Source organism: Lontra canadensis, unplaced genomic scaffold (assembly GCF_010015895.1).
Source record: "Lontra canadensis isolate GAN:19392208 unplaced genomic scaffold, GSC_riverotter_1.0 scaffold5, whole genome shotgun sequence".
NCBI classification, from domain to species: domain Eukaryota; kingdom Metazoa; phylum Chordata; class Mammalia; order Carnivora; family Mustelidae; genus Lontra; species Lontra canadensis.
Window position 1 is genome coordinate 8,229,759 of NW_022630999.1, and position 72,089 is coordinate 8,301,847.

The window sequence follows — 72,089 nt, forward strand, 5'->3', positions numbered from 1 at the left end:
CTAGCTCCCGAGCCTATGCTCTATACTCAGTGCTCACCACCTTCCCGATGATAATTGTGTCCAGACTGGATGTACATGATGGGATGAAAGTCAGCCAACTACTGAGCACTTACTAATCCAAGCAGATAATTCACACTTGGTATTATTAATCTTTATATAACACAGCACCATTCTCCCGTACCCTCAGGGATAAGCATCTAGATTTACTCTTTAGGGAAAACAGATTGTCAAAGGCTGCTTCTGAGTCTTCCATAGGACCATGATAATTTCATCTTATGCCTCTCCCTTTGCTCCAAGTTTCCTGCTGTCCATGAACAGGACTGGACCACAGACCTTCTCCTTGAACTAATGATGGAGTGGCTTGGGGTGGGTCAAATTTCTTTTTTCTTTTTTCTTTTTTTTAAGATTTTATTTATTTATTTGACAGACAGAAATCACAAGTAGGCAGAGAGGAGGTGGAGGGGTTGTGGGAAGCAGGCTCCCCACTGAGCAGAGAGCCCAATATGGGGCTCCATCCCAGGACTATGAGATCATGACCTGAGCTGAAGGTAGAGGCTTAACCCACTGAGCCACCCAGGTGACCCCAAATTTCTTGATACTCTCTGCTCCCTTCTTTACCAAAGCACCTCCAAAGTAGGCTGTGAAGGAAGATGTGATCCATGGTTCCCTTTCAGTCACCGAATGTGGGGGTCTAAGGGAAGAAGCAGACCCCAAGTGTTCATTCCCTGCCCATGAAATCAGTGCTTCCAGCTGACGATCACTCAGAAGATAATCACGGGCTGGTAGGTAAGATAAGAGGCTGTATAGGCCACTTCAAGCCTACATGTATGGGGAACCCCTCTCCTAGGAGGCCAGGGATGGCCCTCTTTTGGGGGCCGACAGCCAGTCATTGCCTCTCTCTGGACCTTGCTTTTCCCATTTGTTAAGTGTCCTGGGCAGATAATCCAGCAGTGTGCCATCAGTAGAGTAGCCACTAGCCACATGGGTCTTATAAGCATAAAACACATGCTGGATTTCTAAGTACAAAAAACAAAAACATAAAGAACATAAAATATCTCATTAATAAATTTGTATTTTGATTACATGTTGAAATGAAACTTTTGGATATACTGGGTTAAATAAAATTTAGCACTAAAAAAATTGTAAAGGTTGTGATTAACTAGAGAGAATTACAACATTCCCAGGGAAATTTTATTTTATGGACCATGTGAACACATGAAGAAAGTAAACAACGTTACTCTCATATTACTCCATAGGGCTCCTCTCACGAACATCCCCAAGCCTTTGCCTTCCCCACCTTCCTTCCCAAGGCTTACCATTTTGAGAATCCAACCTCCTTCAAACCACTGAAGTGTGATCATCTCACTTCTTTAGAAAATCCTTGTCTATTTCCACAAAGGTTGGTTTGTCTCATACCCCTATCTCCACCCCCAAGGGTGGACAATACATCTTCCTTCACAGTTGAAAGGTAAAGACCTTGAGCTTCCTCAATGTGTAAAAGTTCACGGTGCTGATGAGAGGCAGAAGCAGGCTTGTCCATCCGTCTTCAAAGCCAGCCTTCTCATTAAACCACAGTGCTTCCATCATGCCTCGCTGACTCCAGGGACAAGCGTATCCACAGATAATCATCCAGTATGTAACACCATAAAGAGGTTTTAAGAAGAGTTACTGTGTTCCTACTGTGCACCAGGGATTTTCTAGATGAAGAGGATAGGATAGAAGTGTAACACAGGTTCTGCCCTCAAGAACACAGTGTAGACAAACAGCCGATGCACTGTGAGAAATCCATGTGAGCGTTCTACATGGAACCTAACGAAAGCACAAATAATCTGGGAAATAATCTGCCTGGAGTATTAGAGGGAGGTTTTGGCATAAACTGAAGAAAAAAAGGCACAGTCATATGTACTGCTCACATTTCTGCCTACTGGAAGGATTTTTCTTCACTATTGTCTTTCTAGGACACTCCTGATTGTGACTATAAATGCAGTTGGTGCCACCATATCACACAAAACCATTTGTACCAGACGTGAATTTTTCTCTCCTTAGTCCACTGGTTATAAGAAATTGGCCACGAGATGGAGTGCCTGGATGGCTCAAGCAGTTAAGCGATCAACTCTTGATTTTGGCTCAGGTCATGATCTCAGGATCGTAAATCTCACCACCCGCCCTTGCCCGGGCTCTGCCCCCAACATGGAATCTGCTGGAGATTCTCTCTCTGCCCCTCCCCCTGTTCATGTGCTAAATAAATAAATAAAATCGAAGGAAGGAAGGGAGGGAAGGAGGAAGGAAGGGAGGGAGGAAGAAAGGAAGAAAGAAAGGAATTGCCCATGAGAGTATACACGCAGTCTGAGAGACAGAGGGATAGGAGGGGCAAGAAGAGACGTTGTGGGTTTGAACCAACTGTTCATGCAAATTCCTTGTGCGTTCAGTGGCCACTCAAACCCACATTCAGACCCCTTCCCCTTGATGATGGGCTGCTGCTGCACACTCCCAGACTGAAAGCATGATGAGCTAGTTAACACATAGTTCATGACTGGTGGCTTAGTTCCATGCCGTTCGATGCCCGTGGTCAGGCATTCAGACTCTGCCAGGATCCAGTATCAAACCAGGAACCGTTTCCCAAAAAACAGAGGACAACAGAGAATACGGTTTGCTCCAAAACCCCTGGGATCTGGACTGTGATTCTCCTGCTGGCTCTCTTCAGAAAGTCCATACGATATCTCCATCTGCCACAGACACTTTGAGTAGTGTTGAAGCTGCTGTGTCACAGCTCCTGGGGGGCAGGGCTGCAGAAGCCCCTCTTCTTCCTCTGGGCCCCCAAAAATCCAGCAGCTGTATGCGCCACTCAATAAATGTTTCAGAGCAGCACAGTGAAAAGCAGTACATACAGTCTCCAAAATCCAAAGAATCTTGCCACGCTTTTTAGTGTTCCCAGTTCACGGTGCAAGAACTAGTTTGTACTTTGAAAGGGATAGTTTGACATACACCCCCCCACCTCCGAATCGTTTATATGCTTAGACCCTCCAGGCTAAGGAACAACACAAAGTAATCCGGAGCAGGTAAGCGGCCAAGAGCCTTCTTCTAGCACACGTTCTAGTGCTGAAACTGTTCCTCGGCTTCTTGACACCATGAATGGTTATTTGATGTCTTCACGTATCTTCTACCTCCTTCCCTTTTATCTTACCTCACTGGCCCTTTGTTTTAGTTAAAACTCTTAGTTACAAGTAACAGAAACCAAAGGCTGGCTAAAGAAAAAAGGAGATTTACCTTTCTTTTTGTTTTTTGTTTTTTTTTTTTAATTTTTAAAGATTTTTATTTATTTATTTGACAGAGAGAGAGGCAGGCAGAAAGAGAGAGGAGGAAGCAGGCTCCCCGCTGAACAGAGAGCCTGATGCGGGGCTGGATCCCAGGACCCTGGGATCATGACCTGAGCCGAAGGCAGAGGCTTTAACCCACTGAGCCACCCGGTGCCCCAAGGAGATTTATCTTTCAAGTCACAGTGGTAGCTCAGAAAATCCAAGAACAGGAGTGAAGAGTCTCATGATGAATTAAAATGAGAAATTGAAAAGGTGTCAAAATCCTGAAAGAAACCTCACTCCATCATCTGGTTTCTCTCTCTCTCTCTGTCGTTCTCTTTCTCTCCCCCACTCCCCTGAGAACTTGATTTTCTGTTCTCCAGTGCAATTGGAAGTAAGAAGGCAGCCTCCACACAGCTCCTTGGCTGATACCCCTTCTTTTCCAGAGGTGATCAAAAGAATAACTGATGACGTTTGAATTTCCATTTTGAACATCAGGAGGAGAATGGACTTTGCCCAGTTTGAGTTCGACTTTCATGTTCATTCATATGTTGATGTGTCAGGTTTGGTGTTTTGTTTTATTTCGTTTTCTGGAGGAAGGGGTCACATGCCATAATCGGAGATGCTGAAATTTTCAGAGAAAGGTGGTTGGGTAGACATCGAACAAAACTATCTACTAGAATTATTTTCCCTCAGGGAAGAAGTTTCTTTCATTCTAGATTTTCATTATTTTTCTTTATTTTCCTCATTGCTTTTTGGTATTAAACAAACATCTATGCCCAGCTTCTTTTACATTTACTTACATCCTGAATCGACCTTCTGAGATTTACAGGAGCAATTTGTTTCTAGAAGAGCAAGTGATGACGAGGGTCAACGTATGGAAAGAGGAACTAGCCACTGGCCACGTTTGGGCTCCGGGTACCGGACCACCAGTCTAGAAGAAAACAGAATCCAGCCAGGGTTCTCTGGAGGTGCAGCCAAAGGGCATTGATCCAAGCATGTTTTTGTTGTTTACATCTGTTCCATTTTAGTGGACTGAAGCATATGATAAAACGTTTTTTTCTCTTGTTTTCTGATTAACTTTCCAGAAGTTAAATTCTTTCCTTAGAATAGTCTTCATTTGTGATCTCTGTCTATCAAATAGGTAAATAAATAAAACTTAAAAAAAAAGATTCTCTCTCCTTCTCTGTCTGCCCCTCCCACTCCATGCTCATGATCTCACTCTCACTCAAAAAAAGAAAAAAAAAATTAAACGTATACAATTATTAATGTGTCAATTGTATCTCAGTAAAACTGTTAAAAATAAAATAAGTTATTTCAAGGAATCCTGGTCAGATATAGGTTCCCTAGAAATGCAAGCACCAACTATTTTTGAGAAAGGATAGAAATGAACCAATGAAAAAAGTGAAAGTCCTGAATATGTGATTCTGACTCCAAAATTAAAAATAATTCCTATCTCTTTATTTAATCCAAAATTCTCTCCAGGATCTTTTGGGGCCCTATCCTGTCCTCTTTCCCCTCTCTGTAAAGAGCAAACCTATTTATCATTATATCTCTTCCCGCCTCCCCCCTCTGTCGTTTGCTCCCTATCACCATTGCCGAGACATTTGTATTCTGACTTCTTTTCTTCTCTATATCCTTGGAGCCAGAATCACCTAGGCTGTTTTCAACTTCTCTTTCCCCTACTTCACATTTATTCCTTCCCCCCCCCCTCTGTCTCCTGCTAATTCTACAGCAGCCTTGGATCTCATTCAGAACAGCTTAACTTTAGAGACAGAGCCAGACCACTAGGGTTTCTTCTGTTCAGGAAATAATGGCATGTGATTGTCAAAAAAGCTACCCCTTTCTCTTGAAGGTTTTCATGACTGTTTGCTGCTCTAAGTTTCTTTTTCACCACCAGAGACACTTCATTTTCCTTGTCTTCTTTCTGTCTACATTCTGAGTAATTAAAGATGCTTATAGTTACTGAAATGCTGGTCTCTGGATGATTTCAGTTTTACTATAAAAACAAGATTTGACAAAGGAGTTAACTAGAATGATTAACTAGAATGCCCAAGTTGCAGAATGCTTGATTCTACTTTCTGTCAAATGTCACTAAATATCTTAGTCCACTTCTCTGATGTCTCATAAAGCATCAAGGTCATTACCCTGGATTTCAACTCAAATTATGTTGCTCGATGTTTATAGATGTAAATAGTCTGCTAATCACATATATCCTCAAAGTCTTATAAATTATTGTCATCGATGACAATACTTAGTGGCTAATGGTGTAAGGCCAAATTGGTACAACTTTTCTAGATGGATATTTGGCAATATGTATCTTGAACCTTAACCACATTCATAAACTTTACCCAGTATTTGCACATCTAGGAATTTAATTATAGGACTAATCAGAAAAATATCCAAAGAATGATGTGCCTAAAAAACTATCACATGTACTTTGTAAAAATTAGAACCTTATTACCCAACATTAGTTATATTTAGATACATCCATAAAATAGAATGCCGTGCAACTATTAAAAGTCATATTCTTTTTTCTAAGATTTTATTTATTTATTTACTTGAGAGAGAGTGAGAGAGAGAGAGCGAGCATGAGAGGGAGCATGGTCAGAGGGAGAAGCAGAATCTCTGTTGATGCAGGATTCAATCCCAGGACGCTGAGATCATGAACTGAGCCAAGGGCAGATAGACACCTAACCAACTGAGCCACCCAGGCACTGCTAAAATTCATATTTTTAAAGGCTAGAAAATGCTCATAATAAGAGAAAAATGGAGGATATAAAGCACTATAGTCACTGTGGTCTAAATTTGATATAATGCACACATGTAACATATACACTAGTACTTACATATATAACATAGATGTTTATGTTATATGGAAGATTTATGGTATACACATCAAAATATTAATAATGATTATCTCTGGCAAGTAGGAATATGGGTGTTTAAATTTTCTTATTTTTACTTTGATGTAATTTCCTGCATCGTCTATAATCAAGATTTATTATTTTAGGGTCATAAAATAATGTGTAACATATTTTAAATTTTCTACTGAAATATATTCCTACCATATACCTCTTTCTCCCCAAAATCAAAATGTAGGGAAGTGAACATGAAAATTCCAGTTTGTGGTTTTTTTCTTTTTTTTTTTTTTTTAAGATTTTTATGTATTTATTTGACAGACCGAGATCACAAGTAGGCAGAGAGGCAGGCAGAGAGAGAGAGGAGGAAGCAGGCTCCCTGCCGAGCAGAGAGCCTGATGCGGGGGCTCAATACCAAGACCCTGGGATCATGACCTGAGCTGAAGGCAGAGGCTTTAACCCACTGAGCCACCCAGGCTCCCCATAGTTTGTGGTTTTTTCTTAATCGAGGTTTTCATATTTTGTTCTTCCTATTATTTTAACTTTCTTTGAGATTTTATACACACAAACTTATTTGAAATATTGCCCTCATTCGTATGAGCAGTGCTTTGAAGGGGAAAAAAACAAATTATTGCAGAATTTAGGATTTTTCCAGCAATTTCAATTATTAGGACTGCTCAGGACACTCATTGGCACACAAATCTATAATTATTCACAATAGATGGGATATTTGTAAAATGAAAATGTCATCCATGGCCCTGCTCAAGAATGTGACTTGGAAGTCCCTTAAATACCCATTAACCTAGCAATATATCTCAGCCTCTGCTGCTACTCCAAAACATAGTGGTTTAACACAACAATCATTTATTAGCTGGTAGGTTGGTAGGTTGCCCATTTGGGCTGGACCCAGCTGGGCAGTTTTTCTCCCTGTCTTAGCTAAGCTCATTCACTTTTCAACTGTCAGGTGATGGCTTGGCTTGGGCTAGATGGACACACATGTTGGGCATTTGGTAGGCTGTCAGCCTGAGAGGCTCTTCCGCAGGACCTCTAAAACAGGGTAGTTCTGTCTTGCTTATGTGGGAGTAATGAACAACAACAACAAAAAAAATGAGAGTGAAAGGTACAAAGCCTACTGAGAACTAGGCTCAAAATCTCACAACATCTCTTCTGCACAGTTATAAGATCAATCTATGAATTATATATAATTCATTGACTCGTAGATGACTCATTACAAACAATGAATTTGTTTTAATTGTTGAACAAGAATTTGCTAAAAAAATAAAGCAAACAGGCATTTTTTTTCAATTTTTTATTTAAATTCTAGTTAGTTAACATACAGTGTAATATTGGTTTCAGAGTAGAATTTAGTGGCTCATCACTTCCATAAAACACCGAGTGCTCATCATAACGAGTGCCCTCCATAATGCCCATCACCCATCTAGTTCATCCCCCACTGACGTCCCTCCATCAGCCTTCAGTTTGTTCTCTATAGTTAAGAGCCTCTGATGGTTCGTTTCCCTCTCTCTTCCCCCACTTGCTTCCCCTGTGTTCATTTGTTTTGTTTCCTAAATTCCACATATGAGTGAAATCATATATTTGTTTTTCTCTGACTTATTTCACTTAGCATCATACACTCTAGCTCCACCCACGTTGTTGCAAATGGCAAATGTTTCATTCTTTTTGATGGCTGCATAGTATTCCATTGTATACAAATACCACCTCTTCTTTATCCATTCATCAGTTGATGGACACAGGCTCTTTCCATAGTTTGGCTATTGTTGTTAATGCTGCTATAAACATGTACCCCTTCAAATCTGTATTTTTATATCCTTTGGGTAAATACCTAATAGTATAATTGCTGCATCACAAGGTAATTCTATTTTTAACTTTTTGAGGAACTTCCATACTGTTTTCCACAGTGGGGCAGACAGCCATTTATTTGGGCAATTAAGGTAGAAACCTGAGTTGCTATCTGAGGAGGTGGGATTATAAAGGCCAAAGTATAGCTCTTTATCATGTCCCTTATGCAAAACAGGCATTGAAAGCACATAAACTGGGCTGGGCTGAGTTAATATGCAAATGAAAGACTGAAACTTATCAAATCACCTTGGCTCCTTTCAAAGTGAAGAATGCAAATGATTCAGGGGTCCCAGTGAGGAGAGAGTTAAGCCCAGGCTGATATGAGGACTTGCAGCTGGCAAATATTCACGGTTCCTCCAATCAGGAGGAGTATAAATTTCCCCTCCCTTACCATAGTGCCTCCTCTGACTCCATTTTAAAGGAGATTCTCTTAGCTAGGCTTGCTTGCTCCATTTTGAAATCTCCTTTTACATAATAGGGTAACTTCGCTGCAGTCAGAAAATCCATTTTCAGACTGTTAATATTATTGAGGAGGAAAAATTTTCCCTTCTACTTTTCAAGGTTATGTGGTCGGGTCTAAGAGTTAAACTGATGTGAGACAGAATAACAAGAAAATCCAAGTCATGTTCATACCTACAGGAGCCCTGCAAAAGGGAGCCAGATGATGGTTAGATACCTAACGGGGCCTGGGGCTTCAAAGTGGGGGGAAGGCAATTTATGGAAAGGTGAAAGAGGAAATGTTTGTTAAACAAGGGTTGCCCTGACAACTAGATAAGTCTCTCAGAGGAAGTTATCGTGGGGGTAATAGCTCTCTTTCTGCTACAGGCCTCCCCTCTGATGCAAAAAGGCAACTTCTGTTTTCAGAGCTTCTCCTGTGTCTGTGGTTTCCCAAAGTAATCAGCTCAAAATAATGCATATACCAAAGAGTACTGGGCATCATACAATGCCTTGTGTTACTGCAACTTTTATCAGGACTTTTGGGTAGAACTCTCTCTGCTGTGTTCTAAGTATTGGGCCTTATTTAAAAGGAGTTTATTGGACAACCTTTAATTTTCCTTGATAATTTCAAAAACTAACTGGTTAAATCTCTGAAGAGGTGGCTGCAGAGGGTGGAAGTCAAAAAGCTAAATTTCTTGGCTTGTCACTACCTTTCTACGCAGAAGGGAGACCTCCCTCCCTCCCTCTCTTCACTCCCCCCGCCACCCCCAGACAGGGATGGGGGAGCAGAAGGCAAGCTGGGGACAAAACAAGCTGATACCCCCCCAATCCCCTCCCCCACCAAACTTCCAGGGGGCAATCTGTGACATTCCCCTTGCCCCTCTGGCTGGCCTAAAGCTAAGGGAAGGAAAAACAAATGGTTAATTTAACAGCTATCAAGATCCTGCAGGACAGGACTCTCCCTCCATTTACAAACATCTTAGTAATTTACAAAGAGAAAAGCGTTCTTCTCAATAACCTAGCTTCCAGAAGGAAATGTAACTAAATGTCCTTCTAACCTGCAGCCCATTGACAAATACTGGAGGCAGGCAGAGTAGTTGCTCCAGGAAGCTCCCACCGGTATTCAGGTTATTGCCTTCCTAAAGGGAAAACTACCCTAACTTGACTGTAGCTGGGCCACCAGAAGCTGTAGCTCCTCTTTAGCATATGAAAGTTCCTTGGAAAACCTTTTTCCTTACCTCCCCCAGCTCCTAAGTATATGATCAGCCACCTCTCACAACACTGGTGCAGCAGCTCTTCCTGCCCATGGGTCCTGTCCCCGCGGTAATAAACCACCATTTTGCACCACGGAAATCTCAAGAATTCTTTCTTGGCCGTGGGCTCCAGACCTCACCCCACCAAACCTCACCTACATTCAAAAACTACATCATTCCCCATATCAAATAATGGAGTCAGCACTTATGACCTAAAAGTTACAGCATATCTAAGCCCTAAATATCCACTCTCTGAACTCCAAACACCCATTCCTTGACCAAGATTTAACCTCTCCATACTCCTTGAATTTTGAATTTTCTGTTTTAAAAGTTCAGACTTTTATTGTCTGATTTCCCAAACTTCTCTTCCATAGTCTGTGGTCTCACTATCTTTCTAAAATATAAATGGGGTCATGCCAATCCTTTAGTTGTAACCTGTTGCTGACCTCCCCCTGCCATCAAGGTAAAGTTTATCCTCCTTAGCTTGGGGGCCCATCACAAAGGGGTCCTGTGGCCCCAGCCTGCGGTAGAGTTTCCCGCTAGGCCCTTCTAACTCCTGTCTCAACCTAGACAATCCTTAATCAAAACGCTGAGCTTTAACTCTGGTCTGAAGATTTTGATAGTCTGTGTAGGCTGTTTTTCATGAAATGACTTAGTGGTCTCACCTCCCCTTCCCAGCCTCCTCCCCTTGTATCCTCTATGCACCTAATGCCATCAAATCTGAAAAACAGAAAGAGCAAGATTCCCTCCCATGATCGTAACAAAGAAATGTTTGGAATAACCAGATTCACCTGTATCATTCTGAATAGCTCGCTGACACAATGGTTTCTGAGCTCATTTTAAAGAATTGTTTGCACTGGTTCATGGCTATAAAAAAAGTGATTTGTTGGTGATAAAGCTCGAGAGGGAACTCAATGCCCGCATTCCTCTCAGGAGGTTATGCAATGCTCCAAAGAAGTCTACAGGGGGCGCTGTATCCCCTCCTTGGCATCTCAAGCAACCTCAGAGCACAGACTAATTCTTAAGCTTCCAAGCAAAACAAACAGGGGAGTTAGAAAAAAAGTACAAAGCTGTGGGATGACCGTGCAGGAGTCGGAGGCAGGACCAGCTTCATGGGTATGTGCCGTATGTAGTAGCAGAGGGCCGAGCCCCATGTAGAGAAGGGCCTATTCCTGGTTTAACGCTCTGCTATTCTGTTCTGAAATTTTTTTTTTTTTTTTTTTTTTTAAAAACAGGGGCCCACATTTTCATTTTGCACAAGGCGCCACAAATTATGTAGCCTGTTGTCAAAAGATTCAAAGCCTGGCATTTTCAGCCACATTTAGCCTTTCCTATGGAAAGATTTGATGTTGAATTTTCAACTTTTTTTTTTTTTTAAATCCAGGTCCAGTCAGAAAACCTTTCAACCCCATTTCCCTCTGAAATTGGTTAGAAGATATTCTGCCAGAGTCCGTTTCATTTTACCACTTGCTAACCCTAGGCAGCTGATTTTTCTCCATTCCTTCAGTAAGCAAGGGGAACCAGGTGGCATTTAATTATCTCCATTTCTTTCCTGTGTGCATATTTTCCCATTCTTCTCCCTGTTTTGGGCAATATTTTCTAATCTGTAACAGCTGTGATGGAATCAACTTCATTGTTGGGAGCTGGTTTAGAGTGTTTGGCCTAAAGACCCAGGTGGAAATGTTGGTGCCTTCAGCCCAATAGCTATGAGGTGCTTAACCCTTCAGCTGAGTCTGAAGACATGGTAACTTAGGTTTCTATAGTAGTTCAGGTTCCTGATGGTGAAATTAGTCGTGTTGGCTCTTGGCATTATTTTATTTCCCCTTGTTGTCTTGTCACAGAACAAGTCTTTGAGAGGGTTAACATACTTTGGCAAATAAGACCGCTCCTGTTGGAGACCTGGTTGCAAGCAGCAATCACCCAGTGGGCTCCAGACCAGCTGATGAAGGTGTTGAAGGGACGGGTTATGGCTTTAGATTCCCTCCTTAAAATTCAAACATAAACTCTGTAGGGATTACTAGATCGACTTAAATGGAACTGGAAATTGCCTTTTTTGCAGTGATATCAATTAAGAAAAGGACCTGAAATCTTCGTAACGCATGCCATGTAGCAGAGGAGACGGTGACACTAAGAAATCTGAGAATTTGGCAACGCATATGAAGCCAGTGGATAAAATGCTTCGTAGGAGTTGCAAATGATACACAAGCATATTTGTCTCCTTAAATCTCTTCAAACTGTATATATAATCGATGTACAATTAAATCGTTATTGATGCTTCTTGGTAAAGATGCGAGATAAGAAACCAATCACAGAATCCCACCACCCCACAACCCAGCAAGACGAACAAAACCTAGGTGAAACCAATGACCAAGTTCAACAACAACAAGACCCAAATAAGAGAAAAGCCGTAACCCTAGATCACAAACTTTAAAAGATGACCGTCAAGAGAATAACACGGGCAGGTGCATGAGGGCTCCTCTTTTCACCCTCACCACCCACAAATGTTACTGTTGAGTCAGAAGAGTCCTGAGACTTCCCTCTATACCTTCTAACTATAGAAAGACATAAAAAAATTAGTTCCTTGTGATGGGGAAGAAAAAGCTCCCAGGTGAAGTGAACACCTCCTGACTCTGCTGGACCACGAGCTCCAGGCCTCCACGAGCAGCCTGAGAAGGAACCTACGTCATGAAGATATTCTCCCATGGAGCAGAACGAGTTCTTTATGAAAAGGTAAATTCCATTAGTGAAGGCTGAACACAATCTCAGAAGAGATGGGTAAGCCCATTTTTCCAGTAAAGGCTGCAAACAGCTTCATCAAAGTTGTTCCCAGATTCTAGATACAGGAAAATGTTTAGAGCTTAATTCCCAGTCTTCAATTCAGGGGCAAGATAGAATCATGAACTAATTTAAGGTAAAATAGGAGATTTATATTTGAATGTATAATAGGTATTACTAGAAATTACATCCCTTCGATCTCCATCAAGCTGAAAGCCTCTTAAACTGGTCATGAGATTCAAAGAGTGAAAAGTGCCTGTTGGGGATGGTCATGGAAAAGATGTGACTGCAGACTGGCCCATGAGCTGGACCTGGCTACTCAGGGGCTCTTCACCCCCTCTGCTGTCCTTGAGGGGTGGGTTCCACTTGCCTTTCCCACTTCTAGAGGCTGCATAACCTTGAAGACGCAGCCTTGAGCTAATGATGTGGTGTTGAGAACACCTGCATGGTATACATGACTGAAATTAGTTATGGTCTCTACGCAGACTTCTAAGGTTCAGCGGGTGAATTCGGTGGTCCATTCATCTCGCTGCCCCTGAAGACAAACTTTGTAAGTTCCCTTTGTTTATTCAAACTGTCACCAACCAAGCTGGAATGGCTCACCTCTTTCTTTGGTCTCTCCATGCCCTCGGAGTAGGGGGTGGCAGGTTTCCAATTATAACAGGGAAGCACCCTAGATGGTTACAAACCAATGGTGCCCTAAAAATCAAGACAAGAACCAATTCCCTTGTAGATAGTGCCTTGTAAATAGTGCCCATGGGAGATCTAGATGCCACTAAGAGATTAGTGGAAAGTAAGAATAAGAAAATGGATCAGGGAAAGTGAGCATTAAGAAGTGGGCAGAGAAGGGATGAAGATAATGAAATTTCCAAGGTACATTGCTGAAGGTGGAGGATGGGTTTGCCTGGACCACTATAGCACAGCCAAGTTAAGAGAAAGCCACCTGGGGCAGTGTTTGAATGCTAATCTATTAGGGAATGTATCAAAATGAAGAAAACCACCCAGAACTCCTTTCCCAGACAAATGTGTGATTAGAAGGAATCTTTTAATAATTTACTTGGGGTGGAATCTGAGAGCTCCTAAGAGATGGTCCCTAAGGAGATGGGATCAGGTTAAGAGAGTAACTGCAAATTTGGGGTCAGGCTAGGAGGACTGAGGACATGGACAAGAGGCAGAGAACTTACAAGCAAAGAAGTGGCTTTTCACTTTCTCAACTTGAAAGTGAAATTCAAAAGCTCCGGGTAAAAATGTCAAATTCCGCCTGAACTGCATCAAGAACATGTAATAAAATTTTGCAGAAAATTAGTGGAAGAGGGAATCTACTACCTACAAACAAACAACAACAACAACAACAACAAAGATAGCAAGAGAGAGAGAAAACGTTCCGAAACAGTCTGAAAACATCAACTGTGTAAACCAGAAGCACAACTCAGGGAGGGAGACGGCTAAAGACCCGGGGAAAGAAATGGAAAAAATGACTTGCTTCTATCAAGGGCAGATTATCTCTAGTGAGGAAAAAAACAAACAAAAAATGACTCTAGATGGTTTAGGCTTTAACCTGCAATCATGTCCCAATTCCTCTCTCCATATAGGGATGGAAGAAGGTGAGTCCAAATAACATAGTTCCACAAGGTCCTAGAGGGGGTGCAAGGGATGGCTTTCACCTAATGACTGGGAGCGGGGCTGCAGCTAGGCAGCCCCCACCACCCCCCACCACCCCCCACCATGGCCAGTTGAAGCCGAGACAATATAGTTCAGAAGTAGACACTGAAAAATAGGAATCTGGTAAAGAAATGAGAGCAGGGAGCAGTGTGTCAAGAGCAAGAAGGTGAGAAAGGCAACCCTGGCATTTGTCTGTTGTCCACAGACTTTGTTGTTGTTGTTGTTGCAATAGTTTTATTAGAAACTATGCTAGAGGTTGCTATTAAGCATAACATTTAGCTCTAAGCTTATTGAATGTAAAGAGAAAAATGGAACAATGAAATAGTTCTCAAGAACAACAAAAAAGTAAAATAAACAACTTTTTGATGTACCCTACACATCTCATTTTCATCTCATCTGCTCAAGACTTCCCTTGACCACCATATCTAAAGCAGTTCCCATGTACTTTTTAAGTCCGTATCCTGGATTTGTTTCTTTCTTTGCTCTTATTACAGTTTTTTATTATCTATTTTTCTCTCAAAACTGTAAGCCCTCTGGGGTCAGGGACCATACTTGATTTGTTTATTCCTTTTCTCCCAGATGCCAGAACAGGTTTGGTCCCAAAATTATTTCTTAACTAACTAGATGGATAAGTGCTCATGGTCTTAAGAAGGCTATCCTAAGAGCCCTAAGGTCCAAATTAGAGTATCTTACTTGTCTTTCTCTCCATAGTGCCTAAACCCTCCATAGCTGGTACCTAGCAAGTACTTAAATATTTTTGAATAAAATAATGAAGGTGTTTGTAACAACAACAAAAAATCAATGTATCACTCATCTTAAGAACCTCCTATGAATTAATAAGTAGCCTCAGGTTTTGTTTTAGTTTGTTTTTTTACAATTGGGTAGGTTCATATGTTTATTTTCCAAATTGAGCCTTTTTTTTTTTAAATGGATTCAAACATTGCTTTCTTTATACTCTCTTTGTTAGTATGGCACAATAATGTAATTTATTCCTCTTAGGTTTTCCAGTCAGTTTCTGAGCAAATACTCAAAGAATCCTTTGTTTCTCAGTTGGATGATACTTGATGAGTAAAACTGTGAATACAACTGTGAAAGGCATTCCCTTTTTAAAAATGAAATCAGGGGAAGCTCATATAGTTTCTCATTGACAGACCTATTTTGGACTCACTAAACTGTAGGAAAAAGCTAGTATCTATAAACTAGAAGAGAAGCTTATGACTTATTTCAAACTAGAAAAATCAAGTTAAATTTTTCTGACTTCTAGTGTATTCATTTCTACTAACTCTGACTATGCTAGACACTATGGAGAAATATATATACATATATATGTAAAATAGTTTCTTCCCCCAAGGAGCTGACCAAACAGCAGGAAAGATAGCAATTCAGACAATCCTAATAAAAGCCACAATAAGGCCAGCATGGTCTAAAGTGTAATAGGAACACAGAGCAAGGAAAGGTCGGTCACAGCTGCTATGATCAGTGAATGCCTTATGGAAAAGGTAGCATTTTAGATGGGCCTTAAAGTGGGCTTGTTTCAAAAAGCATTATGATATGGGTTACATGGAACATTTAAATCTGCTAATTGGATAGAACCAACAATTGAAAAGGCCACTTTTAATATCTCTGTGTTGCTAATATCAAGGAAAGCTTACTAAGTAGTCAGAAGTTAAAAAAAAAATTAACATATATATAAACACATATATATGAATAGATAACATACATATAAAATATATATTTTGTGTGCAATTAAGGAGCTAAAAAAACCACGAGAAAATGACATTTTAAAAAACATTTTGATGAGCAATGTTTTATCATTAAGTTTTAAATCCTAAAATTTTAACTTTGTTATTTAGTCCACTGCTTTTATTTTAAAATTAAAAAGAAGGTGATTGCTAAGATGAATCAACCTTCCCAGATTACTAACTACAGAGAGAGGACTCCATCTCCCATTTCCTCCTTTGACCTAGTTCTCTTGCCACCATGCTATACTGCTTTTCAGATAATGAAGTATGGATTATCCTATTATAGTCTACATGTATCTGCTTGCCAAATTTTGGCTGTCATAGAAAATGAACTTAGTGAAAAATATCTCTCATTTCCTACTCAAAAAAAAAAAAAAAAAAAAGTAGATGGGTGGGGCACCTGGGTGGCCCAGATGGTTAAGCATCTGCCTTCAGCTCAGGTCATGATCTCAGTCCTGGGATGGAGCCCCCACATTGGGCTCCCCGCTCAGGGGAGCCTGCTTTTCCCTCTGCCATTCCCCCAGACTGTGCTCACTCGCTCTCTGTGAGATAAATAAATAAAATCTTTAAAAGGGGGGGGAGGGGCAAAGTTGGCAGTGGATACCATTTCAAACTGCTTTTTACCAAAATTTTTAGATTATACTAATTAATATTTTTGAATACTTACTTTATGCCAAGAACTGCATTAAGCTCTTTTAAAATGCATCCTTTTCTTTTAATTGCTGCAACAGCCCCATGAGGTAGGCATTATTATTTAATGTCTATTTTACGGATTGGAGGCAGGTATACTTAAAAACTGGCCCAGGATCACCCGGCTTATAAACAAGAGTTTGGGGCTGGAATCCACACAGGGTCTATGCCCCTAACCATTAAGTTACCAAGATAAAGCTTTGCAGGTGGGAGAGCAGATCCATTAGCCAACCTTGGACCGCATCTCCATCACCTAGCACAGTCTCTGGTACCTCATAAGACTATTTCGTTAAGTTTTCTCGAATAAATATAGCTTATTTATTGATTCAACATTGCTGACTAACTGATCAACTTAAAGCCAATGTGATTTATTCTTTGATGGGGAAATAATTATGGATCTGGCAGCCACTGGGTGTCGAGTCCTGTCCTAGAAACTAGAGGAAACATCTTAGCGGCACGCGCCAGATGCTTGAGGGGAGCAAGGGCCAAGAGGGTAAGCGAGGAGAGGAGGTGGAACGCGGTTGGAGGCGCAGGTGGGGCCGGGAGGAGCGCGGGCCTGTTGAGGCGGGAACGGACTTCCGGGGAGGGGACAGCGGTGCGGGGCGGACCTGCACGCGGAGGAAGAGGAGGCGGCGTGAGAAACCGGGGGGAACCTGTGAGCCGAGGCAAGTACGCTCCGGGCTATTTGTCGGTGGGTTCGAAATTCCCACGTTGCCCTCGGAAATTCTTTTCTTCAACCCCCTCAGAGTCTCCCAGCCCCTAGCAGGGTTTTGACCCAGCCACTCCCCGCGGCCCGGGCGTGCACAGCCCGCAGTCGAGCTGAGCTCCTCTGGCCCCCGGGACGCGGGTGGAGGGAGCGGCGCCCCGGGCTTTGCGACTGAGCGAATTCGTGGAGGGCAGCAGGGCGGGGAGAAGAGGTTCCGAGCCCGTCCTCTGGCAGGCGGAGCACAGGACCCTCAGAGCCCCGTGGGGGGAGGGGGACGGGGAGGCCCCACGCTGGTCGGCCCCACGCCGGTCGGCAGGGGGGTGGGGTGGAGGGCGGGGCAGAAAGTGGAGCTGTCACCCACCTGAGGGGATGTTTGACGCTGGGAGGCGGAGCTCACAAGTCAGTCTCTGCTTCTCACCAAAGGCTGTGACCGGCACGGAATCACCAGCTTGTCACCTAGTTTCAGGAGCAAGAAGGCCGCATCCACTGGAGACGCCTTAGTCAGGAAATTGGAGGGGGAGGGAGGGAGGCTCTGAAGACGCCTCGAAATGCACCCGGTGGCTTTTCAGCCCGTGACAAACACCCACGAGGGAAAGCGTGCAGTAACAGCCCACGGAATATGGGCGATGCTTTTATAAAGAAAAACACTCCCAAGAGTCGCATCAAAGCGAAGGAGTTGGGAGATAAGCTGAAACTAAAATGAGTTTAATTCAAGAGCTGGGATCTGAGACAGAACCGAAGTAAAAACCTTTATTTAAAATGTTAGGAACCAAAAAGAAAAAAAAGTTGGGAGGGAAATTTTTGCGTTAATTACTTCGAATTATCCTGTAGTTCTGTTAAAGAATAAGTTTATCTGGGGCGCCTGGGTGGCTCAGTGGGTTAAGCCTCTGCCTTCGGCTCAGGTCATGATCTCAGGGTCCTGGGATCGAGTCCCGCATCGGGCTCTCTGCTCCGCAGAGAACCCGCTTCCTCCTCTATCTCTCTCTCTGCCTGCTTGTGATCTCTCTCTGTGAAATAAATAAACTTTTTTTTTTTAAGATTTTATTTATCAAATAGTGATTTTTAAATTTTACCCCAAAAGGACCTTTGCTGGATTTATTATTGGATGCTATTACAATTATTCCTCTGCTTTAAAGATCAAGTTGTAGCTTCCGAAGGGATTTTGTAGTTTTACTTGAAAATGTGATGAAGGATAATAATTCAATAAACTGAAAATATATAGCTAAAATTCTCTCACTTAAAAACCACTAATAGTTGTTAATGACCTATAATATCAAAAAGAGAAAGGAAATGGGATTTCTTTGCGATGTAACAAATTTTAGAGCAACGCCTGTTCTGATGGACCTCATTTTAAAGAATATGACCCCTAAAATTACTGTAGGTAATTACTTTAGGAATTTACTTACCTTTTACTTTGGACTAGCTGCCGCTGCCACTTTCACACACCAAGCACTGGCACATGCTCTTTCCTCCGTCTAGAACGACTACATTTCAAATTTGTAGTTTCTCCTTCCAATTTGCTTGTGAAAAGCCTAAAGACAAGTGTTCCATACTTTTAGACTGTATTAATCCTGATTCTTCTAGACACTCTCCTCCCCCCAAATGTAAATGTTGGCAGTTTTGCAAAAGTCAGTTTCTTCATCCTGACTGGATGAGTTTACCTCTGGAATTCTGTCAAATTTCTTAAGATTGGTTCCATAGGATTAAAACCCATTCTTCACTTCAACAGTTAGCTGGTTATACCCAGAGGAATTTCGGGGACAGGAGCATACATAATTTGGTGTTACCAGGAAATACAGCAAAAAATATTTGTGGCATGATAGTTAACAAATATTTTAAATGTCTTAAAAAAAGAATACCTATATTTAAAAGTCGCACATCAGATTTAATAATACACCAGATTTTAAGTCCTGTCATACTGATGGCCAGATGAGTTGAACAGTGGCATAGTTTTTTGTGTAATAGGAACAAATAACTTCTACATATACACGTAACATTGCACTAGTTTTAGATTTGCTTAGAGAAAACTTGATTGGGAAAGTCAAGTGGAGAGGAGTGGGGAAGACTAAATGCATTTGACTGTTATTAATGAGTATAAGGAAAAATTTCTGAGTGCAATGGAGCTCAAGTAGGTGTTCCATGAGTGAAATACAGAAACTTCAGTATTTGAGTTATTATCATTATTATAATGCTTTAGCTTTTGTTTCATCTATTTTTCATCTTATTTACTCTTCACTAGTTTAGACATGAGTGAAAGCAGCGAAGAATGTGTGAAAAAGATTAGCAGTGTGAATCTTGACAAACTTATAGATGACTTCTCACAGATAGAAAAGGTATGTAAAGATATAAAACAGTTGTAGTATAAAAGGAAAAAGTGAAACAGATTTTGCCAGTGGAAGGAGTTGGGGAAAAAAGAAAAATGTACCAAAAAAGATAGTGGAAATATATTTTGCTAAGTCCTTTCTCTCTCATTTTTAAAATCCATATTTAAAATATAGTTGATCTTGAATCATTTATACTAATACATCAAAATGTTCCTGGGACAAGGAAGCAGTTGATATACTTTGGCTACAGTTAAAGGGGAAATATATACTTAAATGTTCAAAATGTCCATAAACCCAGGAATGTTTTAGTAAGAATTGAAATAGACTCAATCCTCAATGCATTACCATCATGACTAACTCTTTTTTTTTTTTTTTTTTTTTTTTTACTTTTTCCTAATCTGGTCCTTTTTCCTTCTCTTTTGCCTAAAAATGGATCCATCTGAGGGACGCCTGGGGACTCAGTGGGTTGGGCCTCGGCCTTTGGCTCAGGTCATGATCTCAGGTTCCTGGGATGGAGCCCACATGGGGCTCCCTGCTCATCAGGGAGCCTGCTTCCTCCTCTCTCTCTGTCTGCCTCTCTGCCTACTTGTGATCTCTGCCAAATAAATAAAATCTTAAAAAAAAAAAAAGATGTAGGTAGATAAGTGAAAGATTTGAGGAGTGAGTTTGTGAAGCAAAGGTGGGAAGAGGAATAATACCTACCTCTATTTTCTCTCCTATCATTCTTCTCTGTTCTTTCTATTCCTCTGCACAGTGTTGTATGACCATAATAAAATATATAATCATGATGATGGGTATTTTGAGGTAACATTAGGAACTTTTTTAAAATGATAAACTTGAGTTTTCTTAACCAAGTGACTCTTACCAAAATAAGAGAGAATAGAGAAAGAAATAAGAGGCATTGTTGGTGCAGAGGAATTGATGCAAAGTTTTTAGAGATTATTCAGAAATATCTATCCTATCCTTAAATATTTTAAATCAGAAATATCGATTTCTTCATGTGAATGGTATTGTGATTGTATTAAGAATTTTATCTCAGAGATACCAGTAGATGATGAGATTTATGGATGAAATAATTTAATGTCAGGGAGTTGCTTTGAGATAAACTGAGAAGCAGAGAGAATAGGAAAGTGGGTAGAGATATAGATGATAAAATGAATTGATGATTTTTGAGGCTGTTCCAAGGGTATACGGCAGCTATTACATGATGCATAAAGATACCAAAAGGATGTTTATTCATTGTTTATAGTAGCAAAAAAAAGTGGAAATAACACAAATTACAGTATACTCCTAAACGAAACTCAATGAAGCTCTTAAAAAGAATGAAGTAGACCTTTATGTGCTTATATGACATCCTCTTCAAGATAACTGTTCTAAGTGGAACACCCAGGTGCAGAATAGAGTATAATATGATCCTTTCCTAGAGTTGTATAGTCATAAAGTATTTCGGAAATATATGTAAGGAATTGTTAACCAGAGGACTGTGGATTAAATAATTGGAAATAAGGGGATTCAAGTCAAGTCCTGTTGGTTTTCATAACTCTTTATAACTGTTAGTCTGTTTTAATTTTTTCCCATATTACTTTTAAAATTAAAAATAAGGAAGTTGACTTGCAGAAAATATATGCCAGACTTAATTATTAGACTTTTAGGTATTAAATGGTTTGTATTTTCATTAGTCTTCATGTCATTAGGTTAAAAAAAAAATTAAAATAGCAGCATTGCTCTGGTAATAATATGTTATTTCTTCTACAGAAAATGATAGAAACCAGTGGAAAGAATAATATACTGGATATACAGTTGGAAAAAACTAACTATTTGTTAAAAGTAATGCAAACAAAAGAGGTCTCAATTAAAGAAGGTTAGTTCTTTGCTGCCTAAAGAAATGCTAATTCTAATGAGAGTACTTTTTTGGAAAACAGTGATTAATATTATACCATATATTTGTAAAATATTTTAAATTTACATAGAGTTTTCTGGGCTATCATTTCATTTTATCCTTACTGTAGCTCTGATGGATAGGATTGGTATTACCCAAGCCACCTCAGTAATGAAGAAACACCGAATGAAAGAGGTTAATCTATCTGAGGCCACAAAACTAAGAAATGGCAAATCCAAGGCTCAAAACCCAGGATAAAAATAACGGTTGAATTCCTGCCTCACAATTACACCAAAAGAAACTTCAGATGGGTCAAAAATTTTAGGGCCCAAAATGAGCTGTTCTAGTCCAAAGCTCTCCCTTTACTTCTGGGACAGCCAGGCCACATGTACCTCCAAGCTTCCAGCAGCCAACTACCCTCCCTGCCGTGGCCCTGCTCTTGGTCTATCCTTCTTTGCCCACCTCCTGGCCTGCCAGGAGCCTGAGAGCCTGGGTTCTCTGCAGGACAAGGTGCTGCTCTTTGAGAATGTCGCCTTGCTTTGAGGCACGGTGGTCTGGGACTACACACAGATAAACGAGTTTTAGCTGCACCAGGAGCCCTAAGGCCTGGTAGTGCTTAGCTTCCCTGTGCAACCAGTTCAGGACATCTGGAGAAGTCAAGAGAGCCTGAATTCCCTCAATTTCATCTGGTTGCACAGTTCATACCTGCAAAGGTTATCAAAAACAAGAAAACTCTGAGAAATTATCACACCCAAGAGGACCCAAACAGACATGATGAATTTACGTCCTGTGGCACCATGAATGGGATTCTGGAATAGAAAAAGAACATAAGGTAAAAATTGAGAAAGCCTGAATAAAACATAGATTTTACTTAATGTATCAACATTGGTTCATCAATTATTTAAAAACATGCCATACTAATGTCAGATGTTTATAGGAGAAACTGGGCATAGGATATTTGGCAATTCTCTATAATACCTTCCTGATTTTTCAGGATATATATTTAGTAGAAAACCATACTAAAAAAAGTGGGGGGAAAATGAAACCACAGGAAAAAAAAAATAGAAGAGAATATGGGTTTTTGTGGGGCTTTTGTGTTTGTTTTTTTAGTGCAGAGAAGGCTTCTCCAAATGTGACAGTCATCTGATTAAATAAATTATAGCACATTTATTTGAAACACTAAGCAGCTGATAAGAATAAAGTAGCTCCATATGATATAGAATAATCTCTAAGATACAGTAAAACAACAGTGTTCACCACAGCATGCTATCATTTTTATAAAAATATCTTTGTACACACAAAACATCCTCTGCCTTACACATCTGTGTATCTCTAGAAAGGTAAGCAGCAGCACCCTGGCACCCTGGTAACAGTGCTTGCTTTGGGGGAAGGGAGACTGATTAGCCTGGGGCCAGAGATTGGAGAGAGAATCATTTTTCACTATATTCTGTGTTTCGTGTGTATTTATTATTTGAAAAAAATAAATACCTTTTAAAAATCCAGTTCTACTTATTCTCAATCTGATGGCCTTTTCACTGGATAATACACAGAAGTAAAAGAACTAGTGGGAATAACAGCTTACAGAGCCAAGTGTGTACTAGTTCACTTAGAAAAAACTACATATATGATTAGATTTCAACAATAAAGAACGAGACCATCATATTGTATTTTCTGCATTTGATACCAGATAAAGAATTTCTGCCAGTTCAAGATGATAATTAGTATTGAGAGCCGAGTGCTAAAAAAAACCTTTTCATACATAATTGTATTCAACATTTCTAAGTGCTTTGTGAAATAGGTAATATTCAAATTGCTAGTTAATGGTTGAGCCTAAATTTGAGCTCAAAATAAACATGTATTTATTAAATTATACAATAGTATAATTAAGAACTAGCTTGATATTCTGAATGTTAATTTTTAAGAATAGGACAGTATTCATTATAAAATCCAACAGAAATGATGTGGGTAAATATTTGCAAAAAAAAAAAAGTTTGTTAAAAATGTTTGTTAAATGTTTGTTAAAAGCCATTATTCTAAAATAACGAAATGGTGGGGTGCCTTGGTGGCTCAGTGGGTTAAAGTCTCTGCTTTCAGCTCAGGTCATGGTCGCGGGGTCCTGGGATGAGCCCCGCATCGGGCTCTCTGCTCAGCAGGGAGCCTGCTTCTCCCTCTCTCTCTGCCTGCCTCTCTGCCTACTTGTGATCTCTGTCTGTCAAATAAATAAATAAAATCTTTTAAAAAATAAAATAAAAATAACGAATGGTATTTTACCTTATAAACAGTTTTTATTGAACCAATTTTCTTTGGGGGGAAAAAGTGTCAAGAGAGCCACCTTGTGCTCATATTTTGAAATACACATTTAAAAAACTCAGTTTCAGTTCCAGGGTTCTGTTTCCAATTTACTGATTATAGTTGGCCTTTGAAAAACACAGGTTTGAACTACATGAATCTACTTATATGCACATGCTTTTTCATAAATACAGTGCAATACTGTAAAGGTATTTTCCTTGTGATTTTTCTGATGATTTTCTTTTCCCTAGCTTACTTTATTGTAAGAATATAGGCTATAATACATAGCATAAAATCTATTAACACATATTTTGTGTTATCAGTAAGGATTTAGTCAATAGTTGGCTATTAGTAAAGATTCCAAACTTTATTTTTTTAAGATTTTATGTATTTATTTACGAGAGACTGAGAAAGAGAGGCAGAGGGAGAAGCAGACTCCATGCAGAGCGAGAAGCCCAATGGGGGACTTGAGTCCCAAGACCGTGGGATCATTACCTGAAATGAAGGAATATATGCCCAACTGACTGAGCCACCCAGGTGCCCCAAACTTTTTTTTTTTAAGTAAACTCTACATCCAAAGTGGGACTTGAACTCACAACCGTGAGATCAAGAGTCACATGCTCTAAAAACTGAGACAGCCAGGTGCCCCAATAGTTAAGTTTTAGAAGAGTCAAAAGTTGCACTCAGATTTTCAACTGCACAAGAGTCAGCTTCTCTAAGCCCCATGTTACTCAAGGGTCAACTGTACTGAGATAGCATCAGCCACCGTATTTCATGAATTGCTGGACTATTTCCTCTAGAAGGCAAAAAGAGAAATGATGGCAGAATCTATGCCTCCTTAATTTTTTTTTAAGATACTAAGTAATCACTACATTTATGGTGGGGCTCACAACTTAGAACTCTGAGACCAAGAGTCACATGCTTCACTGACTGAGCCAGCCAGGCACCCCCTTAATTTTCTAATCGTAGCAGCTAACATAGCAACATATGAGTAGGCTATGTCAAATGTGAATTAACCATCATTCTGTTACTAGGGAATACCAAAAGAGGGGAAAAAAGAGGGGGGGATGGTGGGAACTTTGGGTGGTGGTGATGGTAAAGGGGATGCATGGAGGAGTGAAAAACCACAATAGTAGAACCTTATATGTGCATAAAGATTTTAACTCTACAAAACACTTTCATTAGTTGAAAAAAGTACATAGAGACTCAGTGCAGACCTCTAACTGAAAGGCGAAGTTTTTCATTCTCACCTCACGGTAGTGGTTCTTTCCTTCAGTCAATAAATAAAAATACCATTGAACACCTATGAAATAGTCACCATGTTAGATGACAGAAATATCAGAGTTAATAAGAAATGATCTTTACCTGAAAGAGTTCACTGTCTAGTGAGAGAAGCCACAAACAACTAAAATGAAATGAGCAAAGGAAAGGAGGTATATACAAATTCCTGAGAGACAGAGGAGAGAAAAATAACAGTGTTGAATGTTTGTGAATAAATTCAGAAAGTATTGTTTTCTTATTTGGTTGTCAGAACCATCATATATATGAGACTAGTTTTATATGTGAGGGAGGAAGGGTATTATCCATAGTTTGATCTTTACATTCTCTATCTGTAAAATAAAACAGGTTAAGTAGATTGTCCAGGGTGTCATAGCTAGAGAGTGAAAAAGAGGAAACTATTCTTGTCCCTCAGACTCCCAAGTTTCGTGGTTTCATCAACATCCTATAATTCCTAAGGAAGTAGTGAAAAGCAAATTAACAGCAGGATTTGAAATGGGGAAAACCTATGTTCAAGTCCATCCCTTCCATTTACTAACTCTGGAATCCTGGGCAAGTAACCGAACTTCTATGGGTGACTGCCCCTCTCTTTATAAAATCAGGCTAATAATACCAACCTCTCAGAAGCATTTTGAAAACTAATTGGGGTAATGTTTATAATGTACTTAGTGTAATGCCTGGCAGAGTGAACGTTCAATAATTGATATTATTTTTATACTAGATAACTTTTTATTATTAGATACAAATACATTATTTAATATTTTATTATTAGATACAAATACATTATTTAATATTTAACTATCAAAACAGATGCCCAGCTAGAACGTCAGTGAGCATGTCATATGGGTGCATACTGGCTGAATGTCCATCTTGGGCCTCTAAAACTGAGTGAAAGAGAATAAGGCTCAATATTTATTAGCTGTTAAGCCAAGTACATTCAGTTGAAATTGTCCTGCTTTAAAAAAAAAATTGTACTTCAACTTTACAAGTTTTAAGATTTTAAAGATATTAATTTACTCTTTTGTGAACTTTGCATCACTATGTATTTAGCTAGTGTAATTGTAAACTTAAACTAGCGCAACCTGCGCTCCCGAAGCTTCAGCAAAAATTCAGTAGGAATCACTATCAGAAAGAATCTTTCTCTGATTCTGTTCCTGCCCTCTTTCCAGGGCCTCCAACCAGTTCATATTTTCAGCCCTCTTCTAGAGTGCTCCTGGGCTGGTCTTCTTTGTGATAGTAAAGTAGTTAAGTTCTAGTCTTTACTGCCTGACTGCTGGGGTTCAAGTTGTAGCTCTACCACTTACTAGTTATAAGTGTGACCTTGGGCAATTTACTAAACTTCTGCGTGTCCATTTCCTCAGAGGTAAAATGAAACAAATATTAGGACCTACTGCTCAGGGTTAGGAGGGCTAACTTATTCAATATTTGCAAAGCACTTAGAATAGCAATATAATGTTATTTTCAGGCCAGAGCTTTACCACCCTTTTCTTGCTTCAGTTTACTATAATATTGACTGTCTATCAATCAGTCACCCAGCAAATATTTATGGAGTGTCTGCTATGGACCACAGCTACTCTAAATACTAGGAAGAAATGTGAACAGAACAGAAAATAGTCCCTGATATCCTGGGGCTTACAGCCAAGTGGACTGCTTGACTTACAGAAGTTTCCATCTCTGTTGCTACCCACTAAAGGTTTATCTATTGCTAGTTACAACCAAGAGTATATTGAAAACTTATATTCACATGACAGGGTGTAAAAGCTTTCGGTGTAAAAGCTTTCAGTGTAGGCCCCAGACATGTCCAAGTATACCTTCCTTCTAGGGCAAATATTTCTAAAGCATATGGAGTGGGGGATCCCTCCTATGCTGAATTTATTGTAGGTAGAAAACTCATGACCAAATCCCAGGATGCACTTGACTTAAAGGGTGATTAAAAAGTACTTATTAAATTATCTTTAAATTATCGACTTTGAGATTGCTAGTTGCCTTAAGATCTCGTAATTGTCAATTAAGTATTTTAAGCCTTTCAACTTTGAGACAGTAGTTCTAAAATAAAAACAATTTTCAAATATGTCTTTCATATTTTAGAATGTGCTACTCTTCATAATATGATAAAAGGGCTACAACAGACCATTAAATCTCAACATGATTTGAGAGGTAAGTTAGAAAAAATTCTCTAAAAATAAGTTATATTTGAGTAGCTTTAAAAATAGTTTTTACATCAATGACCGTAAGTTTCTTCTAATCTGGTTTTGTTAAATTCATCAGCTAATGACAAGATTCCTCACCAGCAAATCATACTTTCCTAAATTATTATGAAATAAATACTACCCTGAGCAGGACAATTCAGTCTGATTCTGACAGGGACATCAAGGGGGATGTTTTATAATTGGTCATAATAATTCTCTCTTATTTTCAAAAGTTTAGGAATATATTTATTCTTGGGGGTACTCTTGGTCTTTAAAGACCTTGTGTTCAGTTTTGAAGGGTAGTTACTTACTAGTAGTTACATGATGAATATACTACTCAAACTGCATGATAGTTTGCTACTGAATTTTCATCATAAATGAGGCTATGTTTGTGTAAATGAAGCCAACATCTCCGCTTACCTTATTTTTGCTGGTCATGCTAACCCAATGTGCTTGTTCATTGACAAAATGCGCAAAGCAAACAAGTGTTTTGTCCTGTTCTGATCTAACTACAATGCATTGTTTATGAGATTTTCTTCTACTGTGTTGATTAGATGAAACTGCCTTCAGAGTCCCTCCCAATATAAAACTCACATCAAACAAGAATTTTTCATTTTAGTCCTCTTTTTTTACCAGAAAGTACTTTACATATAGAGGTGAAACATAATAATCTTACACATCATTTATTTGCTTTGGCATGTTATTCCTTATTTTTTGAATGTTCTAATTGAGATTTATCTTTAAGAATTACTATTAGTTCTTACTCCCCCCCCACCATTGTTTTACCTTAAAATATTTCCTCAAGGGTTGATGGAACAAATATAAAAAATTGTATTAAAAGACTTGACGTTTACACTGTCAAAACAGCATCTGCAGTACAGAAAGGATTCATTTTCCTATCGATATACCACTAAAAGCTGTTGTGGAGATCAGGAAAGGTAATAGATGGGGAACAACACCATCTCCAATGCCTGTTCTTTTGGCTGAGTCCCGCAGACTTCTGATCCCCTGAGGTCCCACAGATTTTCACTTTTTGGCTCTAGCAATCTGCTCACTTTTTTCAGCATTTGAATCCATCCCACACCTAGTTTGGGTTTTAATTTTCCCATCTCAATGCTGAGGTTCAAAACAACTTTTCCCTTCTCTGTGACTAAATATACCTAACTGCATTTTAGAAGTTGTGAATGTTCATAATCCTTACAGTCCTCTTATTCTAGGATTCAAATGGTATTTAACTTTTTCCAGGATTTTGTTCAAATAAAACATCTACCAGAAAGTAAAGTTACTTTGAAGCCCCAGAAAGTTAATGTTTTATATATTCATTACTGAATTACAATTATTTTTGTAAAAAATATATCAAATATTGATCAATGGTCAAGGATACAATCTTTTCACAGGTATAACATCCTCTCTTTGAAGTAATGTGTGTTTGGAGTTTAAAGCATGGACATGTGTCCTTAGAGTATGATTCATCACAATATATCAAATGATAGGGATTTTTCCTACATTATATTACTGTATATTATATTATATGCTAGTTTAGGAGAACCTCAGTAATTCATTGTATGAAAGATAGTGTCATTCTGCCATCTAGCTTATGGTTAGTTACTACCAGGGCAAAGAAAACAAGATTCAGAGATTTTTGTTCATTAGAAGAGAATTCAGAAATTTAAGAATTCAAACACATGGGGGTACCTGGGTGGCTCAGTTGTTTAAGTGTCTACCTTTGGCTTAGGTCATGATGCCAGGGTCCTGGAATGGAGCCTGGCATCAGGCTCCCTGCTCAGCAGGAAGCCTATTTCTCCCTCTCCCACTCGCCCTGCTTGTGTTCCTTCTCTAGCTGTGTCTTTCTCTGTCAAATAAATAAATAAAATTCTTAAAAAAAAAAAAAAAAAAGAATTCAAACACATGGGCAGGGTGTTGTGGAGAAAAGAAACACAAGAAATCAGCTGTAAATACAGAGCTTCGCTAAAATCAGTGGAATTCAAGCTTACTTTTGCCAATTATCTCTAGATAATTTCTTGCAATTTAATATTGCTTTCTTTTTTCTTGTCTGAACTAAACCTGAATAACTTGGATGTATTTAGGCCCATACTTATCAACGTAGGTTTCCAGAAAGACATTGATTTTTTATAGTAAAGTTGTATTATACATAACAATCAATCATAGTAAGCAAAATGATTAATCAAAATTGATCACTGATCAGAATGTTTTTAAAAGGACAATAGCACATGGTTGAGTGCTATTCTATGAAAGAATAATCTGAGAAAGTAAGCTAATCAATGATTAGTTTTCCCCTAAAGGAAAAAGTATTGCTCGAATTAAAAGTAGTTTGAAAAATATAGAAATACTTCTTTCAACACAAAATTTAACATGTTAGCTTCTATTATATCCTTGGAAAAATGCTACATTTATATAAGTACATTCTATGTGGGGAAATGATCTGCTGTGAGTATATATTTCAGAACCTTCATTATTTAAAAATTGCCTCCTTCCAAAAGAGATTTGCTAAAGGCACATTAAAAGAAACCTAAGCACAAAACCCAGAGTCCAAGAGCATAAAATGAATTTTTGCCTAGGCCAGAGAATATCAGGACCAGGCGGACTCTACAATGATGCAAAATACTATTTGAATTTACAGATACTCCAGCCAGAGCAGCAAGAGCCTTACACCTCAGGGAGGTAGCCAGAGTGGGAATCCGTGTTTGAAAATCTAACCTAGACTCTGGTAGGGTGATGAAAACACAAGAGTGCCAGTGATAATCTGTGTTTGTACTACAAATGAAAGGCAACATAGAGCCAACTGAAGTGTAATATAATAAGGAAGTTAGCTATTTCTTCAGTAGATGGCTTTAGTTCACAGATAAGTTCTGTGGTTCTATTTAGCATAATTATAAATGTGCCTAAGTCAGATAATATGCAAGTAGTTTAACATTTAGATGGGTTAATCAGTTTTTCTGGCAGAGGGAAGATTTCTTGTTAAAATGTCAGTTTTCCTCAAGTTAATATATACATTTAATTCCATTTTAATTAAAATTCTAAACTGGCAATGGGGGAGATTTTATAAAATAATCCTCAAGCTCATTTGACAGAAGAAACAAATAAGAAAACTGAAAAATAAGAAGAATGTGGAAGAGGGGGAGTTTTGTTACCAGGTAACAACATGCTTTGAAACTGCTGAAATGAAATCAATATGGTATTGGCATGGAAATTGAAAACTACATCCCCAGAAAGAATAGAGAACTAGATTCTAGAAACAGGCCTGAATATTTGTTAATGTAATATATGACATAAGAAATAAAATTTCAATTTGTTGGGAAAAGAATGGCATTTTAACATGGTGCTAGCACAACTAGCTTTCATCTGGAAGAAAAGAAAGTTGGACTCTTTCCCACCACATTAAAAATAAATTCCAGATGGATAAAGCTGCAGTGTAAAAAAGAACAATAAAAACGTAAAAGAAAATTCAGGATATAACTTTGCTGTATGCAGGATACAATCTAGAGCTGTGGGGTGTCTTCTTAATCAATCCAGAAACCTCAGATACTACGTGAAGAAGAACAAAAGTATAAACAACAGAGGCACCTGGGTGGTACAGTCAGTAAAGCCTCCAATTCTTGGTTTTAGTTCAGGTCATGATCTCAGGGTCTTGAGATCAAGCCCCCCATCAGGATCTGCACTCAGTGTGGAATATGTTTGAGTTTCTCTTGACCTCTCCCTCTGTCCCTCCCCTCTACTCTTCTCTCTTTCTAAAATAAATCTTTTTAAAAAAAAAAAAGTAAGAACAAAAACAATAAAACAACTTTACATGTTATTTTGTCACAGAAAAGTAAAAAGAAAGTAATTTATTTGAAAAACAATGTTTTCAAATAAAAATGTTTCCAAATATTAAACAATATATTCTCAAATAAAAATTTTAAAAACTGCATTGGTATTTGAAAACATACTGTTTTTGAAAATATTTGAAAATTATGAAAATTATGAAAATTATTGAAAAATATCAAATTTTTCAAAAAGTATTTGAAAATATTTGAAAAAAGCATGTTTTCAAATATCAATGCAGTTTTAAAATTTTTTAAATTCAATTTAGATAACATAAACTGTATTAGTTTCAGGGGTAGAATTTAGTGATTCATTGGTTGCATATAACACCTAGTGCTCATCACATCCTGTACCCTCCTTAATGCCCATCACCCAGTTACCCCATCCTTCCAACCACCTCCCCTCCAGCAACCCTCAGTTTCCTTCAGTTGAGAGTCTCTTATGGTTTGCCTCCTTCTCTGTTTTCATCTTATTTTATTTTTCCTTTTATTGCCCTATGTAATTTATATCTACATTATACAACGTGTTCTACAAATTGACCAGCAGGGATAAATAGAATTTTTAAATGGGTAAAATATATGAATAAAATTATGGAAATTGGGATGCGTGGGTGGCTCAGTCATTAAGTATCTGCCTTCAGCTCCGATAGTAATCCCAGAGTCCTGGGATCAAGACCCCCATAAGGCTGCCTGCTTGGCGGGAAGCCTGCTTCTCCCTCTCCCACTCCACCTGCTTGTTTTCCTTCTCTCACTGCATCTCTCTCTGTCAAATAAAATCTTTAAAAATATATATAGAAATGTGTATATGTATGCATATGTATGATCCAGAGGTTAAGTGCAAGGGGAAAAACTGGTAAGGAAACACAATTACACCAGGGCTGTGGAAGTGGGAGAAAGGAGGAGGAAAAAAAGAGGGAGAAGAAGGCAGAAAGAAAATGAAAGAAAGAGAAGGGAAGAGTGTCCTAAAAGAAACTCAGCATGTATGATAGATCCTATTTATACAAAATCATAAAAATGTATGTAGATATATGCATAGAGAAATTGCAGACTTGAAGGAATGTCCATTTTTAGGAAATAATTTTTTGCAAAGTAATATATATAATACAATTTTATATTGGTAAACAAAACCAGTACAAATGTATGATATGTTTATAAATACATTAGCTGAGAGAAAAGCTTTGAAAAAATACAGATAAGGCTGCTAATATTGATAACTTCGGTGAAGTAAGTGGTCAGGGAAGGTGTGTAGAGATGACTAGCTTCCCTTTACAGATACTTCACTTACTAAGAGAAGCAAGTAAACTTTTATAAATTAGAAAACATCAAATACATTTTCTTTCATCTTTCAGTAATGGATGATTCAACATTTCCAATAGATACATAGGTATCAGTTGCCTAGTTAGCACAATGTTTTTTAGGCAGCGTCCAGCCCTTAATTACTGTGACAAAACAAAACAAATTTTAAAAATCTTAAACTTGAAAATCATATAAAACTGAATAACAGAAAGTAAAACTCCTGTGTTATTATAGAGATCAAAATCCTCTAAAATCTCCAGTTTTCCTAGTTCTAAAATACATACATTCTACTAACAAGACACATTTCACCACTATCAGGTTACAAGACTATTGTGTCCCCATGGTTTGACAATCCAACTGGAGTGGGAGTGGGTACATGTGGTGATGAGCACTGTGTGTTATATGCAACTAATGAATAGTTGAACACTACATCGAAAACTAATGATGTACTATATGCTGGCTAATTGATCATAATAATAAAAGAATAAATAAATAAGAAATAAGTAATAAAGGAATGAGAATGGGGAGGGGGAAATATATCTGAAGTCATTTGTTCTAAAGGCAGTAGTGTAAAGTAAGTATTTTAGTTGAAAATACTTTCAGATTATTGGTGCTCTTCATTCAAGGAAACATCAGTTATCCAACAAAATTTTTATAAAACTGAAGCTACCATCAAGATTAAGCTCTTCAGGGATGCCTGGGTGGCTCAATTCGTTAAGCGGCTGCCTTTGGCTCAGGTCATGATCCCAGCGTCCTGGAATCGAGTCCCACATCGGGCTCCTTGCTCAGCAGGGAGCCTGCTTCTCCCTCTGCCTCTGCCTGCCACTCTGTCTGCCTATGCTCACTCGCTCTCCCTCTCTCTCTCTGACCAATAAATAAATAAAATCTTAAAAAAAAAGATTTAGCTCTTCATTTTTAAATATGACCCTTTAATAGATAACTATCCCATCTGTCTGATCACAGCCTTTAAAAGCAAATTGATTTTAGATTTTTATTGTCATTGTAATGTTGTGATTTAATGGATATTCATGTTACTCATCATCTTCCCCTGTAAACATAGTTCTGGGGTTTCCCCTTCTGCCCCAAAATACTTCTATTCTCCCATTACCAGGACTCCAGACTTTGCAGTTACTGTTTATTCTCTCTCTCCAACAATATCAATTTTATCCACAAAACACATATTCATAACCTCTTACCCATGCTTATGCAATAGTTTCATATGTGGACTCCATTTCTAAGGTCTCCTCTCAACATTATACTGCAAGACAAAACTTTCTAAAGCATTCAGATGATGTAAAAAATCCTTAATGATTTGTTACTGCTGTGACTAGTTTTTGATAATATTAAGACTGTAGGAAGAAAGTGTAATTGGATATTGAGTGAGACTTGTCCTGTTAACGTGAAATTGGTAACTAGGGCCCAAGATTTAAAAAAAAAAAAATTAAGCTAAATATTTCCGCATTCTAAAGAGAGCTGCTAATATGTTATCAAAATTTAGGGTGATTAAGGAGGGCACATGATGTCATGAGACCATCAAGAACTGACGAATTGTTGAACACTACATCTGAAAATAATGATGTGCTGTGTGTAGGCTAATTGAATTTAAATTTAAAAAAAAAAGTTAGGGTGAACCCAGGCTCTCTATTATATTAGCCAAAATAAAGGGCAAAAAACCCCATACAATTTAAAGAGACAGAGCAAGTGTCTGTCATGAAGTCACATGTCATGGAGACATGGCAGAGATGTTGGAATTACCGGACTAGAATTTTAAAACAACTATAATTGATATGCTAAGGATTGTAATGGATCAAGTAGCATGCAATAAAATACTGGCAATACAAGTAAGAGAGATGGAAATCCTAAGAAAGAAACAAAAAGGAATGCTAGAGACTAGAAACACTGTAACAGAAATGAAGAATGGTTCAGTAGGCTTATTACTACAACAAAGTGGAATTCATCTCAAGTATGCAAGACTGGCTTAACATCGAAAAATCCATTAATTTAATCCAGAACACCAACAGACTGAAAAGACGATCATATTAGTAGACGCAGAAAAACTATTTGACAAAATCTAACACCCATTCATGCTTAATAAATAAATAAATAAATAAACTCTGTAAACTAGGAATAGAGGGAATGTACTCAACTTGATTAAAAAATCTATAGAAGTCTACAGCTAACACCATACTTAGTGCTGAGAAATTTGAGGCTTCCTACTAAGATCAGGAATAAGGCAAAGAGCCTATCTCACCACTCCTTTTCAACATTGAACTAGAAATTCTAGTTAATGCAATAAGACAAGAAAAGGAAATAAAATGTATACAGATTGGGAAGGAAGAAATAAAACTGTCTTTGTTCAGAGATGACAATATCATCTATGTAGAAAATCCAAAAGATATGAAAAAAGGAACTAATAACCAATTATGGCAAGGTTGCAATATACAAGGTTCATATATAAAAGTCCATTGCTTTCTTATATACCAGCAGTGAATAAGTGAATTTGAAATTAAAACCACAATACTATTTACATTGACAGCCCCAAAATGAAATATTTAGGTATACATATAACAAAATATGCACAAGATCTATATAAGGAAAACTATAAAACTCTGAAGCAAATAAAAAAAGAACTAAATAAATGGAGAAATAGTCAATGTTCACGGATAGGAAGACTCAATATTGTCAAGATGTCAGTTTTTCCCAACTTGATCTATAAATTCGGTGTGATCCCAATCAAAATTCTGGCAAGTTATTTGTGGATATCAACAAACTGATTCTAAATAATACAGAACTGGAATTATTGTTACCCAGATCTAGTGTCTGATTCAGCCTTGTCGTTGGTCCTAGTTAATCACTGAACTCAAGCTCTGGTCTCTATTTCACAATGGTTTTGAATTAGTCTTGATGCCATGCCTACTCCTGGCCTAATTTTAGCTTTGAGCACCATTTATGTCTGGCTTAGGTGCAGATCCTGGCTCTGTTTTGAACGCTTATCACACACACTATATCAGAATGGGCTTTTTGCTGGTCTAAGTATATCGGCTTTTCCTTAAAACACCTATTAGTTAACAAGAATGAGTATAGGAAACTGTCAGGCTCTGCTCCTTCATCATCCTGTGTCAGGAGAGGGCTTTTGGTTATATATAAAAAGCTGTCCACTATGATAGGTCTGAAACAATAGGGCAAATTAAAGATGCAAAACCATATTTTAATACATTTCATTTTTTAATTTAAGTTTTACATGAATAGACATTAAGTAAATATAACTATGCTCTCAATGTTGCTGTAGGATAAAACTCTCCTCCCTTTTTAGCTTAGATATCTAGCTTAGAATATCACTTATCATCTCTTTTGGGAGTGGTTTTATTTCCCTTACCCATTCTGTAATACCAATTAGACTAATCCTCAAATATGGATCAATCCAATCATACATTACAGACCCATATTAATTATGAATCTCAGTTTCAATTATACCCTTCATTTATCCTGGCTTTTCAAACTTTTCACTCTTTGAACCCCCAACTTTAAATCTGTTTCTCTTTCAACTAATTTTACTTTCTATTTCACAGAAAAAAAAAAAAGAAAGCTGTCAGACATAAACTACCTCATCCTTTTGTATAGATTTTTATTTATTTGAGAGCGAGAGAGAGAGAACACGAACTGGCGGAGGAACAGCAGGAGAAGCAGACTCCCTACTGAGCAGGGAGCCCAGATGATTCCTGAGCCATCCAGGGATTCCAGGATCATGACCTGAGCTAAAGGCAGCTGCTTAATGACTGAGCCCCTCAAGTACCCCATAAACTACCTCATTCTTACCATCTACTACCTCTTCTTTCCACCACACCCTTCCCAAATATATATATATATACCTGGACATATCCTTACTATCTTCCTTCTTCACTTAAAAAAAAAAAAAGAAAGAAAATCCTTCTCCCCATCCAAAGTTAACTCTTCCACTTGGGTTTAACTCTTGTCTCTCTTCTGGGGTATTGTATCGTCAATTGTCCCCTCTTCTCTGTTTTTCATTTCTCTCTTTCTGCTGTCCATCCCTCTCAGCATTTAAACAACTCAGATTTCTCCCATCTCTTAAACAAGAAAACAATGTTTCCTTGACTTTGGATTTATTCCTTCCAATTGCCCTCACTCTTTCCTTTTACAATCAAACTTCAAAGGAATGGTCTGTACTCACAATCCATTTCCTCATCTTCATATAGTTTTCATCTTCACGTGGTCTTCAACTTACAACAGTTGGGCATTTCCCAAAGTTTTCAGATTCTGAGTGCTTTCATTTGATCTTTTTATTGCATTTATTGCCATTGATTATGTCCCCTCTAACCTCTCCTTTTTTATCATCACTCTCCTGAATCTCTGGACGCTTTTCAATCTCCTTTACAGGATACTCTGCTTTGGCCACTTCTGAATGTTTCTCAGCCTACCAGAAATATTCCCTGGATATCTCAAGCAATCAGATTCAACATGGTAAAAACCTGCACTCATCATTTCACTCCTAAAAAGTCTTCCTCCTTTAATTTTTCCCAAACTGATGAACATTTTTCAGTTACCCAAACAAATTACCCAACCTACAAAGCAAAGTACCCCCCCCTTTTTTTTTTTGCCTCTGCTATTCAGGCACTCACTAAGTCTCTCATAATCTTACTGTAATCTTACTATCTAAATTATCTTCATTTTCCTTTTGTGTCCTACTGCCACTGACCTAATTTAGGATCCTGTTATTTCTTACTTGATCTATTTTTACTAATACCCATTTCTCTAGGGTCAAAACTCTCTCATTCATCCTCTACACTGCCAGATAATTTTTTTAACCTATAACTAATCATTTCACTTTGCTGTTAAAAATCCTTTGACTCCATAACCAATAAAATAAAATTTAAAGTCATTCATACAGAATATGTCCACCTTCTGTTAGGATATGGCTTCACCCTATTTAGTACGTCCTCCTCACAGTCTACACTCCAACAGTACTCTACTTGAATTGTAATTTTCCCAAACATGCTATACTCACTCAAATCCAAGGTCTGTGCAGTTTTCTGTATGTAAAATGCCTCCCTTCAGCATGGAGTAACCCTTCTCATTTAAGTCTCATTGCCAGTGGTTCCTCTTCTGTAAATCCTTTCCTGACCTCAAGCTGATTGATGCTTTTCTTCCACAGGCTCTCATGGTATTTCAGACACACTGCCATTACAGAGCAATTATCATAGCATATTGTAACTACTTCCACATCTGTTTTACAATTACGCTCTTCTTTGAAGAGCTATAATTTTGTTTGTTTTAACATTCCCAGTGCTATGCACAGACCCCCCTGCATAGTAGAAGCTGTATGAATGTACTGCATGCATTCATGAATGGAAACTTAAAATGTTAAATATTTTCCCATATTTATTAAAAAGTACTATGTACTAGGATGCCGTCTGGTGATTTTTACACAGGTGAAAATGAACAACTAAAAAGAAGTGCTGATCTTATGAAAGAAAATTTTAAATCTCATGAACAGGTGAGTTTATATACTTTTATATATAAAGTTTTTATACTTTTATATTCAATCAAATTGCTGTACAGCATTTGTCTTCTCAAATTAGAGAAAAAGGAGGGTTGTTCTCATTAATGAGGACAGTCAAAATTTGGAAAGGAAATAAATATGTGTATATGTGTACCAGAATTTTTAACAAATACAAATCTTTAAAGAAATAATTTGAAGGACTCAAGTCTCTTTGAGACTATAATACACTAATATATCACTTGCATTTTTTTTTATTTCCACCGAAAGCAATATAACTGTTGTGTTACATATTTACATATTTTAATTAATTAATTAATTAATTATTTATATTTTTTTATTATTTATTTTTATTTTATTATTATTTTTATTTATTATTTATTTTAATTATTTATATATTTTAATTATTTTCTAATTATGTTAACAGAATTTTTACTCTAGAGTATACTCTATTTCTTCAAAGATTTTATTTTTAAGTAATCTCTATACCCAACATAGGCTCGAACCCATAACCCTAAGATCAAGGGTCACACACTCCACTGACTGAGCCAGACAGGCACCCCTAGAGTGTACTCTATTAAATAACACTTTAAAATCTTTTTATTACAAAATAAATGAGTCTTTAATCTTTTTGGTTTGAGTAATATGTTGTACTTTTCTTGCATCATCCAAATGAAAGGAGGATTTTATTTGGATCACCAATTATTTCTCTCCCAAAGGCTACCATACCCTCTGCTACTTTTTCTTTTTTTTTCCATAGGAACAACATATGACAGCAATTATAAAACAGATAACACAGTACCTAGAACATAAAAAGTGCTCCATAAATGTCAGTTCCCACTGCCCTTTGGGAGGCTTATTATAATTTTTGTCTCATCTCCCAAGAGCCAATATGTCAAACTCTGGCAGACCTAAGGTTTCCAAAACTCAAACTGGATCTTTATCAAGCTTAGAACTTCAACTTGAAGGATCATTTCCAAATTCAATCTGGTCCCTCACTTGAGATAATTTAAAATATCTCTGGAATATATCCCACCCTTTATTTTTATTTTCCTTTATCCCTTTCTTTTCCTCTTTCCTATCCTTTCCATATTTGCTTCTAAAGCTCGACTATGTGTATAAAAGTTAGGGTATAATTGGGGCAGAGAGAAGGGGGAGAAATCGCTGCCTTCTTTCTCTTCTAAAATGTCAAACCATAGAATATTGCTTTGCCTAGGATACTTTAGGAGTTTTCAAAGGGGTGGAAATTAAAGAGAAAATACCATAATCCAAGATTCAGAAGTTCTTAATTAGCAGCTGTTCAAAGCAAACTAAGGATGACCTCAATCCAATGAGAAGTCTCTAGCACAAAATATCCAGGCACATCCAAAACATATGGAGAACCACTCTCTAGAAAAACACTCAGGAGGTACTGAATGACCTTATTTATGAGACTGGAAGAGGTTTTGTAATTTGCATACAGAGGATCCTTAGATTTTATAAAAACAAAAACACAGCATGGGGGTTTCCCCTTGTAATTTGAAGTTCCCAGAAGGTGAATGAAAAGAAGGCAACCAAGAATAACTTCTTGGGACTTGGTCCCCTTAGAAAGAGGAAAGAATTAGATTCCTCAGAGCTGACACAGGCTAAAGCTGGGGAGAAGAACCTAGTGAAGTATAGCCAGGCCCAAGCCCACCTATTAAACTAGCCTTTTTGCCTGGAGGCTGGAGTGAAAATTCTCTTTCCAGATTAAGGGACGCTTTCCACTTCAGTGTTAGCATCTTCCCACTGCAAAAATCAATGGGGAATGGAAACATACATAGACTTGTCTCTTGTGGTTCCTCAGAACAGCAAGTGCTGAGTCAGGAGTAGTTTATGAAGGCCAACTCTGGTTGCCCATCTAGAAATCTAGATACATGCATGTGAAAGGTGGCAGTTTGAGATTCACCCCTATATTCACCTGCCAAGCTTTAATCACTGCCAATGGTTAGATAGGTTTGGCTAGTCCTATAAGTTGCCAGGCAGGTTAAGTAGCACAAGCAGGTATCCACATTATCTCCCCTTGAATTTCTATAATCTTGGCACATGTACCTCCATGTTTAATTACAGACATCTAACCCCAATACCGCTGAATATCTGTTGAAAGCTGTGAACACGCGAAGAAAAATGCTCAATGGTACACATGCATACATACCTGTGTCTAGTTTTCATACAATTTCAGAAAGTTAATGGATCATCAAAAACCCACTTCTTGGGTCTAGGCTAGGAAATTTTGACTTAAGTAATTCTTGTTGGCACTCTTATTCATTCAACAAATATTACCCAGAGATATACACTGGGAGTTGGAGTTACAGTGGTGAGTAAAACCAAGTCCCTTCTGTTAAGATGTTTAGTTGAGAAGAAGCTTTTCTTGAACCTCGTGCCTTCATTGACATACCTTTCTCAGCATCTATTTTACTTTTATTCTTGCTGCTTTCCCTTTTCCTGCCTACATCTTGGGCCCAAGAATGGTTTCTTTATGTAGAAATATCCCTCTGGAAAAATTGTAAATTTTATCTTGAGTGATTTTCTCTCCAACACATCTCTGAAAGCCCCTCAGCACTTAGCACAATAATCACTTCCATGCTTTAGCAACCGAGGAAACCAGTCTCGGGCACCTGGTAAGAACTTCTCCACTCCCAAATTCATCGTTCTCTAGCCTCCTCCTCATAAAACTAACCCTTACCGTGGGTAGTACCTAACCTCCTTCTGGGAATTAGGGATGTGTATATAATTTTCAGAAATAGGCCACATTCAAAGGATTCATCTTATGTTACATTAAGCTTGCCAGCTATCGAATAGAACCAAATATTGTCTCTAAAGTATAGCTTTAATGTACATATTTTAATGCTATCATGGCATTTATTCATTAACAATTAACAAAATATTTTGAACATCTATGATATGTTAAACACTGGTGATGAGTATTCAGGAAGCAAAGATAAGAAGACGTTGTCTCTAGATGGTTTCTATCTCCTTGGACCAGAAATTGATCCTTCTCAAAGCTACTCATTTGGGGCATAAGCAATATCTCTCTAGATATGATTACATATTAAAAATTAACATGAACTTTTAGAATTTCACCTTTCTAATTAATGGAAGGTTGTGTACCCATATTTAATTGAAGAATGAATATATATATTTTAATCTTTAGGAATATAAGAATAATATTGCCAAACTTATGAGTGAAATGAAAATCAAAGAGGAGGGATATAATATAGAAATAAGGAAACTTCATCAGGATATGCAGGAAAAAAGTAAGTTATTTTTAACTTACTGAATTCTAAGACATCACAAAATAATTTAAGTGCATGTAAAACTTTTTCAGTAATTGCCAGTATTCTTGAATGAACATTACCTTGATGCATTTTAAGTTTTGTACCTTTCATATATTTATGTGATATAAATTACAACATTTCTAAACTGGATCTATATTTTTTGCACTTGCCATTACTTAATATGAAACAGCTAATGCCCTTATAAGATTACAGCGAAATGTATAATTAATAGCTTTGATATTTAGTCTGCATATGGAATGTTATTTCAGTAATGAAGTTTTCTTCCCTCACTAAAGGAGGTCTCATGAACTTACACTGAGCGTTAATTGGTTTCACGAAAGTAATAAAAACTTTTCTTAGTATGGGCTCATACTTATGTACAATATATGAAAAAGTTTACTGGAAATGCATAAGTCAGAATATAAACCTACATCTACAAAGTGTTAGAAGAAAGCATAGAAGATAATTTTTGTGAACTTGAGTTATCTACAAGTTCTTGGAAAGAATTAAAATGCACAAACAATGAAGGAAAAAAAATTTTTTTAAGGAAAAAATTCTAAATTGAACTTTATCAAACTTATTAACTCTGTCCTTCAACACTCTTAAGTACTAGACCCTGATCCCAAAGACTGAATATGACTCCAAAGCATTGGGGAAGATGGGGGGGAAAAAAAATCTCTCAGCAGAGGGGTGCCTGGGTGGTTAAGTGGGTTGAGCCTCTGCATTCAGCTCAGGTCATGATCTCAGGGTCCTGAGATCGATCCCTGCATCGGGCTCTCTGCTCAGGGGCGGGGCCTACTTTCCCCCTCTCTCTCTGCCTCACTCTCTGCCTGCTTGTGATCTCTGTCTGTCAAATTAAATAAATAATCTTTTTTTAAAAAAAGCTCTCAGCAGAGAAAAAAAAGCCAATACATATAGAGGGGGAGATAGGACATTCTGGGGAATAATAATCCATCTCCTACCTTTTCTTTGTGCCCCATGGAAAGGTTAGCAAGTAAAAAGCCAAAAACTCACTAGGGCTGGATTCTTTGACTGTTTGAATTATAGGATAAAAAATGGAAGTGATTAAAGGTTTTGTGAAGGTGATGGCCATACTTAGAGGTATGCTTTAGGAAGACTAACCTGGCAACAGTGTATAGGGTGTAGGGACTTGTGATTGAGAGCCTGGACACAGAGTCCAAGTGAAGAAAAACAAGGCTTGAAACTAAGTAAGTAGTGGATTGGTCCTGGATGGAGAGCCCTTATTGGTGGGGCTTGTGGATGAATTGACTCTTTTCTCCCTAAAGTTGGAAATTTCCTTGAGGCTCCCATCCTGAATGACATGGTATCAACAATAGGAATAGGAAAGTTGAGAGAAGAGGAAATTTGATGAATCATAGAGATGTGGTGTGAATATGACAGACACCCAGTCATGTGGAATAAAGTTTAGCAGGGGTTTGATGTAGCTCTAAAATCATCCGGTAATTTGGAGCCCTCTATATCTAGGAACCCAGGCTTTGTGTCCCTCTTTAACTACTAAGTCTCCTATTCTTTATTATATATAAAATATTTATGTATATTGTGTATATATATAGAGAGAGACATATATGTCTATATATATATAATGTATGTAATTGATGTTTAAGAATACAAATCAGTTTATTTGTTCAAAAGCACTTCACAGGTAATCTTTGTGTTTCAAGCAATTTGCAGGGGTTTATCAAAAATATATAAAAGCTTACCTGTGTATAAATCTTTCTAAACCATGTTTTTATTAATAAAATCTACTTTCTGTAAATTGTTTAAAATGCTAACTACAAATTTATAAGATTTTTGAAATGTTAAAATGAATTAACTTTATTTACTTTTGTTCAGTTGAGTCAAATGAAAAAAAGCATAAAGAACTGATAGAGAAAAAGGAGGTAGAAATTTCAGAGTTAAATGCAAAGTTGAGAACTCAAGAAACGGAGAAACAAAGTGAAATTATCAAATTACAGTTAGAGGTAAGTATGCGCGAGTTTGCTAAATTTGAAGATGCATCCCTTAGTCTAAATAGGACTTTTTTTTTTTTCCATCACAGTGAGATAAATTTCAGGAGAGGATAAAACTGATACACACACCCACACACACACACACACACAGGCTCACTCTCCATCACATGCAGCTCTCAAACATCGGACACAGCTAGCTACCTTGCCTTTCAGCACTTGGCCTGAAGGTAGGACTCTTCAGTCATTGAAAAGGTCCACAGAGAGGACAGGAGACCTGGGACAGGAGACCTGCAACTCAGCATTTCCCACACTGTGTAGCTGAGTCTAAGCAAGCATCATAGGACCACCATTCGTTCCAGCGATGGAGCAAATGTTTCTAATCCTTAACATTTTTCCCTCTTCAACAGAAACTGTGGAACGCTTGTAAACCACTTAGAAATTCTTTCAGCTTTATTAAAAAGATATAAGTTGGGGCACCTCGGTTGCTCTACCTTCAGCTCAGGTCTTGATTCCAGGGATTGAGCCCCACGTCCGTCTCCCTGCTCAACAGGAAGCCTACTTCTCCCTCTCCCACTCCCCCTGCTTCTTCCTCTCCCACTCACCCTCCTTGTGTTCCCTCTCTCACTCTGTCTCTGTCACATAAAAAATAAATAAAATCTTAAAAAAAGAAGAAGAAGAAGAAGAGACAAGTTGCTCTCTAATAAACTTGTGGAAAATACTTACCATACAGGCAGACAAACCAGATTTTTTTTTTTTAAATGTTCAAGGGACTTCAAATAAGGCATCTTCAAATAAAGCATCTCAAAGGCTACAGTTCCAGTTCCAAGGTCTAACTAAAGCCCTTTCAGGAGGTTGTTTAACCAGATGTCAGAATCTCTAAGACATGGATGTTTTGAGAATGTATTTATTCTTTAAAATTTTTTTCTAGATTCTACCAATCTCCATATCCATCATTCTCCCATTGTTTTTCCCCAGCCGGACTCCCACTTTACCTTTTGCTGTCAGAATTCACCAGCTTAGTTAGCTTACTATTCATGTTCATGAAAGCTTGGTATCTCTGAGTACTTGGTTGGATACAGTGGTGAAATCTGTATACTCCTTGTGCAAAGGGGGACTGATGTTGACTTGACAAGCATTTTACTGCTGCCACTTTCTCTGGTCAAGTGTGCCCACAACCCACAGAGAGGAAGGGCTGGATAGCCAACTGAGATACAGTAGGCCGTGTTTCAAGATGTATCATCAACTTCTAATCCATTTCCTGAAAATGCATTGTGTTTGCCATCTGTGCCCTGTCACTGGTCTAGCCAAGTCTGTTGTTTACACTGATACACATAACTTTTTGTTATTCATCTTTATCATAGCTATCCATTTACTTCCCTAAACCAGAATACAATCTCACTGAGTTTGTTTTTCGACCACAAAGAGGCTACACTAAACTCAACGTGAAGGGAAGAATTATAAGGGAAGGCTTTGTGGAATACCTGGGTGGCTCAGTCGGTTAAGAATCTGCCTTCACCTCAGGTCACGATCCTAGGTCCTGGGATCAAGTCCTGTATCAGGCTCCCTTCTCAGTAGGGAGCCTGCTTCTCCCTCTGCCTGCCATTCCCTCTGCTTGGGCTCTCACATGCTATCTCTCTCTCTCTCTCTCTCTCTCTCTCTCTGACAAATTAAGTTAAAGGCAGGTGGGGGAGATTTTGCAAAAAAAAATGACCTGTAAGAACGACTTATGAGAATTTTTAAACCTGATTCAGTTTAATGTCAAACCAATAAGAGTTCAAACTAAAATTATATCCAAATTCTACTACTCAGCCTCAGTGATTTTACAGAAGGGTAATACGAGTTTTTACCCCATGACTGTTGACTACACTATTTTTTCTTTACTAAAGGACATTCATGGTAACATGAAAATATTTTTACCCATCTTTATGTTAACTAGATTCCTAATCCTGGTTATCTAGATTCCTTCCTAATGTCTTAACAAAAAGATTACACTGACTCTATCCCAAAATCTCTAAGGTACTGCCCAGGCATTTGGTACTTTTAAAAAGCTCTCCAGGTAATTTAACACGCAGCAACGTTACTCTTGTTTGGGTGTTCTTTGCTCTTTCTTAAAAATTGTTCCTTTAAAGGAAGACTTCTCTATCTTGTGTTATACAGAGAATATACTTAAATCACAGATTATGTTAAAAATATAATGAATTATGCTTATATTTATAGAAGTAATTGTTTTAGTTGTTTAGCTAGAATGTTCTCAATAACTTTCTTTTTAAACTTGATTCAGTTTGATGCCAAACTAGCAAGAGTTCAAACTAAATCAAAATCATATCCAGATTCTACTGTTTTGCCACAGAGTATCTACAGAAGGGTATGTGAGATTTTCTTCCATAGCTATTTCTTAAGAAAATATTTTCTTAGTGTGTTTCTCTAAAAGCTGTCTAGTATTTACTAATGATATACTTAATGATTTTTCTTAAAATATATCCCACAATCAGGAAGATCTTGGGTTTTGAATAATCTTTAAAAGTCACTTTCAATTTGGGGTGCCTGGGGGGCTCAGTTAAGCATCAGACTATGGGTTTCAACTCAAGTCATGATTTCAGGGTCATGAGATGAGATTGAGCCCTGCATCGGGCCATGTGCTGAGCATGGAAACTGCTTGAGAGATTCTCTCTCCCCTTCTCCCTCTTCCTGCCCCTCCCCACTGAGTGCTCTCTCTCTGTAAAATAGATAAAACTTTAAAAGTCACCTTTAATTTAAATTTATAAATCTTAGCAGTAAATTAAAACATTACAGAAGTCTTTGACTCTTTGGGCCATCTAAGGAATTCTGTAATATATTCTGAACTAGGGGTGACCTACTATTCTGAAGTTATTTAGGCACTCAGATAATAGGTTTCTTTTTGTTCAACTCCTTTATGGTTTAGAACTTCAAGCTATATAGGGAGAAGGGAATAAACTAGAACAAATGGTGCTAATACGTACTTTGGTATCCTTATTCCCCTTTTACCCCATAAGCCTCCTGAAGATAAAATTATAAACCTTTCAAAATAAGCTCTTTAAAAATACCTACTTAAGACAGAAATGCAGTTTTTACTGTTTTTTTGTTGTTGTTTATTTCTTGCATTTAATCCTCCTGTTTCTGAATTGCAGTAACAAATTTCATTCTGCTTTATTTAGAAGCTTCAACATCTTCAAGAAGAAAAAAACAAGGAGATTGCAGTTCTTCGGAATACCATTCGTGATTTAGAGCAACGTCTCTCCCTTAACAAAGATTCTGATCTTAAACCTACTGGGAAAGGTTCTTACCTTAAGCGTAGACGGTTTTGAGTAGGAAAGTAAATTCATTAGTTGCTACCTAATTTCTCTAAAAGCAGTTGGAAACTTACTTCTATCATTGATAGAACATACTGCCCAAATAATAACAAAGAAAAAGGAGAGCTTCAAACTTTTTAAATTGAGTTTATTTAAACAAATCCATATCTGGCCAATTGTGTACTACATTCTTGCTTAACAGTATTAACCATAAAGGAGTTCAGGTTTATAGGCCTTAGTTTACCTATTGAACCATCATTGACTATGGAAATACTTTCTAAACAATCAAGAGACAGACAACATTCTTTTATCTTTTCCATTACAACTCTCAAGACAGACTATCTCAAATTTAAGAGTATGATATGCTAGATAAAGAAAATAAGATATAGGGGCTTCATTTCATACATGATAGTGAAAATCAAAACTCTTAGATATACAAAGTGTAAGTAGATATTTAAAATGTAGTCCTAGCAAAATAGTCATGTGTCAGTATTTCTGGAACTTAAAAGACGAATTCACTGAGTTCTTTAAAGGTTTAATCAATTAAAAACATAAGATTTAAAAGACTAAGATCATTTTTTTTGAGAAATAAGTAAAGAAAAAAATGGAAAACATGTCTTTGTTGTTCCTTCTCCATTCTAAATTGCTAACTATCCAACAGAAACCCCTAGGTCATAGTTTATGTCTCTGTTCTCATTAAAGCAAGTAGAATGCTGGAAAAAGAAAAAGAAAAACATATTAACCAAATGCTGCAATCACCTTTATAATAAAATAATGAAAACATGGTTTGGGCAAAAATTTCTTTGATTTAAATTTTAAAAATTTGGAAGCCAATGTAATAGATTTCTCCATGTTTGTACAAATCCAATTCTTATTTTTGGATCAGTATTAATTAGACAGCTTATAAAATGCTGGAAATGAAATTGTCCAGACCTACTTGGGGAGTATGTCTTATTTAACTATTTAGTATGAAGGTCATTTTCACATTTTGGCCTTATTTTTTCAGCTTCAATTGGTGCTGGCTTCTGTGGGCTGAAGCTGCTGACTTGCTTGTCAGGCAGCTGGAGGCAAACGTCACTGTCAAGATTCAATGACGTTCTCCTCTGCCCAAAGTCCCTGTCAGCTGCATAAAGAGGGGAGGGTTTCCTTACATTGTCAGGTGATTGCAGACCCTGTTTTTTCAAATATCAGATGTCGTCAGTGTCAGCATCAGCTGCTAGGGGCCAACCCTGAATCTTTAGGCAATGTGCAGAGTAACTGATTTATACAACCCTTTCGTCAGAGCTTCTTTTGTGGGACAGAAAGTTGTAAACCTTCACTTCCTGCTGGCAGATCTCAGTTCTCTGGGTGGCCCTGTCTTTCGTGGGTCTTGTGTTTACAGTGCTGATGAAGGCCTTGAGGAGCTGGACACTCAGCCACATCTGGGGCTTCTGGTGGCTGAGTCTCCGAAAGCTCCTTGTTCCCATGATGCTGATGCCCATGCTTGTGATGGCGGTGGTGGTGGTGGTGGTGGTGGTGTGGCTGGGGAGCCTCCGTTGTGTTTCCCACAGTAGGCGAAGATACCATTTCACAGAAGTCTTTAGCTTCCAGGGTCTAGAACAAATTTACAATCACTTATCAATAAATGTAAAGATTTAGCAAGAGTGCACAAAAAATGATTTGCAGAGCTAAAATATGTAACATTCAAGCCAGTTAATTAAGATTGAACTGGTTTTGTTTTTCTAGCATTACATTAATGAGATAAAAATCTGAAATCGGTTTCAACACCTAGACTTACTAATATTTGCTTTCCATCATACCTAATTACAAACTGCTTCTTATACAAAGTCTTCATTTAATCAAAGATTCCCCAAGCTTCTTACAAGAGAATTAACATTAATGTTTTGCAAATACGTAAAATACAGCATAAGCGAATTAAAATTTAAGAGTTCACCTAGGCTTCTATACGGGTTAAATCAACAGCAGAATTCAAATTTTCCTTATCAAGAGCATTTCCCAAATTTTTAAGAATTCTGAAGAAGAGGGGTGCCTGGGTGGCTCAGTGGGTTAAAGCCTCTGCCTCTGGCTCAGGTCATGATCTCAGGGTCCTGGGATCTCTGCTCAGTGGGGAATCTGCTTCCTCCTCTCTCTCTGCCTGCCTCTCTGCCTACTTGTGATCTCTCTCTTTCTGTCAAATAAATAAATAAAATCTTCAAAAAAAAAAAAAGAATTCTGAAGAATTAAGAGACAGGTAAGGCTTAAAAAGAACACAAATGACCTTACTTACATCTGCAGAAGGAAAACTAGATTAACTGGTTAAAAGAACTTACCACTGATTGCAGTAAAGTCAAACAAATATCAAGTCTTAGAAGCAGCTGAACTACACAGAACCTTTCACACCTGTATCACTTTATCATTCTATTCAAATATAATGCTATATTCTGAAGCAAACTAATTTCTGATAACTCAAAAATGCCAATAAACTCTGCTCGAAATGAGTCATTTTTCATGCCTCAACTTACGCCAGGAAATGTTTTGAACTTCACTACTTCTGTTACTATGTCCCTCCTGTCAGGCTGTGGGGGGCAATGGAGCAAATCCTGCCAATCTTCCACTGAGCAAGAGATTCCATTCTGCATCAATCTAGTTAATTTGCTGCGAGTCTTTTTTTTTTTTTTATTGTTTTGTGTGCCCACAAATCATAGCCTCAAAGCTTACAGATAGAGCAGCGTCATATGAAACGTTTACCTAAAGTGATTTGTAAGCACAGTTAGTGAGTCTTCGGTCTCTCACACTGATCTTCTAAGTGTTCACCGTTTTTGAAAAGTTAAAAATTCCACTGGATCTTTGCATACAACTATTAAATGGTACTTTTAAGAATTCAATGTAATTTTTAAAGTTTGTATTCAAATTCCAGTTAACATACAATGTAGTATTAGGTTCAGGTGTACAATATAGTGATGCAGCACTTCCATTCAACACATGGTGCTCATCACAACAGGTGCACGCCTTAATCCCCATCACCTGTTTCACCCATCCCCTCCATTCCCCACCCTCCCCTCTGGTAACCATCAGTTTGTTCTCTGTAGTTAAGAGTCTGTTTCTGGTTCTTGATTTGCCACCCTGCCCCTCTTTTCCCCCTTGGCTCATTTGTTCATTTCTTTCCTTTTTTTTTTTTTTTGCTTTATTTCTTTTTTTTTTTCCAAATTTTTCTAAATTCCAGATAGTTAACATTCAGTACAATATTAGTTCCAGGTGCAGAATTTAGTGATTCATCACTTACATATAACACCTAGTGCTCATCACAGATGCCTTCCTTAATGCCCATCACTTGTTGCACCCATCCCTCCCTCCCACCTCCCCTCCAGCAACCCTGAGTTTGTTCTCTGTAATTAAGGATCTGTTTCTTGGTTTGCCTCTTTTTTTCCCCCCATGTTCATTTGTTTTGTTTTTTAAATTCCACATATGAGTAAAATCATATGGTATTTGTCTTTCTCTGACTATTTCACTTAGCATAATACTCTCTAGCTCCATCCACACCGTTGCAAATGGCAAGATTTCATTCTTTTTCTGGCTGAATAATATTCCAGTGTGTGTGTGTGTGTGTGTGTGTGTGTGTGTGTGTGTGTGTGTACACACATATATTCCTTATCCATTCATCAATCAATAGACACTTGGGCTGCTTCCATAATTTGGTTATTGTAGATAATGCTGCCATAAACAGAGGGGTGCATATATCCTCTTAAATTAGTATTTTCGTATTTGGGGGGTAAATACCCACTAGTACAATTCCTGGATCATAGGGTAGCTCTATTTTTAACTTTTTGAGGAACCTCCATACTGTTTTCTAGAGCGGCTGCACCAGTTTGCATTCCCACCAACAGTGTAAGAGGGTTCCCCTTTCTCCACATCCTTGCCAACACCTGTTGTTTCTTGTGTTATTGATTTTAGCCATTCCGACAGGTGCAAAGTGGTATCTCACTACAGTTTTTGTATTTCCCTGATGATCAGTGATGTTGAACATCTCTTCATGTGTCTGTTTGCCCTCTTATATGTCTTCTTTGGAAAAATGTCTATTCATGTGTTCTGCCCCATTTTTAATTAGATTACTAGGGTTATTTGGTGTTGAGTTTTAGAAGTTTTTTATATATTTTGGATACTAACCCTTTATCAGATATGTCATTTGCAAGTATCTTCTCCCATTTCATAGGGTGCCTTTTAGTTTTGACTATTTCCTTCACTTTTGAGAATTTAATACTATAAACAATTTGACAAACTTAGTAACAATTTGATAAATGTTTAAAATATACCACATAATGTTCTAAATGTTCAAAGATTGGTAGCAGTAGTCTAATTTCAAAAAACCAATTACTCTATTTTATCAATCCTACATTTTATTGATCCTACAATGTATTTTTTTCACATTTTAATGTCTTTAAAATCAGAACGCATCCTACTGTTAATAGTGTTACAACGTTGTGTCCTACCTTGACAGAATTTTTTTAAATAGTACATAAAATAATGTGTCATTTAATGATGGCATCTAGGATACAATGAAATAGGAAAAGTCCAATTTGCTTTGGCATATCAGAGGTTTAAATATAACTGGGTATATTTGTAACTATTAGGCTCTTGCAAAAATGCAAAATACTAAAATAATCCCAGAATATGAGGAATCAATATTAGCTAGCATTTACTAAGCATTTAGAAGTCAGACATTGAATTAATACTTTATTTGCATTATCTCAGTCTTCCCCTCTCTAAAAGCATTAGAATAAGCTTCATAGGATTATAACAAAGATTAAAATGTGAAAATTATATAACTAGAGTAATTAACCTGTTGTGCTTAATAACAACTAAATTAATTAAATAGCTCATTAAAAATTGAGGTGGCTTTCTTTACATATGAAAAAATCTGAAAGATGTATAGCTCACAAATCAAATTCAGAATTATTTTTAGGGGTGCCTGGGTGGCTCAATGGTTAAGTATCTGCCATTAACCTCTGAGCCCAGCGTTGGGCTCTCTGTTCAGTGGGGAGCCTGCTTCTCCCTCTCCTTCTGCCTATCACTCTGCACACTTGTGATCTCTCTCTATCAAATAAATAAAATCTTTTCTTAAAAAAGGAATTATATTTAAACCTGAGTTTAAATTGTTCCAATTTGCCCTATTAAGGAAAATTGTTTGGAATTATTTTCCTTTTTCAACCTAGGGGAAGGGCTCTAGTTAGTATAAATTAAAATCAATCCCTTGAGTATCTTTTTATAAACCATATTTAAATAGAGAGCTTCTTATAACAAGGAAGAAATATTCTCACAGTCGTTAGAAGAGAAATATCAGTAATGAGTAGAAAATCTATTCTGTTGTGAAATAAACACGGTGATTCTGGCTACAAAATGGTCAGACAGTGTAAGGGCTTCCCGGAAAAGCTGAACTTTGACAAATTAAGTAGCTGTCTGGGTCCCAGTTCCATTTCAGGTAATGCCATGAATTAGCTTTGCTATCAGTATGCTCTTACGTGAACACATTCAGGATATTACAATAATGTTATTTTATGTTGGCTGAATTCTTTGAGCATTTTGAACACATGCAGTATCATTTGGTGATATTTGAAATATGTGATCTATACTGACTTTTGTTTTCAAAACTCCTAGATAAAAGCAGGAATACGGATCTTGAAAAAATGTCTTACAGTACATGTTACATAATAGAAGGTGTGTGTAATTATAGAAATTACTGTTGTTTATTTTTAATATAGCCAACAGAAACACTGATTAGCTAGTTGGTCTTGAAACAATTTAGATAGCTCCTAAAAGATTTTCTCTTTTCTCCCAGTAAAAATAATTGAGAAAAATAAAATACCATGAGAGAGCAGTTTCCACATTTCTCCTCGCAGTAAGCAATCTTAATGGCTTCTTCTACATATGGGAAAGTTAGGAAGGAATAAGGCAAACCAAGATGGTATACAAGACGGCCACATCTGAAAAAAAGGACAAACACAATATCGTTACAATAGTTTCTGTACGGTGATCGTATATAAGCAGTTTGGGACATGTATTGTTGGCTTAATGGTCTTATAATGAAGACCCATCCATTCACAACTTCAGTAAATTTCCTTGAATGGGGTCTCAGATGAGCTCCCTGGCACTGAATACCACCTTAGGTCACAGCAAGGATACAGTGAATCTAATAAAAGCGTTTCAAAATGTTATAGATAAGCCAACATTAATAATATCAAAACTACGTTAAGTTTAGTCACTATGACATGGTCAAATACAGTTTGGTAAGACACATAAACTCTACCAATGCCCAAACCATTGACTTATTATAAATTGGGCTCTGCAAATCACATGAGGTTTTCATAACTACTATGGCAGCACAAATTCCACGCAACAAAAAATTTACACTGTAACAAAAAATTTCTTAGCAAGTAGCCCATTTAGTTAAAAAATATATCTGATGCAGGGGTGCCTTGGTGGCTCAGTGGGTTAAGCCTCTGCCTTCAGCTCAGGTCATGATCTCAGGGTCCTGGGATAGAGCCCCACATTGGGCTCTCTGCTTGTGGGGGGAGCTGCTTCCCCTTCTCTCTGCCTGCTGTTCTGCCTACTTGTGATCTCTCTGTCAAATAAATAGATAAAATCTTTAAAATACATACATACATATACATGTATCTCTGATGCAACAAAAATTTCAGCATAATGAAAGAAATGGAATTACAATACTTGGTATTCTCAGAAATGGGGGAGTTGAAATGTCCTTCTTGCCCACATTTTACCCAGGATATATAACATTATGTGAATATCAAAGAACTACACTTTGCAACTATCTAAACTAGAAGTTTATAGTCTGAAAAGAAGACATAATATTAAAAATATTTAGAGTATTATGGTGACTAAAATAACACAATAAAAAATAATATTTAAGATAAAGTAGGACTTAGTCCTAAACAGAGTCTGGCTCACCGTTTCTGAGAGTCCAAAGAAAACAGCATCAACTAGTCATGTTGGTCATATCAAATAATGTAAGCATCTAGGTTCCCTCAAAATACAAATGTTTTATTCATTCAAGGGATCAAACACAGATTTATACAGATTAGACCTAAATGATTAACATACTTTATAGTTTAGAAATTCAGGTATGTCACTCTTAAACTATTAATCAGATCAGAGATAAGCAAGTGGTCTGCAAAGTATAGTTACTCATCTGCAAAATTCTCAGGTTAGAATTGTCCATGATATGCAAATTGCTCCTTCTTTCTCAGAATGCTAATCTTGGGCAGGGGGTGGGGGGCGCGGCTGGCGTATAGTCAATTTTCTGTGTTTCTCTATTAGAATGGTGGATTCTTTTGCACAAAAGAAAGTCATTTCAAAAACATTAAAACCCGGGCGCCTGGGTGGCTCAGTGGGTTAAAGCCTCTGCCTCCGGCTCGGGTCATGATCCCAGGGTCCTGGGATCGAGCCCCACATCGAGCTCTCTGCTCAGCCAGGAGCCTGCTTCCTCCTCTCACTGTCTGCCTCTCTGCCTACTTGTGATCTCTGTCTTCCAAATAAATAAATAATCTTAAAAAAAAAAAAAAAAAATTAAAACCAAACATTTTAATGTGTTCACTCTGAGTATCTGGTAATAAAAACAAAAGAAGGTGTCTTATTTTAAGTCACTTACTCTTAAATGCAAAGCAGGTTATGTTTTAATTTGGTGTGTGTGGTGTGTGTCATACACACCTGTCATATATGAGGAAGTCATCCTTTTTCCCATTTAAGAGTGTCCAGACATCTGTTTGGTTTTCTTCTTGTTGATAAACAGGAATATGCTCTGAAACCTTATTTTTAAGATTCATATATTGTAATTGAGAAGAAAGTCCTTGATGATTAACAACAACGTAAGAGATGTTCAAATATCCTTCTTTCTCCAGTTTTACTCGCAGGTCTTCCAATCTGAAATATTTGGGAAAAATACAAAAAAGGAATAATCTCATTTATTAGTGACTTCTCTCTCCTCACTATTTTTTACATGAAACTCTTTTGCTATTTTTTACTTATCTCTTCTTTATATTGTTGTAAAAAACTAAAACTTATGTTTTTTCAATTATTTATTGAATACTTGTGCTCAGTTAAAACCTCATGCTAAATGACTGCACAAGCAATAACTCATTTGGTCCTCAAATTAATCTTACAAAGTGTACATTTTTTAATCCATTTGACAGAGAATTCTACCCAATAAATACTTACGGAAGAGCCTAACAAATATACTTATATTTGTTATACATATAATTTATATATACATATATGTATTTGTGAAATGACACAGGACATTTGATGGCAAGTCTAGTGTTGATTCTCCTCCAGCAAATCACTCGCATTTGCTTTCTCTATCAAAATAACTAACACATTTGCAGGATTACATTTTAGAACATTTCACTACACAAGTAATATATATTTAGTAAGACATTATAAACTATGGGTCCATAAAAGGAAGAAAATTTTTCTATAATCCCAGGAAAACCACTATAAATGCTCTGGTATAGATCCTCCTAGTATACTCCGTTCTAAGATGTTTTAGGCAAACATGTATAGTTTTCTAAAGATGTGATTTAATAAACACATCTTTTCCATTTCTATGTTTCTTTTATGTGTGTATGTATGTGTTCAATAGCTTTCCCCTTGAGAAGTCCTGGAGCACAGAACGACACTCACCGGGACGCCTGCAGAATGCACAGGTATCAGCTGGCTTGAAGAAGGGCCACCACTGTCACTGAACCGCTTGAGTTCAGCATTGGATTTTGATCTCCTATGCTCCACTCTGGAGGTTGCTTACAAACGGTGCTCTGTCCCTGGCTCTCTGTTCCTCCCCCTGGGAGGAGACAGAGAGCCAGGGCAAGCCCCAGGCTTCTCCACATTGCTGGGGTTGTCCTGTAATAGAGGAAACCTTTCTGTCATCTCCACAGGTGACTTCACAGTCATAACCAGGGATTTCTATAAATCCAGCCAGTGCCCTCCCCCTTCCCATCCGCAGCTAGCCGGATCCGGGATTTACGTTGGGCCTGCCCGCACCAATCTTCCCACCCAGAAGGGGTTAAAAAATCCGCCCCAGGCAGGGGAGTTGTCCAAGCGTCTCTGAACCACCTGGCTTGGCCAGAAACGTTAGTAAAGCTGTGGAGACCTGCCTCAATAGGCAGCCAACTACTTGTCTAGAAGATAAAGGTTTAGAAAAATTTTGAGACTGTGGCCTCTATAGTCAAGTAACATTCTGCAAACAAGATTTTTTGAGATGCAGGCGCCTGGGTGGCTGGGCCGGTTAAGTGGGTTAAGGGTCTGCCTTTGGCTCAGGTCATGATCCTGGGGTCCAGGGATGGTGCCCCACATCAGCAGAGACTCTGTTTCTCCTTCTGCCCCTCCCGCATCTCATGTCTCTCTCCCTCTCTCTCTCTCTCTCTCTCTCTCTCAAATAAATAAGATCTTGGAGATGCAAGTTCTGACTGCCACTTTCTGCCCCCTATCAATCTAAGAAAGGAAGGAAAAGAGCCAGCATGGAAAGAGAACCCAGGAAGAAAGGAGGTGGCAGTGAGGGTGACCATGAAGGTGGCTGAGGTGGGGCCCTTAGCTCCGCAGGTTCAAGCATTCTGCATTTCTAAGTCTCCTGGGTATGGCTCTTTTGTTCCTCTTACTCTTTAAAGTCTAGCTCTACATTAACAATAAAGGGTTTGAATCTTTTCAGGTATAAAACCGCCTCCCAAATTGTTACTACCACATCTGAGGTAAATATGACCAAAGAAAAAACTCTGACCAAGGAGATATGCCACAAATCACTGTCCCTCTACCACTCCAAACTCCCTGCAATCAAACTCTGCCTATGTATTGGCCACCATGACTTTCAGGAAGTTTCTGTGACTAGATGGCATGCTCTTGGGTAAAAAGATGCCCTCCTCTAAGTAGAAAAGTTCAGTATCTTACCCGAAATATCCCCAAACTAAGGCTAACTCTCCCAGCAGTGAGGTACACATAAAACAAGGGATCTGTAGACAGGTAGCAAAAATAGGAACTCATTCAGCAGAGATGAGCAGAAAAAGAAAAAATCCACCCAGGAACAAGGCTTATTCTGATATAAAAGTCCATGGAGAGACAACATTCTAGAACTGGGAATTTGGCACACTTTCAGGCGCTAATCTGGGATAAGAAAGTAAAAGTACTTTGGGGGGACATAGGGGAGGGAAAGAAGGTGGGCAGCTAATGATCAGTTACCCAGAGTGAGCCCAGAATTAAGATGCGTATAGAAAGGCTAGAACCAGATTGAGTGGGGCTCTGGTGCACTGGTAGATGTGGACAGAATTTTTAAAAACCTGACTATCTTTCACGTCATTTAACACCACAAAATTCCTACCTGTATAGGGTATCTTGATAAGTCTAACAAAAAGAAAAGAGAGGGAAATTAAATGATTTATTAAGTCCATCCCAACTATTCTAATATTTTTAAGACTCTACTATTTAAAAATAGAGGTTGCATCTGGACTAAATCTAGGGGATTTCTTTAGGATGTTATTTCTACTGATGGCACAATTACCCTTATTATAGCCACCACTCATTGAGCATTTATGGAACTCGACACGGTGGTGCTAAGCACCTCCCCATAGCCTGCCAGTTAATCCTTACGACTGTGGGACCATCACCAGACCCCCTTCTGCAGCTCGGGAAACTGGCTGAGAACGAGTTCGGCATCTTGCCCAAGTCCACACAGGTGTGAGTCAAAAAAGAGACTGGATTCAAACCAGTTCTGCTAAATCCATTAACAGCTATAGAAGCCAGGGTTTTACTGGTTTATGCCTGAGGAAGGCAAAGAGAACATCAAAGTATTTCCATTTGTTTTGTTTCTTACTAGAATGGAGGGCGAGCCCTTACTTTCTAGAACATAATTTCAGCAGCTATAGGATCTTCAGCATAAATTCACCACTTGGTGAACTCATCACTTCACCATATACATATCCTCTCAAGGAGCTAAATAGTAAAGATAAATGAAAAGACTCTTATTTGCCGTTTTTTGATGAAAAAAGACATAAAGCCATTGGCCTAGGGTAGTGGCTTATGCAGTTCACACAAATTTTTTCTATGGTATATCCAATAGGCTGTTCAACTTTATTTTCTTAGGATCATTTCTGCATAATAAACATTTGATTATCATAGCTCCGAGATAGCTATGTTAAAAATAATGAAGATAGATAACTCAGCTGGAAATACTGGAAGCTATTTAAAGTAACTGTCAATTTCACTAGTCCTACCACTTTTCAATCACCAAACAAGATTTTTGACCACATGCAGACTTACGTCTGTTTCCCCCCCTCCAAACTCCAGGCTGGCCTCTGAGGGCCCTTCCTTGTTCACCTGAAAGTACCCGCTCACCTTGTACACTGCAAACCCCTGCATTTCATCAAAGACAACCTCTTCCACGCAGTGGACACACCCTGCCCCCCCACCCCCCACACCAGGTCTTGTGCTGTCCCGTGCGGTGATTTCTGAAACCGCTCACGGTACCCCTGGACATTTCCACAGCCCTGCAGAATGGCCACACCTGTCTCGACCCCCTCAAACCCAGGGTCTGATTATTCCTGAGAGTCTCTGCATTTCCGTGGGAGATAGTCAAGCCTGAACAGGCAATATCGCCTACAAAACAACACAACTCTTTGCAGAGTTGCCCCCGTCCAGCAGGCAGGGCAGAAATCTGCAAGGACTGTGCCTCGTCCCCCAGACAGAGCCTCACCTACCCCACCCAATTCCAGGCTCTTTTATTCTCTTCCTTTTGTATTCTTTTTATTTCTTCCTTTTGTATTCTTTTTATTTCATTTACCCACGTCCCTTTTTAAAACTCTATCCTAAGGACAGAAACATTTTATCAGGCTCAAAATCAAGTTATTTACCAAACTCTCAAAGAATCAAATATTGGCAAACACAAAGTTGCAACTTACACAACCCCTTCCAGCCAGCCGGCTTCCTCTCTCTCTGCTCAGCCCCGCAGCTCCTCCAAGCCACAGCCAGAGCCCTGGTATTTATAGTGCTGTTGTTTACCTCGCTCCAGCCATAGTCCAAAGTTCATTGCCCGCTCTGGCTGTGACCTTCACAAGCAGAGCAAACCCTTGAAAGGATCAGTATAAACAACTTAGAAGAAAGTAGCAAGTCCTGCCAAGCAGAAAATGGGGAGAAAGTTTTTTTGCAATTACTGATTTATTCCCTATCCTTTTCAGTCACCCCAGTATCTAGGATTTAATGGTACAGTCGGGGGCGGGAGGAAGGACTAAGGGTAGAAGGGCCTCCAAGTCATGTTCTTTTTCAAACTATAATAGGGGAAAACATCTGCTGAGCCAGCAAATGAAGTTGCTGCTTTTTTTTTTTTTTTTTTTAAAGAGGGGTTTGTGGCTTTTTTTTTTTTTTTCCTTCTGCTCTGTGGTGGTCAGGTTAGCCTATCCCAGACTGTGTGAGCTTTCTTAGAAAAGTCACCTGCTATTGCAGAACTTTTGGTCTCCTGTGGTTACAGACGTGCTTGGATTGTTTGGCTGTGTTTAAAACTTGGATCTGTGTGGGATCTCACACACGTCTGCGGGGTCGCTGAAGGAAAGGAGCAAGAAACTAGGCCTCCTAGCTGGGGGGAAACCGGGCCTCATATTCTCATCACAGATGTCCTACTCCTTGGAGGGCCTATGAACCCCACAGAATTTTTTAAGAATTGAATATGAAATATTTACAAATACAAGTAGCATGCAAATAAAAGTTTCTGGTGGTAGTAGTTGGACATGAAAAAGGTAGAGAAATTGCAAATTTTTCACCAATTCAACTGAAACATCTTACTCTTTCAGAAAGGGGTAAGTTGGGGCACCTGGGTGGCTCAGTCAGTTAAGCAACTGCCTTCGGCTCAGGTCACAATCTCAGGGTGCTGGGATCGACCCCCATGTGGGGCTCCTTGCTCAGTAGGGAGTCTGCTTCTCCCTCTCCCTCTCTTTTCCCAACATCATGCTCTTTTTCTCTGCCTCTCTGTCTCAAATAAAGTCTTAAAAAAAAAAAAAGAAAGAAAGAAAGGGGTGAATTCTTTGTATTAACTGCTACATGTGAGCATACCATGGTGTATAAAGTAAAAAGCACTATCAGATGATGTCATCCCTGGATAGTGATGACTTTCAAGTAAGGCTTGCTTTGACTATGAATATATTTTGTCCAAACAAACCCCTATTGACTGTTGTGTGCTGGGTACGTAGTGTCACGTGACCATGAATACAAAGAGGCTCAGATGTTAGCCTTCCCACAAAGAAACATCAAATTAGAAGCTTGACTTTTGAAAGCCAAATTCTGTTGACTCACACTAAGCAGTGGGTACTAACCATTTTGGGTTCCAGATCCCTTTGAGAAATACTTCATTTCTCCCCCGGTGGGGGAAAAATTGCAAATATACGAACTCACTTTTTGAAAGACTCTTGTGAAAAATCTTCGTATAAAGCGGATTGTCCCCTGGTAGTTCATTTCCCAAATTATAGGAATAGTCATCTTGGGTCTGTCTGTAGCAGGAAATCCAGCATTTTCCCATCACCTCCTTTCTTTACAAATGGCTTAGCAGCTGCCTCCTCCCCCAAAAGTCCCCCCCCCACAAGTGTACACCCAGCTGCAAAGTAAAGTACCCAGGATTGTGTATGTTCAGGCCAGTGAGGCAAAAGGAGAAGATGGAGGGCGTCTGATATCCCAGGGGAAGCCATTCTCAACAGCCTCTCCTGTGCCAGGCAACCTGGGACCAGTCAGCATTTTTAAGAAAGCAGAATATTCAAATAAATCTTTACTTCATGTTAAATCAGTTGACATTAAATCAAATGAAATCAAGCAAACATTTATTAGGTGCTTATGATAGGCACAATGCTAAGTTCCCTTGTCCCCAAGGATCTCAAAATCTAATAACAAGCAGAAAAACAAACAAAACAAAACAAAAACTACTGTAAAGTATGACCGTGTCCTAATGGCTACAGGCACAAGGTTCTGTGGGAAACTTGGAAATGAAAAAAGGAGCACCTTAACCCAGCCTATACGCAGGGCCAGCATGCTAGATTAGGACACTTCAAGCAAGTTCAACAGGCAGTTTCTTAGATTTTACCCTCTACTTCAGAGCACCCAGCAAATCTGACCACGGCACTGTCTAGAAATCTTTTTTGTTCCAATTTGCTTGAATGATTAAAATCTCTTGACCCATTGTTCCAGCCACTATCACACAATCGAACATTAAGATCATTGACTGTGTTCTTGCAAGTTCAACTTCATTCTAATGATCTCATCTCTTATGACTTCCAACCCTGGAGCCAAGAACTTTCTTAATACTGTCTCATTCTTCCCCAATATTATTATTTGTCCCCAGAATGTTTATGCATTTAAGCCATGTTTGTAATAAACATGCTCACCCTCCTTTTTTTAAGATTTTATTTATTTATTTGATAGAGAGAAAGAGGGAGAGCAGACTCCCCACTGAGCAGAGAGCCCGATTTGGGGCTTGATCCCAGGATCCTGAGATCATGACCAGAGCCAAAGGCAAATACTTAACCAACTGAGCCACCCAGACATCCCTCATGCTCACCCTTTTATAGGTAGTAGGTGATGTCCATGGAGGATAGGATCCTACGAATTTGAGTCCAAGAGAAAAAAGAGACGAGCAATGAATATGACTTTATAAATCAGTTCATTAGCTATAATAGTTGATCATATGCAATTGAATCCCTTAACATTTGTAAAACACTGATGTCTCAAAATATTCGAAAGTGAAAGACTGTTATTACTGTGTAAAATATTAACTCCCTTAGCTTGGTTGTTAAGTGGTGTTTTACATGCAAAGAAAAATGAAGACCTTCCCAATATTTGGAGAAATAACTCCGGTAGAGCGAAATGATTCTTCCTTTCTGTTGCATGTATAAGAAGGTGCCCTAGCCTTTGTCTTCTGCATTGTTCCAAATATAATTCTGTTTGAGAGTCTATGTTGGAAGATAAGCCACGGAGTATGGAAGAGATGTCTGGGAAAAAGCAAGATGTTTTCAAAGTAAACGAGATAAATGAGAACAATGGTCAAAGGAGGGCATAGAAACAGCAGCTTTGGTTGCATAAGGATGAATGTGATCCTTCGAGAGCCGTATGAAACTCAAATACGCTTTCTGGGGAGCTTTTCTCCAGCTCATGAGTTTGCAGATCTGAGAACTGTTGGCTATATGAAACGTAAATCAGTCAAGAAGGTAACTACACACAGTGCCAGACTTCGTGTGGGACTGAACACATCCAGAGAGTAGTAAACCACAGACAAATTTTGCTTGAAATAGGATGTTATTGATTAAAACAAAAACCTTGTCGAAATGAGAGCTAGTGCCCACAGCTTCTCTCAGGACACAGTGTTGGCATTGACATGTAGGGGTCCCCGAATGACATAATCCCCTGAATTAATGAAACACCACGTCTGAAGAATATGCCATTTGTGTTTTGACCTACAGCAAACCCAAGTACACGTTTAAGTGTTAGAACACATTTGCTAATTGGTAGAAGAATTTTGAGGTGGGTTTTTTTTTTAAGCACAGTTATTAGGCGGTTTTTTTTTTTTGAACAATGACATAGTATTAATGATTTCTAAAATAGTCATTGTTTAAAAAAATAGGGAATACCATATTAGCTCATTTTAAAGCATTTTAATTAACATGGAATTTTTCACACGGTGATGACATACTAAGAATCACATACTCTGAAAAATCAATGTTCTATTAATTTATTTTAGCTTATCTTTTAAAATATCAGTATTGTTTCATTTTATTTTATTTTATTTTATTTTATTTTATTTTATTTTATTTATTTGTCAGAGAGAGAGCACAAGCAGGAGAAGTGGCAGGCAGGGGAGAAGCAGGCTCTTTGCTGAGCAGGGAGCCCCACACAGGACTCGATCCCAGGACTCTGGAACCATGACCTGAACCGAAGGCAGACACCCAATGGGCTGAATCACCCAGGCATCCTCTTACTCATTTTTTTTAAGCCCTGCAGCAGCATTCTCCGTGTTTTAGAGTGGTGTCCACCTGACAAGAGCTGCCCTGAGGCTCTAATAGAGCTGTTGAGCTTCGAGAGATGCTTAGGAGATTCTTGGGTCAGCTGCAGCCACACTAGGTAGAGGTCATGTGGGACAGTGGTGTCCTGATTCACACCATCTGCCCTGTACTACAGGGGCGTGGGCGGGGAGGGCCAGTCCTCTTGGAAGAAAAACACACATTGATGTCATAGTTAACCAGCACGCCAGCTAAATGTGTGGTTTTGATCATGGACTCTTCCTGTGGGCCTAATAACTTTTAGAAAGCTGTTTTTTATAAAAAAATATATATATATATTCTTGGCAAATCTGGCAATTATTTTGCAGCTATAATGATGCTGATCAGTCCTTGGGTCCTTGTTTAGATTGGTGTTTGGAGTAGGTTTTATGGAATTTCTTCCTAAGTGTCCCATCTAGTTTTCCCAGAATCTAAAATGAAATGCAACTCTGGCTCCTATCCTCGTAATTTCTAACAAATGACCCTTGCCCTTTCTATTTTTTCCACTAGCCGGCAGATGAGAGTTCTGGAAGGTAGGGCTGCCTGGACTATCTCTGACTCAGATCTTCAGGAGACATTAACGTCCAAGGAGCCTATAGAGATAAAATCTGAGTCAGAAGCTGAGGTTTGTAAGAACACAAATAGGTCAACAAACCAAGGAGAGCCAGTGGCCGTGCTCAAAAGCTGGGTATGGAACTGGGGAAAAGTAGCAGAGAGAAAAGATCAGGGAGTTTGGGATCAAAAAAGTAATCTGGAAGCCACGCCTGGACAGACACCTAAATAGGCAATGTTGACGGTAATTGGCTCTTACATACTTAACAGGGCAGTGGGACAAGGACTGCAGACAGGTGTCCTGGATAAGCACGAGGAACGCGTAGACATTCTCACAGCCCTTGGGGGATCTGAATCACAACAGTGGATACTCACCTGGCAGTTTGATAAATTAGAGATTCATAATAAATATTTGCTGAAGGAATGCGTAAATTAATGATGAACTAAGTCCGAATTCTGGAATTATGAGATTCCACTAAATCCCTATGAAATCCCTAATAACCCAAAGAGCATTCAAACCTAATGAAGAAGTGAGTCATTTGTTCTTATCTTGAACATTTGCCATGATCAGAGGGGCCGTGTGGCCAATGAGGCTCACGTGAATGTTCAGTTCCTCATATCCTAGACAGAAACACACGGGTTAACCTGATGAGTTCCTTTCCAAAACGAATCATACCTTAGACTGGCTATCAAAAGCCTTTTATGCCCATTTTCCTTAAAACCTGAAGAGCTTTCTGTTGTGTGTCTATACCTGCTATCTGGTTTGCAAAGAGGCCAGGTTCATACAGTTGAAACATTTTCTGCAGAACCACTCCTCTCATCTCAGTTAAATGGATGTTTCAAGACTACATACATTAATTTCTGGTGGTCTTAATTTGCCACTTTTCATTTTACATATGTATGTACCACCAAGTATTCTTCTGGGACTTGTGTTGATGATTTGTCAAATCTAAAGAGTTTCTGATAGGCTCTTAAGGCAAATTTTATGAATGTTCTAGTAGAATAACCAGTTAAGTACAATAACTTTAGATCAGGTGAGTTTATATAACGTTCTTTAAAAATAACTCAACTTCTCAAAAGAGAGAATGTGGTCTTAATTTGTATTCCAAATGGGTGAAAAAAATGATACATGGGGTATAAATAAATATGGTCATTCTCTACATACTGTTTCACAACTTTTTTTTTATTTTATTTATTTGACAGAGAGAGACACAGCAAGAGAGGGGACACAAGCAGGGGGGAGTGGGAGAGGAAAGGGCAGGCCTCCCGCTGAGCAGGGAGCCCAATGCGGGGCTGGATCCCAGGACCCTGGAATCATGACCTGAGCTGAAGGCAGATGCTTAACGACTGAGCCACCCAGGCACGCCTGTCTCACAACTATTTTTAATTTAATCATATATTATGGACGTCTTCTCAAACTACAGACATCTTTCTATGTCAATGTGTATCATGTTATCTCATTTTTGAAAAAATTTACACAAAATCTCATTCATAATGTACAATCTTTTTTAATGTAAGCTTTTTCCAGTTTTCTAAATTTAATTGACCAGATTTATACATATATACGTATCTGTGAATGACATGTAATTTCTGCTTCAAGTAAATTGTTGGTCAAAGAATGTATCTTTCAAATCTGGTAGTTATTACCAAACTGCACTTCAAAGTGTATCAAATTATACTCCCACACAAAAGTACATTGTAGCACTTGTTTCCATCACCAAATTGTTGTTTAATTTGAATTTATTTTGTCTTGTAAGTTTACTGACTGATTAGTTTGCTACAGCTGCTATAACAAGTACCACACATTGGATGGCTTAAGCAACAGGAATGTACTTCCTCACAGTTTTGGAAGCTAGAAGTCCAAGATCCAGGTGTCAGCAGAGTTGATTTCATTCTGAAGCCTCTGCCCTTGGTTTGTATAGCCATTTTCTCTCTGTTCTCACATGGTCTTCCTTGGTATGTGTCTATGTCCTAATGTCTTCTTAAGAGGGCACTGGTTATGGGGTGCCTGGGTGGCTCAGTGGGTTAAAGCCTCTGCCTTTAGCTCAGGTCATGATCCCAGGGTCCTGGGATCAAGCCCTCCATCGGGCTCTCTGCTCAGCAGGGAGCCTGCTTCCCTTCCTCTCTCTCTCTGCCTGCCTCTCTACCTACTTGTGTTCTCTGTCAAAAAAAATAAAATCTTTAAAAAAAAAAAAGAGGACACTAGTTATGATGAGTTAGAGACCATCCGAGTGACATAATTTTACCTTAACTACTTCTTTAAAGGCTCTATTTCCAAATCTAGTCACATTCTGAGGTTTGAAATAAATTCATATCCATACGAATTTGGAAGGATACAATTCAGTCCATAATACTGACCATTTGTATGTCCTCTTCTGTGAAATGCCTGTTCATGTCAGCTGGTTATTTTACCATTAGTTAGTTCACCTTTTTAAATTTATTACAAGCACTATTTGTATATTAAGGAAATTATGCTTTCTCTTTGCGTTTTTCTTTGCTGTTTCATGGATCAACTTATATACATGCATCTTTCAAATTCTAGCTTATGAACAGGATAAGCCTAGGTGCAGAAGGGATTTTACTTCTTTTATATCCTTAAAATACCAAATAGAAGTATGACACCCCAGTTTTTCTTTGGGTTTTCTTATTTTAAAAAAATGTATTATGTTCAATTAGCCACCATATAGTACGTCATAAGTTTTTGATGCAAGATCCAACAATTCCTTAGTTGTGTAGAACTCACATCACATGCCCTCCTTACTAGCCTTTGGGTTTTCAAGCTAGATTCTGCTATAACAGAGTTTCAGTGTAAAGAGGTCCTCATGATCACAGCATAACTATAACTACAGAAAGCCAAAAAATTAAAAAAAAATTAAAATAAAATAAAATACAGAAATCCAGCACTCACATTTAGCTCTAGGTTCTCCTCTGTTATGGCCTCATTATTAGCCTTCTCAATAGTGTTGGTGCAAGGGGTCCTTCAAATGGTCTTTCTAAAACATTCTAAAAAGAAATAACGAAAACAGCAGTTTGTGGAACCAGCTATCTTTTTAGGCAGATAAATAATCGTCTATGTGGTTCAGTTTGAGAGGCACAAAAATACTTCCTCTGAACCTCAAGTCCTCCCAGTAAACCTGTCCTTGACCACAGGAAGCGCTGGGATACAGCAAATGGTTAGTGGAGACAAGGGCAACTGTCAGCACCGTAACTCAGCCCTGCAGCAAGGTCATGGGCCTAAGGAAATGAGGCCCAGGAGGGTCTTTAATTAAACTTAGAGCTTAGAACCTCAGAGAATACAAATAGTCCCATTGTCATCATCACATGTTATTTGTCACGCACTTAGCCAGTGATGCTGTTCACCAAAGAGACACGCGGTCCCTGGGTCTGTGGGAATCCTCACGTGAAAAAGGAAAGAAATAGGGTAGAGAATGTTCCTTCTGGAGGATAGAGAATAAACAGAGATAGACCATTCCATAGTTCTCCCTGGAAACTGGAACTTTATCACCCTCTGTTCCGTTTTTCCATCTTGAATAACAGTATCTGTGGTTTTTTACCACCGTCACCTAGAATCACACACTGTCAGAGACGGGGGACATCAACCAGGTCAGTTCATCCTCCTCAGTGACAAATAAGTGAGCAGAGACCCATTTAAATAGAATGACTTCTCTACATTGGGAAGGAAGGGGAGGAAGGTGGGAGCAGATCAGGTAGGTAAAGGGACATGTTAGCTGTTTGACACACTATTGGCAATTCATCAGTAATTTACAGTTAGAACAAGTGATATACTGGATTTCCCTTTGGAAATGAAACGCTGGCTGTGTAAAAGGTGTCTGTTTCAGTCCTAAGATTTCCCATGGTTCTGTAACTCAAAAATACAAACAATCAAACAAAGCAACCAATAGCAGTATATATACTTTCCCTGATTGCAGAACTAATGGGAAAATGGCATTTTTTTAAAGATTTTATTTATTTATTTGACAGACCAGAGATCACAAGCAGGCAGAGTGTTGGGGGTGGAGCAGGCTCCCTGCTGAGCAAAGAGCCTGATGCGGGACTTGATCCCAGACCCTGAGATCATGACCTGAGCTGAAGGCAGAGGCTTAACCCACTGAGCCACCCAGGTGCCCTGAAAATGGTATTTTTGAAAAATAACTCCATGATAACTGTTAAAGCAAGTTTTGACCTTTTGGTGAATAGCTTAATCCTGAATACATATTTGGGCAGGATTATCGAATCATTAATGCACATATTCTAACCTTTAAAAGAAGCATAAAAGTGTGTGTGTCTGTGTGCATGCGTGTGCATGAGCACACGTGCACATGAGCACGACCACACACACACGTGCCCTGAGCGTGACTCCAGAGTGAGAGTAAAGAGAAGACATGCACGTGAAAAGGGGTGGGAAGATATATTCTGATTTAACAATAGTTCTCTTTCAATATAGGGTGATGTTTAGTTCTTTGCACTCAGTTGTTTTTTTCTAACAAGTCTACAATAATAACGGTTGTCATTAGGCCAGCCATGACCCTAAGTCTTTTCCAAACCATGGCCTACTTAAACCTCACAGCAGCCTGGGATCCGGGCTTTATAGATGAGAAATGGAGGCAGTGAGGTGTTGAGTAGCCTCCCCCAGATCTGGATGTAGAAAGTAGAGGAGCTGAGATGAAACTCATCAGTTCTAGAGCTCAAGGGTTCAACACCTCCAAAAAACATGAACTTACTTCTCCTTGTAAATGTGTGTGCGTGTATATACGTGTGTGTGTGTGTGTGTACAGTCTAGGTTCACTTATTTGCAGATGCATTCACAGTATTGTTCTGTATTCATCACAAATATCTTCTCTTCCTTATGATCTTAGCACTTTCTTTTCTCTAGCTCACTTTATTGTAGGAATACAGTATCTAACACATACACCAGACAAAATATGTGTTAATCAACTAAGTTTTTGGCAAGGCTTTTGGTCAACAAGAGGCTGTTAGTAGTTATATTTTTAAGAGGAGTCCTAAGTACTATGCAGACTTCCAATTGCTCAGGGGTTTGCACCCCTAAACCCCACATTGTTCAAGGGTCATCGTGCGTGTTTGGTTTTATTGAAGAGGCACATGTGTGCTGAGACTTGGTATATTGAAAAAAATGCATGACATTTTCTCAGTTGCTGGAGAAGCATCAATATAACTTGCCCAAACTACCGTAACTGCTAGGCTTTTTCAGTGGAAGGAAAAATAAAGGTGCAGGAGGAGAAAGAAGGTTCTGCAAAGCCTCTCCTACTGCTTGCCTGGCAGCCAACTCAGAGCAGCGCACTCTCCGATCACTCCGGGGAGCCACAGCTCAGATGCTTCCAGACGAGCATGCCGTACAATCACAGAGGACATAGACTGGAAGGCTTCAAACGGCCTGCAGGAAAGGCATGCTGAAACCTCGCTCCTAGGCCCTTCATAACAGCGCCGGTGTGGGACATCACGGCTCGGAGGTGGTAAGCTGTCTGCCGAGTCTCCCATGCCCTAAGTCGTGCCTCCTGAAGTGAACTTGAAGTCTCATGGGGCAAAAAAAAAAAAAGGTCGGTGCTCAGGAGCTCCAGAAAGCAGATGCTCTAAACCCGCTCTTGCTGGCCGCTGTGCACAGCTCCCTCCTTATCAATTCCACCTTTTCCCCCGCGTCCCCATCTCCCCGTGAGATAGCAAAGGCAAAGCTAATATTTGAGAGTCATCAGCTCCAGTGGAAAACATCTCTCCATGTTGCCTTGGTATCGTGACAGTCTGGGCTCATCACACCCCCTCAAAGATCAGGTGTTTAGTTCCAGAAGCCGAAAGCTAGTGCTAAGTAAGGGGCCAGTCATGTTCCAAAGGTGCTGGAAGGCACAGATACTGCTACAAAACCAGTCAGGCCTGAGGTAGGCCATATTCCAGCATTCCAGTTCTTCGACCCTCTGATCCCAGACCATCAGGCCCAGACCCTGGCCTCCAGCTCCTCTATCCTTAAGGCCTTTGGAATCACCTGGCCTTCAGAGCACCCCTGGACCTGGCCTTGGCTTTGGCTTCACTCTTCCAACTTCAGCCTTGGGTTTGCCACAAACTGTGGGCATTTGGCATCTCCTGAGGTACTGACCTGGTCATAGTTACTGACTTGGCTTTTGCCTTTGGGACAAGGTTTTCACATCCTGCCAGCACCTGCCTGTTTACATTAGTATTATTTCAGTCTTGGGACTGACAATTCTCATGACCTTCAAGGCTTAACCAGGCAGACAAAAGGAGCCCGGACCACTGTTTCCACCTTCTCTCCCACGACGCCCCACGGCTCTCCTGTTCCAGCCTGAGGGCCTCGCTTGCAGCTGACAGTCCCCCTCTGCACCTGTGTCAACACCATTATCACCAAAGGTCAGGACCTTTCCCTTGGGTCTCGAGTTCAGATCCCAGCTCGGGGTTAGAAGTTCAGGCTCTGCGATCAGATTGCTTCTGTGCGTGTCCAGCTTTTCTACTTATTAACTACATGACCCAGGGCAAGTTACTTAACACTTACTGCTTAGGCTTTCTCCTGGGTAGAAGGAGAGTGACAGAACTCTCAGTGGAGGCCCAGCTGGCTGCCAAGCCCACGTTTCTGTCCCCTCAGTGCACAGCTCTGAAGTCTTTAGGCAGCTCTGTGTTCAGGCTAAACAATAAAAACCAAAAGGCCTCCATTTCTCAGCCAGTCCTGCTGCTGGGAGTCTGAGGTCTGCTGGGGGCCCTAAGGAAGCTTTTCTCTCCATTTATGAACACTTGGGGTGGTCATCTCTCTGCCGGGATGCAGAGTAATGCCTGAATTGGTTCAGCCACTTTACACCAAGAGGCTAGAAACCACACCTAAGCCTGCGTAACAGGAAGCTGGAAAGAGCTGGAAGCTTGATGATTTCTCAAGCACCTGCGTCAGCCCCAGACGGCCCGCCCCGGACTCCTCCTTCCATGAGGACAAATAAGGCCCCACATCCCTGTGCTGCTGTGGCCTGGTTTCTGTTACCTGACAGCCTCGTACAGCTGCGGTGAGGATTGCATAGGAAGATACACGTACGCACCTAGCACAATGCCTGATTTCAGTGTTTCCGTTTCACAAAGTGTTTCTATTTCAAACCCCTCCTCCAGTCCCCAAGGCCCCGCAGCCCACCCACCTGTGTGAGAGCTCCCCCCTCAGTGGACCCTCAAGGTCACATTCTGCACTCGCTGAGCTTAGGTCTCTTCCACTGCTGTCATTCTGGTATTGTTGTTATTGAACTTGTATTTCCTAACTTTTCTACAGGGGGATAAGATGTTATAGGGGGAATGTGTGATGCTCCCAGGTCTCCCCCCAATACTTAGCCCAGTTCTGTGTATACAGGTGCTACTCAGGGAATCATTAGCTGTCTGCTCAAGAACTTTAGGATGGCTGAAGCATTTGAAAGGTTGTTTTCTCACATTTTTGTTGCACTTCACGGCCAGATTCTTTAAAACTAAGGAGTTCTCTTGAGGAATTATAGCACCAGGAGGTTTTTATGAAATTATCTAGGTAATAAACTTTCTTTTTCTTTAGCTTTTGGGTACTATAGAATCAATACTCTATCAGTGGTAAGTTTTGAAAGGCTACTGATTCAACATAGATTTTAACAGTAGCATTAGCTATAAATACATATTTGCTTACTTATCAAGTGATACAATATTCCAACAAGCTACCCTCGCCCCAGGAATCGGACTATAAAGAGATCTAAGACTGGAGGAGAAAATGCACTGTCCAGTGAACTCTTTGGACCCTGTCCTCTCCTTCACTGCCCAGGTGGCCTGCATGACCCTGAGGGTGGCAGGTCCCACCTGCTTCCCCATATCTCTCGCCCTATGCATCTCTTCTGTCTGACTGTTTCTGAGTGAAATCCTTTCATTAAAAATGAGCAATCCAGTAATAAAATGTTTCTCTGAGTTCTATGAACCATTCTAGGAAATTAATCAAATCCAAGTAGGGGGTCGTTGGCACTTCCACCCTCAGCTGGTTGGTGAAACACAACTTGTGATTGGCATCTGAATGGGGGAGGGGCATCTCGTGGGACTGAGCCCTTCATCTGCCAGATCCAATGCTATCTCCATATAGACAGTGTCAGAATTGAGTGATATTGTAGGACATTCCGTGGATGTCAGGGAATTGCTTGGTGGTGCAGGGAAAAGACACACACAATGGAAGTGGTTTTCAGAATTTACCCTATTATATAAAAGTGGTATAAAAATAAAAAGTATGGCAAAAATTCCAAGAAATCCCAGGAAGGGAAGACATGGTATTTGTAGTATTTTGGTCAATGTCCCCAAGATGTGTTTTTTTTATTAAATCAACAAATAATTATTGAGTATATAAATGTTGATATTGGTCTAAGCACTGGATATATATAAAAAAGAAAAACTAGAAGAAAACCCATTCCTACTCTTATGGCACTTATGGTCTAATGGTAGAACAAAGGTCAATGAGTGCTATATAACAGAGAATAGAAAACAGGGAATGGAGCTGGTTCATAGAGTTGGTGAAGACTCCCCTGATGAGGTAACAATTGAGCTACAACCCAAATGAGATAATAGTAGGAGTTAATCAGATGTGAAGTTGGAGGAAACTAGCAGAACACGAGCAAAGACCTATGGTGGGAGAAGCAGGGCAGACGGAAGGAACTGAGTAAAGCCTGTGTAGCAGCTGGAGCGGGGACAGCAACGAAACAGGGGCCGTGCACCAAGGCCAGACCAGGCCAGACTGTGTGGACCTTGTGGGAGTCTGTGAGTAACACGGCAGAGTCAGATTTTCAAAGATCCCTTTAGCGCACAGTGAGAAGTGGATTGGAAGGCAGCTAGAGCGGCAGGTATAGCCTAGACAGTCCAGAAGAGCTTCTCCAAAGGCCAATCCCTGCCTTTTCAGCCATCAGCCCTTTCTTGAGGGTGCCCAGGAGCTCAAAAGGGAGCTTGGAGGGACCATTTACACTTGGCCAGAAGAGTTTGAGGCTAGAGGAAGGGCCAAACTCAATTTAAAGAGTTGTTCTAAGGTTGTTTTTGGACTCCTGTGTATCCTCCTCGCTTT

The 72,089-nt window shown here is 38.9% G+C and overlaps 2 protein-coding genes across 2 annotated transcripts; one reads left to right on the forward strand and one right to left on the reverse strand.

Annotated features, from left to right (window-relative positions):
* The first annotated feature begins 17,042 nt into the window (after positions 1–17,042).
* On the forward strand, positions 17,043–46,510 carry CCDC152 (coiled-coil domain containing 152). The gene is given in 12 exon segments (XM_032851407.1): positions 17,043–17,228; positions 17,230–17,316; positions 17,318–17,449; positions 17,451–17,494; positions 19,523–19,616; positions 21,363–21,468; positions 27,142–27,210; positions 37,807–37,871; positions 41,047–41,149; positions 43,025–43,152; positions 45,422–45,505; positions 46,317–46,510. Coding segments are annotated over 12 exon segments (1,248 nt in total). The 3' UTR covers positions 46,467–46,510.
* Positions 46,511–46,582: 72 nt separating this feature from the next.
* On the reverse strand, positions 46,583–58,494 carry SELENOP (selenoprotein P). Its single transcript, XM_032851408.1, has 5 exons — positions 58,382–58,494; positions 55,122–55,337; positions 54,150–54,362; positions 52,291–52,408; positions 46,583–48,044 (listed from the first exon to the last, which is right to left on the reverse strand). Exons 2-5 carry the CDS (start codon positions 55,322–55,324, stop codon positions 47,433–47,435), a joined length of 1,146 nt encoding a protein of 381 aa, XP_032707299.1. The 5' UTR covers positions 55,325–55,337; positions 58,382–58,494; the 3' UTR covers positions 46,583–47,432.
* Between the last annotated feature and the right edge of the window lie 13,595 nt (positions 58,495–72,089).